Raw genomic sequence first — 59,531 nt, 5'->3', positions numbered from 1 at the left:
TCAATGATACAAAATGAGTCACAATATTTGCATACTCGTAGCATATAGCTACGGTGCGTACTACGTAGGCGCTCTACAATATTTTACACTTAATGTGAGAAAGACAGCTAAATGTGGCCTTCGATTCTTGTGACTTCTGACTGGCTCTGTCTATTCCGTAAGATGTAATATTTGAAAAATTTTAATTCCATCATTGACCCATACAGTTGGCAGCTTAGCTCTGTCACAAAATACAAAAAATGTAATTTCTGTATTCTGTGGCTGTAATTTGTATGTCTAGCCCGTAAGGGATAAAGACGTGATTATACGTATATATATATGAGTATGTGAAAACTACGTTTCTGTTTGACTGACAATCAGTTTTGAACACAGACACAAAACAAAGTTGTGACGTGTGGTAGACCCCGGACTAACTTTGGGGAAACTAGTAACAGGAAGACTTTGGGACTTCAAAAGCCTGTTTCCACTTAACTACCATTTACAAATTTGTAGACGAAATTAAATAAGGCTTTAAAAACTAAGGAGATAAACACTTTTTATCCTTTACGGGGTAGACAGAGCCGAACAGTCTCTTAAAGACTGAAAGGTCACGTAAAGCTTGATGCAATAAAGAAACTGCTGAATTTATAATTTGAAAATTGCTACACTCCTTGGTTATTGGTCGCTTTTCAGTAAAACAGCGTAATTTAAAAGAGTTGTTTTATTTTTGATGGCGTCAAGCTTTGTTTATTTACAACTTAATCAAATAGTGACAGGTTGCTAGCCCATCGCCTTTCAAAAATTCCATGTTTATTTCCTTGATTTCCTTTTACAATCTACACGGGAAAGAAGCAGCTGGCACACGCTATGTTTTACCTTTGCTACCAGATCAGCATGGACGCTGACTTGGACAAATTACTTTTTGGAATTATTTAGTTCCGAATACGAGTAAAAAAATTAACTTGTTAGGCAGTGTCAATATCAATGTGATAAAAGCCTACTATTTTTAATTTTATTTTCAGGGAACTCTCGAGACGATCAACAAACCACAGCCCAACAAGCCATTACACATTAATTGGTAAGTACTTATAAGATAGTAATTAGTTTACTTTTTCGTTTTATCGGATATACGATTGAAGAGAAAAGTCCTGTTAAAACCAACAAGAACGCTAATAGAAAATTATAAGTACTAACATTTAATTTTACACAGACTTGCAAATGCAAAAGTAATAAAATATCACGAGGCGGCCACAATTTAATATGATTCACTTCTAAAATATACGGTGTAATTTAGCGTTTCATAAATAATTTATTTCGCCTCTTGACATTCTAATATTGTATGATAAGGCTCTGTGGCTTTCGTAGGACTGCTATGTTCTATTTTGTGAAAGATCCGACCCTTATCAATAGCCGAGGGGTTAAATCGGTTAAATATTATTAATTTAATATCGTCATGTTTTTATTTAATTTAAAGCACAAGTAACTTGTTATTATATGGAATATATGTTATATGAAAGGTACTTGGCCAAAAAAAGGTTGCTTTCCTATGCGTTTGTACAAACAGGGTTATTGGTTTTTCCTTTATGGTTTATAGCGTCAAAATAAAAGCAGTATATCTACTACATATAAACCACATTCAAATATGTCAAAATGACTTCATACGTTTTTAAAATTAAAAGATCTATAAGCCTGCGAGGAGTGTTTGATCAACGATCAAACGATTTTTTCGTAAATTCGAAGCATAAGTCTGCTTTCTCGTGAATGTTATTTTTCTAAGCATTGAAGGAATAAATATGGCTCCATAAATTGCGAGCCGCCACTGAATAAATTGAATTCTCGGTTATTAACTTTAAAAGCCTGTGAAATAAATATCCAGATGACGCGTAAGTTTAATGGAATACTGAAACCCCTTATTTCATTGGACAGGGATTAGAACTATGGTACCATATCGGTGCTTGCGAAAATTATATTATTATATAAATATAAATTATATTTTTCCCATAATAGTTGACATATTAATGTTAAGACAATGAAATAAAATAAACTATAAATGAAAATAAATATAAGTATGGCTTATCAATAAATTGAATTAAAGTAAATGTTAAGTATTTATTCATAATGAATAAAGATTCGACGAACATAAAGTTAATTCCTACCAAAAATACATAAGTAGATTTTCTCCAATTGAAACATACCTATTTTACATCACTACAAAATGTATTGTATTTATAAATGATATAAATACCTTGATTTATTAGGTAATTACCTATTCTATTACAGTAGTTTGTCTTGAATGAGTATCGAGCACTGAAGGACAAAAGTATCATACGACGATGATCATTAATTTTCATTAGAATCCTTTATCGAACGCTGAGTATATGATTCAATAAATGATGAACTATGTAATTGATGACATGCCATCTTTTATTAAATAATTCCCATGACTTCGGCTGCCTATTGTCTCTGCGTCAATGAAAATGATATCTATGTTATTCGATTGTGGCCTACGATATTCGTAAATCATTATGATGAATATAATTTTATCTGTATATATACAAATATATACAGACAAAATAAAGATTCGAGATAAGTTCTGCTCCTGAAAGAGTTGAATTTATGAAACTATTCAGAGTCATTTCAAACTGTAGACATAAGCATTATGAGGATATTTATTGAAAAAAGAGAAATATTTGTTTTAATACGGGGATATTTCTCTATTTGGAACAAGATCTTTAATCTTTTCTGTGTTTTTGAGAATAAAATACAATTATTTATTTTCACGATGTCGTAAAAGGCGACTAAGGGACAGATAGGCTTAGGGTTCTTCCTTTAGGTGATAGGCTAGCAATCTATCACTATTTAAATTTCAATTCCATCATAAAGAAATACAGCTAAACATGACCTTTCAGTCTTTTCAAAACTATTGGCTCTGTCTACCCTGTAAGGGATATAGACGTGACTATATGTTTGAATGCATTTACATAATTCACATTATTTATTAATGCTTTTCTTCATACATCGATTTCCTATTACCTATAATAAATATCCTTAACTAATACTATACGTTGTAGTTAATTATAATTTCCATATAGTTAGAAACAATTTATTTCATTATTTCTATGTCATACTTTAACGACAGAAGGTAATTTACTGTTGTATTAATAAATTGAATATTATAAAAGCCGTGGGAACGCATTGAATAGGTTTAATGACAGTCGATAAAGTTATAATCTTTTAAAAATCTTGAAATTATACCGAAATAAAAAGAAATAAGAAATATCAGAATCATCAGAAATATCAGAGTACGTACAAAATAGTATTTGAGATGAAAAAAAAAATAAATTAGTACGCATGTAAGATTTTTTATTTGTTAATTTTTAAAGGATGTCGTTCTCTGTCATTGATATTCTATTAGAAATTATAGATATTTACAGACAAGTGATTTTTTGCTTCCGGCATATTTCTTCAAGTGTACGTCGGCCATGACTTCTTTGGTACGAAAATGATACAATACGAGTACAATAAATGGAGCCAAATGTGACGTCACAAAATGCCCACAATGACACGACGTTTCAAAATAACCTTTGGCCTGGACCAAGTAAAAATGTGAGACGCCGTGCAAGTTTTACAAAGGTGATGCAACTTAATTTGATTTATATAAAAAAAAATTATTATTTTTAATTTATAAATTGTAATCCTAGTTAGTAGTAGTGGCGTTAGAACACACAAATTGTCAGGAATAGCTCTTTATTGTTTATTGTATTATAATTCTAAACTTTTAAGTAGATACATACATATAGCCATGTCTATATCCCTTGCGAGAGATTCAAATAGTGACAGGTTGCTAGCACATCGCCTAAAAAAAGAATCCCAAGTTTATTAGCCTATACCAAGTTTATTAGCCTATAGCCAAGTTTATATACGGGAAGAGATAGAGTAGTCCTATTCTTTTTTGTATTAGTGCTGGGAACCACACGGCACAAAGCAAGTAGATATCCACCATCACACCATCGATAAAATATGGACAATTATGACATACCTGATTATTGTAGCATAATCTGTACTTTTTTCGTTTGAGACCTCTGGCCCAATATTATGATAGAAGCCGCGTAATAAAGCAAGGTCATTCTCATTGTGGCCTATTGTGCTCGCCAAAGGCTCACTCGACAACCAATTATAAGTCCAAGTGTTTTGAAAGCCATCAATCATGAGAACAATAATCGTAATATTGACGTACCCATCTTGATATTTCGGGTATTCTATTCCTTATGTACACGTATGGGTCTATATTCATTTCGATTTTATTTAGCTACATTAAAAATATTACTATTTGTTATTTTATGATATCTTATTTTTTATATTTGCAGAATAGCACAAGGATATTTTTGTTAGTAAGTTTATGATAACATTGTTTTAATCGTGGAACTAAGATACAAGTTAAAATATCTTAAATTTGACTTAAAAACGGTTATCTGGGTACAAACAGGAGCAGACACTATTCATCAAAAATCTAATTAAGTATGATCACAAAATAACGAAAATACAGAAAATGATGATTTGCTTTCGAAACTGACCGACATGACACGTCATATAAAAAAATAACAAAAATTTTATAGATTTTATTTATTCAAATTGTCTTGTCATTTTTATCTTGGCCAAGTATAATTTTTTTTTTGTGACTTCTAGCGTGGAATTGATTATTAGATTTGTAGTCCAGTCTCATAATGTTATTAATTTTTTTCCCAAATTCAGATAAAATCGCCACTGGTCCCTGAAGACAATCTCGTCTCCCAACTGTGAGGGTAGGATAGGAATTCTAACCCAATTTTCAAAAATCCGTATCGGAATTAATTTATAATTCACTTTGAGTTCTGACAATACGGGCAAGGTTCCGCGGTTCCGCTGCAAAGGGCGGTTATAATCTTTTGTGTAAAATCCTAACTCACTCAATCCTCGATCATGCTCAAAAAGCGCACCCTGGGCTCTTCTCCAGAGAAGTGACTTATAACCGGAACTAACGCCAAGAGGAAGGAGAATTCATTTCTAATTGAATGTTTTGATGATTGGATGTATTTTTCTGTATCATCTCTAGTTTGCGTTCGGAAGCGGCTCGAGCGCGACCGGTGGCAGGAAATTAAGTTCGGCTTTAATTACACTATTGCAGTCAACTATTTCGCTGCCCTCGGCTACAATAATAACTAGAATAATAACAGATGATCCTCTCTGCTTTTCATGTTGCATTTCTTTTTAATTTGTATTTCGTGTTGTTTGTTTGTAAATTCTTTATTGCGTATGACTGTGCAGGTGACCCGGTAGACAAACCCGGACCTATAGGGTTTAAGATTTATCTGACGGTGTCATGAGTCTTTAAATAAAACGATGAAAAAAAACGATAATAAACTTCCTAGAAAAATACGTAAAAAGTTATATACGTTGTTTAAAAAAAAATATTTACACAGAGCTACAAAAATGTCAAAATCTTTGCTTATCAAATGCCTTTGCCAAATTATAGTGACATCCATTCAGTGGTTTATTATCAAAATATTCCAAACCCTACACTTTAGCCCAGCTATTTCAGTATAATCCGTTAGCAAGTTTAAATTCATGCAAAATATCTTTTGCCTAGCGAACAGCCATCGAAGTTCTCAACTTTAGTAATTACCGAACATCGATACCAGTATCATAGACTATAAAAAATTGTAGCGACAGAGCAAAGCATCATCATCGTCTCTCTTTCTCTTCTTCCCTTTGCATACCGGGCGAATATTGATAGATAGACAATAACAAAATACAGGACTGTACTAAAATACAGGACAGGCAGGTTAATAATTAATGAATAAAATGTTTCTAGCAATCCAATAAATATTATTCTAGAAATCACAACCTTTAAGTCTAACAATATCTTATTTATAACAATGATATAAAGTGCAGATAGGTACCTGTATCACTTACAATCAGATAGGGGAACTACTGAACGTTGAAAACTGAAATTGTTCGTTTCTTGGGAACAGTTTCAAGGAATCATGAGCATTTATTAACATTTTATATATATTATATATACATATTACACAAAATTAATTTTTATTCTTACGAAATCAATAAACGGGATGAGTATTACATGCGCGAAAAAACTAACAGTATTTATATATAAAAAAATATAGGAAATAATAATAAATAATAATAATTTTGCGGTTGCAGAGAGATTATCAACGACCCTTATTACTTTTAAGGTATCGTTTCATTATACTCAGTCTATTTTTAACTGAAGTCTATGATTGTTCAGAGAGAATTCTGTCTTTTGTTAATTCGGACTTCGACACCGCCTTTTGAAGTCGAATATCATTAATACTTTAAATTTCCATTCTCAATAAGTCTGAAGAAGAATTATGAACCATAGCGTTTGTCTTTATAGACAATAGCTTCCTTGCTGATATTTGGAAATTTATTTATTTATTTATTATTTAACTCAAAAGACTTGTTTATAATTCTTATGTGCAAGGGGAATGTGAATAGAAACGTTGAAGTGAAAAGTAAGAACGAAGTTGCAGGAAATCTAGTTATCCAATAATAAAAGCTCACGCCAAAAAAAATACAACCATTTTCGAATAACTTACACAACACACTCTTTTTAATATACTTAAAACATTTACGATGCATGCCATTTTCCAGTAATTTCATTGGCTCGGCGGCCATTAGCGCGATACAGATACACTTTATTCCGTGAACGCTTATTATCCTACATCATTATTAAAGCTGATGGATTAAAAGTCACTACAACGTGCGTTTTAATTATGCCCCTGTTTGGTAATATATATTGATATATTACCAAACAGGGGATCTTTTAGGAAAAACAAAAAATAATCATTAACTATTTTAATGATTATTTTTTTGTTTTTCCTAAAAGAAAATTAAATCTAATGGCAGCAAAAATAAATCATCTTTAAATTGTTTAATAATATAATTATATTCGAAAATTCAATAAATCCATACTAATTTGATAAAAAGAAAATATATTTTTTTTTTAATCTGTGTAAATATTCTATTTGAATCTCAACTCTATCATTAAGCCAAAAAACAGCTGAACGTGGCATATCAGTCTTTTCAAGACTATTGGCTCTGTCCACCCCGCAAGGGATATAGACGTGATGATATGTATGTATATATGATACCTCTAACGAGCCGATTTTCATATTTGACACAGAGACAAACAAAACATTCAAGAGTTAGAAATATTATCTAATGAAAAACTAAAAGAATATACATATACAAATAAATAAATAGAACTCCATGAAAATAAACTATAGCTGCAACCCACGAGGCAACACGGTACATCAATGTAATAACGTTGAAATGAAACCTGAGAATTAATTAACAGAAAGATGTAACACAAAAATTGCCAAATTAATTTTCCCTACAAAATATTTTTGTTCAATATTTTACATTTTCTCCCGTGTACAGGAGACGATGTTCGATGCCTGCCGTAATTTGCAGCATAATTAAAATGTTCCCGGATTAATAAACGTTGCATCGCCGATGCACTTTACACGAACTGGGTGGCTCAATTGAGATACCAATCTCAAAACGGTTTTTATAATAAACACCTACTGTAACTATCGTACAAAATAAAAATTAAGATTCCCTTATGTCAACCAAATTTTAAAAAAAAGAACAGAATCAGTTTAAATATTCAGGCCGATATCAGCCACATGCTTGAAAGTACGTATTAAATAACTAAAAAAAAAATTAAATCATTTATTCATCCAAAATATCAATCAAAACATCCAAATTGTAAAAGATAAAATAGTCTGTGATTAATTTCTTATAACTTTCTGTAAATAATTTAGGCCTAAATTTTCGTTAAATTGAACATTTATATACTTATTGGACTTGAACAAGATATACTTGAAAATCTATCAACAAAATAAAATGAAAACATAAATAAATAAGGTGTCCTACTTATTTTACGTATCATTGCCTTCCAATGTTCTGGTATATTGGGCAATGTTTAGATATTCAAATTGTAGACAATATATTCAAATTATTCCACTTATATTCATGAAATCTAGATCCAGTTTGTCTTCTGCGGATAAAGTATTAGGATTACTTTGAATAAGGAAGTTAATTACGCATGCCGCAGTGGAGTGGAATAATTTTTATGCGATTTAAATAACAGAGGTATAATGGTTGTAGATTAGAAATATATGTTGTTTAAAATCCTTTCGGGTGTCAAGAGTTGGACAGAAGGGAATGGCTTGATTATCTCACTGGAACATGGTTGACTGCGGTGTAATAAATTTTATTGGTATATTTTCGTAGATGATACTTTCAAGAGCTCATTTTTGCTTGGATTCTATACAATTTTTTCCGTCGTATTTTCACATATATCACATCAAAACTCCTGAATGTAACGTAAAAAATTAAAAAGTAAACACGTAAGAATCCTGGACTCAGTTTTCTAGTAGGGATAGTGTCTCTATACATATAGCCTTTATATATTAGAAATTAACGATTCCAATCAGTTTTTAATTTCCCTCGTTAAGTGAATTTTAAAATGAAATATCTATGGGTATGTACTTTTATGCATACGGATACAATGTAGCTATATACTGAGCTGACCACATGACACCTAAACGGATTAACTTCCAAACAACAGTGACGGATGATAGCAGCGTTATTTAGGGATGTTTTGTGAACCACTAATTAATTACCCATTGGAATTATAAGATAATTAAAGGGAAATAAAGTTATCACGGAAGAAAAGAAACTGGCCGAAAGTAAAAGTGATTATCGAATTTAAACAGTCAAAGAATTTAAAAATTAAGTAAGATGATGTACTCACTCCTACATCACTTTCCCATAAAGAAATACACTTACAATGGGGAATGATAGTAGTTAAAATGACATTAGACAACCGCTAAAGAAGTATGTTTAGATTTTTTTTATTTATATTTTTAGATTTTCCGGAGAAAGGAAGTTATGTTTAATGTGCGGAAGTATTTGATAACTCCCTAATAAATCAGTAACACCTTTTCCTCTTTCATACAAAAAAAAGTTTCGTGAATCATCACATACTTTTACACAAAATTTTCTGTACATATCATTATGAAGCCAAGCCAAGGGGGATCGTTAGCGTAACGTCGCGTAGGAGGGAAAATTGTTAAGGTTGAATGTTTAAACAAGTCGCGAGTTTTCGGCACATCGTATCGGGTAAGCAGAGATGTCACGTAAATTCTAATCCCCGCCTATTAGTATTCAAGACGAAACAACAACTAATAAAAAGGAGGCGCCGCCGTGGGGAAAATTGAAAATCCGCAACCATCAGGAAAATGAGCGGGCCTCTTCGTCACGCCGTGAAATTAGGACCGGTACAAGTTTTTCGGATGCCTGTCACGTGATACGAAAAGTTTGTTTACGTTTCCATTTGATTATAATCCAAACAAAATTTCCTTAACGAGCGGCCATCGCTTTTGTTAAGACAATCCCAACATAAATGGTCCAGAAAATTCTCGACGAAGACGTGAAATAAATAACGATGATAACTTTTCGTCGTGGAAAAAATGTTTCTTTTTTGCGTATTAATTATGTTATGAAGGACGAATAGAAGATATTATCATTCGAAAGTGAGACCTGTTTGAAATGAAACAAATTATTCCCAACCCGAATGATATAGAGATAGACAGAATGCCAGACAAAGAAACCAGAAAGCCAAACAAACGGAAACAAATATTTTCACGTCATGTAATGCGCTATAATAATCCTATTATAGCGCATTACATGCTTTTTTGTTAGTAGTAGTATTATATTTCATTACATTATTCATGTGGCTACGCGAATCTCAAAATTGTACCATAAAATTGTTATTATATTCCAAATGTACATACATAAATATGGTCGCGTATATATCCCTTGTGGGGCAGACAGAGCCAACAGTCTTGAAAAGACTGATCGGCCACGTTCAGCTATTTGGCTTAATGATAGAATTGAAATCCAAATAGTGACAGGTTGCTAGCCCATCGCCTAAAAAAGAATCCCAAGTTTGTTAGCCTATCCCTTAGTCGCCTTTTACGACAAATGTAATTCCAAATGTTTGCAATTTAAATTTCATATTAAATTAAAATAAACATTAGATCTTAGCGAATAGAAACTAGCTATTTTAGAAGCAATCAAGAGTAATAACGTGTAAAAATAAAGCTGAAATGTTCTGCTTTTAGGATTTCTTTCAGAGAGAATTTTAAATTACATTGTAATTGACTCTTTGTAAGTGAGTGATGTAATTTCTTCTTCATAATGTAAAAATTATGAACTAAGTTCCGTTCTAAGCAGCTCTAATCGAAGATTATATCTTAATTACTTTTGCTGTATTATAAATCCGGTATCAAGTTAATAACTATTAGGAATTAGTTTTATGATTCATCCGTGAGAATTTCGGTTATTACCTGCACGTATACCAATGTTATGTGGAATTGCATAATTATAAACTTTCTTACATAATTTTAGCCTAAATATATAAAAGAGGAAACTGATTCATTGACATACTGATGAACAAATCAATATGCAGCACGGCCCAAACCACTTATGTGATCTAAGGATGCAGAAGAAGCTTAGGTAAGTCGCAAGGGTGGAAATTAACGATTTGTATTTTGCTTCAAGCAGACAGATCCGAATGCGTTCTTGTATGAAGGACAGGTTAAAGTAGACTTCCAATAGTAACAGATATGTCCTTGGTAGTGTGCCGAGAATTAACCCCCTAGTCAAGCCCAGACTGCCCTTACTCATGCATAAAGGGTGATTCAGTTGCGGGGTCTGACTCGGCCGTAGCTATTACATGTTGAATCCTTTACGCTAAATATAAAGATACGATTGAAACGATATGTAGTGTGGTTCCTGGCACTTTTAGACTAGGACCGCTGTATATCTATTATTTTTCCTGAGGAAGTCGTTTGAAGCGACGAGCATTAGCTCTTTCTATATGAGAACTCCAAAAATAGTTTGACGTCATAACTTCTGCCAATTGTGCTATACATTTGCATTTTGTGCAGTGAAGTTTAAATAAATAAATAAATAAAATAATATTACATATTTATATAAGGTGGAATATTCTTTTTATTTTTACTCGAAATACTTTAATACCAACGCACGGTTCTATGCGCGTCTAGTAGGTATATTTACAACAACTTTATTCGAAATACTGTATTTTTCTGCAAACAACTCCAATTACATGGAAACATTCCCGCTCTGTATAGAGGGCTTACAAACTAGCCAGTTCATTTGAATGAGTGGTATTGAACCGCAAAACGAGGGCCCTCGGACTCGAACCGATAGACCGGTGCGGCAAATGAAAGCTGTACGTGACCACTGGGGTTCGGTTTAGACTGCAGTTCACATTTATTGGGATAAGCTCGTTTTATCGTGTTTCGTTAATATAGTCTGGTGATTTGCATTTTTGTAGTTGCTAGTTTTTATTTTTTATTTAATAACTGTTATAATGACTCAGTATACAGCATTGTTTAAGTATTGGCAGTCTGTTTGTATCTTTACAGCTAATAACATGCAGAACTCCTGAAACCGCCATCTAAATGTAGATATAATGTATATGTTCGTACCTCATCTAGTTTAGGTATACAAAAAATATTATATTCATGAATGACAATAGTTTATTAGTATATAGGTAGGTATGTTATCTGTTACTTCATACATACATACATACATACATAAAGTCACGTCTATATCCATCGCGAGGTAAACACAATCTACAATCTTGAAAAGACTGATAGGTCACGTTCGCCTATTTGGCTTAATGATAGAATTGGGATTCAACTAGTGACAGATTTCTAGCCCATCGCCTAACAGAAGTATCCCAAGTTTAAGAACCTATCCATACACCACGACATCCATGGACAAGAGATGAAGTGGTCCTATTCTTTTTTCTATTCGTGTCGATAACCACACGTCACCTGTCTGTTACTCTTTCACACAAAATCTACTTAACGTATCAAAATCTACTGGTTTTACAGTAACATGATAGAGGCATTACGCAAGCGGACGCTAGTATATGTATTATAAAAATAATCATTTCAATAGAGGAGACAAAGATTTATTTTTTATATTTTTTATAGCTGCCGATTTAGGTATCTTGCGTTTGAAAGAAATTCGTGATGACAAAAAAGACGAGCCTTCGTAGATAATGTTACACATACTCTAAGACTGGCGAAACGAGAATTAGGAAGACCCTTCTCCCGTGTGGTAAACGAATATTTTCTTAGTTGAATCGATGTCAGTTCCTTTACTAAGACATGCTGGCAAAAAAAAATTATTTTGCGGAATTCTATCATAGCTTGCTATAAAATTGTAAACTCTCGATAAGAAATTCTCACAGGAATAAACCCTCGGGCAAGAACTAATGATAAATTATAACGGTTGGAAACTTGTTAACACGTTTAAATGCGCCTTATGATTCAGTGTAAACATAAGCAGACAAAAATCGTGACTACGGCTATTGACACGTTAACGCTAACCCAAGATTATTAGATAACATTCAAAAATATCATGACCTCACGATATCTGTGGCTGTATACACAAACACGTCTTTGTCTAATTACATGTGAAGCAAAATAGCAGATTAAAAAAAATTATTCGTGACATAGAAATCACGTTATAATTATCGCGTCGAGAATGGATTTTGACGAAATAGAATTAATGAAAGCCTTCAATCACTATATTTTGTGTATCTTACTTTAATTGTTTGAGGCCTACTCAATTTTTCATCGTTCACACTATTAAATATTCTGTAATTCGACTATTCATTTTAGCCTTTTTGCTTTGAAAAATACTCACTTTTAATGGATTTTTAGGAAGAGGAATAGATACTTATTTAGGACGCTTTGTATTCTCACATGAAGTCCCATATACAGGTTAATTTGCTAATACTAGATCTCGTATTTGTACTAATTTTCAGCTGTGCCATATGTTGTATCGGATCGACGGCTAATGTACATTAGCATGGCCAATTGTAATCTCGGTGTATGCTAATGTTCAGTAAATACGATGCAATCTATACGAGAACACGCAAAGCTGAGTACTATAGTATTGTATGATAAAAATAATCTTCTATATTTAATGTAAGAAACATATAATTTATTAAAATATCAAAAGAATTCTTAAAAATTCTCATTCATCTAACGCCTACGTCATTCATTATAAACACATGTACTTGTAAATATCAGCATAATTCGTGCTGTAATTTTAGCTACAAGTAGGTTAATATAATAATAGAAAAAAAGAAGGAAATAATATTTTTATTCAGAAGTCATGCAAATGTCAATGCAGGCTTTTTTTAATAGATCTCATTGCTTCATTAAAATCATCACGTTTAAAGTAACAATATAAATAAATATTCAACACTTATTTAATTGATCCAATATTGGTTTCATAACTCCATCATACTTTATCATAAAGAAAGGCTTAATCAATATTTACCAGAGGCAGAGGTTCATTAAAGTCATCATTGAATGAAAAGATCTATTGCAGCGTCGCTGTCCAAATGTCAATTATGAGTGGAGTTTCTTCATTCGCCTCTATACTCGTAGGTATTATTGTAAGCCGAGCGAATTGAATTACTGTGTGTCTTAAATAGAGAACTGTCGTGAAGCACTCGAGATGTCATAATAATGTGAATCCAGAAATATATTTGAGAATCCATTACGGCCGGGACTCGAGTGGGTATTATTCATCCATTAATGGAGCCGAAGCAACCGCGTGCAACGAGAATCTGAAATTCAAAAATTTTTCTTGAAACATACGAATGGCGTCCCTCCCTCGAAGTAGATTGCATCATTTTAATGTACTTTAAAATATAATGTTGATTGTTTTTCAAGTATCATAATAGATATTTTAAAAGCACGGAGTTAAAAAAAACATGTGATCTTTTGTGCTTAAAGTGAGTCGATTACGCGCTTGACGCCTATACATCTTAAAACAATTTCGTAGTACTTTTTGTGAAACCTATCGTCCTTAAGATGCTTAACAGACATCCAAAAAAGGCTACGGTGAACCTTTTCAACTCTATCGAAAATCGCATTATGTTTGATTTCATTTATACATACATAAATATAATCACGACTATATTCCTTGCTGAGTGACAGAGCCAACAGTCTTGAAAAGACGAAAAGACCACGTTCAGCTGTATGACTTAACGAAAGGATTGAGATACGTATATTTACATACAATAAATTCTCTTCTATTCTTTATTTTGGATAGATAAAATAAACCATTAGCGTTCGTGACCCAAAAAAAAATACAAAGCATGATCGTGGTAAGCGGATCACCTACATTCCACCGATATAATTGTTAAAAACGTAGGAAGTCTAATGAAGTTTAATTAAAAACGAAGGAACAATGTAATTTGAGCCATGTTGCGGTTGGCTGCGGTCCACGTCTGTATTAATAAGGTTCACGAAATAATGAGCTCACTAGACACCAGATATTTACGTTATAACGAAAAAAAATTGAGGTGAAATTAAAAAGAAAATCTATATCTTTTCTAACATTTATCCCGGTGACTTCCTCGGCCTTGAATCCATCTATGACCGTGCACGATCGTTGGGTGTGTAACAGACCTTGTTCCCTAACCTTACTGTATAACCAAACTTAAATTCTTGGTCGTTGTATTCATTTAAGCCTTTTTGTATTCATTTAGTCGCCTCTTACAACATCTAAATACGGAAAAAAGATGAGAGTGACAAGTGTCCTCACAATAAATTATACATCTATATTTATAAATCATTTCAGTTATGGTATCATACTTACAATTTATTTAATGAGGATAAACGAAAGGTTTATCCCCATTTTCGTAATCATTGAACCAAATCATCATTTTTCCCCGTTAAAATATTTTTGTGATTTGTTAAATTTTGTTACATTTCCCTCAGCATTTTCCTTTTACTATATTAGGAAATGTCAGCAGATACTTAAAAATTGTTTATACATTCTAACCAACTTTTTATCATACACAAATTGTTTGTTGGTCTATAATAATAATGAATAATATAATAATGAATAGTACCAATTTTGATAAATTACTTGTCGAAGTGCGTCCATTAACTTTTTTTTATAACCTTTGCCATTTGTCATGGATTTAAACGTAACAAAAAAGGTGTAATTGTGGCAAAAATCATTTGACTAATAATATGACCGAGATTTATGAAAAGAACACCAACGGAAAATTGCAGGCATCCTCCAAGCACAGATAAGAGCAGAGACTAATGAATTTAAATGTTATTCAATTAAATGCGCATGAATAATTCACCAAGAATGATAATGTCGGAAAGAATGCCAACCTTCCCGTAGCCAAGATTCGGGACTTCTAATTAATTACTTTTACTATAGCTACATTGACGAAAAAGCAAATAAAAGCAAATATATGTTTATATCTGTATAAATTCAACCTATTGAAGTATATACTTAAGAAGAATTATTTAATACTTATAGCTCCAAATTCAATGTTTCACACATCCCTTTCCCTACATTAGGCTGAATAGCAAATTGAAAAGATTGAAAATTGAATTGAAATTTCAAAGTTCATCAAATAACAATTACAAAGCAAAGCGGAGTTTGACCCCACATTTTAGATTTTGTGTATTTAAAACCGTCAACCTAAAACAAAAAATAAAAAAAAAACTGATGTTTTAGAGACCTATAGAGATCAAAGAGCTCTATTTAAACAAATATAAAAAAATATTGCATTGCTGCCTAAAAATGTTTTTTTCCCATAAACGATTCAGTTTTGGAAGGAACTTTTGAAATTCATATTTTTAACATTCTGTATTATGTATCGATGAAAAATGTTTAGCACTGACATTTCCAATGAAAAACATTGTGTGTGACGTTTTTGTGAAAAACGCGTCCGAATTTTTGTTATAAAATAAAAGAATTTAAGCATGATTATTTTTATTTATCCATAATTATTGTTCGCATATTCATTTCATAATCTTTTAACTCATTATTATAGGCAAAAGTTAATTTAATAGACGTAAAAAATAAGGCTATTTTTTACTACATATTAATTATTATTATTTTATGTATGAGGTAATTCATTAATTACCTCACTTAGTTCTATGTAGTTCTACAAAAAAGCCTTACTTACGTTTGTATAATTGCGACAAATTTCATATCTCGAGTCGCTACAGGGTGAACGCCCGCTTTTCCCTACACCAATATAAATTATACTCATAAAATGTACTTGTTATTGCTACAGTATCGTATGCAGTCTCATTCTTTTATTGTATACCTCAATTTAAAGTTTATTTTAAAGTTAATTTCATGCAATATTTGTAAATTTAAGGTATTATCTTAGATACGTTTAGTTTATCCTGTTTAATTTTTATGTTTTTGTTCGGAACGGACAACTTAATGCAATGTTGAATTAGTGAGCAGAACATACTAAAATTAAAAGTATTCACAATTTCACACAGCAGCTAATTAATCAATAATATTTGTAGAAAAACCATAGACACATTTGCTTTTGTTATGATAATTTCAATGTAATTTTTTGATGTTTATAAAAATTAAAGTATAAAGAATTTTCTTCTCATTCACCCATAACTAAACCTTGCACAGTACCTACATTTCTTTCTGTAAGTGATTTTTTTCATCTGAAAAGCAGCACCTACTTTAATTTTCCTAAGAGGTTGGTCACATTACGTTGTTTCTGCTAGCAAAATGAACCTGTCTCAAGTACCTTCTAACCCGAGTAACGACGTTGTGAGAATGTTTTTCAGGAACTACTTCTCTGTATACACTGATATTTATCTTTCTTACCAGCAAACAACCAATTTTGCACAAGTATTTCTTTATTTCATGTAGATGAAGAATCAGTGACATAGTAAGTTTATATCCGTAATTATTAATTTGAAGTAAATACTAACCTACCTAATTTAAAGCTTGTCATGTAGGCATTAAAAAAAATCCTTATATGTAAAAAAACTCAAATTTATTTAACTATTAAAAGATATTTTTCACGTGGTATCTTGATAGATTTTTATCTTGTAAGCAAATAGTAATTATTCCGGTTTTAAACAACAGACAAACTCCTTTACCTACTTTTAAACAATTAATTTGCTCAAATAGCACACAGCAAATACTTAGATATAAAATAAAACGTATTTTTATTCAAATGTGTTTGCAAACTAGATTATCAATTTTAATGGAAAATTGATCCACAACTGAAAATTCTGTTTAGAATACAAAAATTGCAATTTTGACTGGAAACGTGACGCGCAACGCAACACGTTATAAGTCACGTATAATACCCACAAATAAATTTCACAATAAATCCTTGTTCGAATGATTTTCGAACGTGACTTTATTTTTTTAAAATGACATGAGAATTTTTTATTAACCTGGATGTGCGTACGGTCAACAGAATGTAAACCTACTTAAATTCATTGCGAATTCGCTTCTATGACCCCGTCTTAGAGTTCCCTGCAGGGCAACTGGACATGCGTATGACTGTACATATCTATAATGTACATACAGGTATTATATGTTATTCTTTGTTACCTTATTTTTTCGTGGAAATGTGTTCACTGAATCGTGTATCGACATCCGATATAGCTGCGAGTTTTAAAACGTCGACACGCCAATATATTTTACAATTTGTCTATGACACCGGTGTGCCGTCAAATACAAAACGTATTTTCGTTGCTACCATTGCATACCTAAATCACAGATTCCTCGCTCTTATCAGATTTCAATGGAGCTAGACAAAATTTTCCATATGAGTTGGCAATGTGCCCGAACCTAAATTAATATTGTAAGACTTAGTGACGCCTTAGGAATAGAAGAACTTTCCTAGTCTCTTTAACGAATTAATCACTGTAACTGTAGGTACTATTAGTAATACGTTCATACTTGCTTACTAACATAAGAAAGGTAAAAGGTTTTTATTTTTGTTTGAAACGTATGATAGTAGGTGAATCAGAAAAGACCCTAAGGTATGGTATGGTCACGTTTGCTGGGAATCTGCAAGTTAGTAGAATTAATGCCATGGCCCATGCCGCCTAACCTTTTGCTAAGACCAAATGTACAATGATCGTTTAATTTTGCTTGCTGCTTGGAGACGCCAATAAAAATAAATAACACATTCGGACCCAAAACTGAACATGCCAAACATCATATCAGCTGAAAGCCCAACTAATAATTAGGGAGATTGAAATAATTATTCGTACATAATACCATGTGTTTATACCTTACGGGATAGACAGAGCTGATGTTCCGACTAGAAGGCCTCGTTTAAACTATAAGTAAATCATATTTGAGAGATAACTAGGAACTATAGACAAAACACTCCATAGCGAGTAAAGGCCGACAAAGGTTTTACAATCGATCATATTTATCTATCCTTGATCTTTTTAACTTACAAATATTTAACTTTGAATTTATAGAGTAGGAGGTAGAATATTTCATTCTTATTAGGTGGCTTTAAGTATGTAGATTTTGTCAAAAAATAAAAAACTGTAAGTACTTCATTGTTGACCTTACCTTCTTATGACCTAAGCAATATTATATTTTATTTTATTTTAAAAATTCAATATCATAAGTGAATTCTATAAAACTCTCCACCGTACTTCTAAATTAATGTATAAAATTGGGATTCTTCCTTTAGGCGATGGGCTGTCAAGCTGTCACTCTTAAATAAAGTCATAATATTTGTATGTAGTATATTCATCGCGAATGCAGGTAGACTATTCGCGATGCCCTACAGCTGATAGATTGGATGTGTCCCGGAAAACCAGAGCTCTGTCCGCTGCCATAATAAATTTTGTGACAAACAATATTCCCCCTTTGTGTGGCCGTATCGATCGACCTGACAATACCACGGGCTGTATTGAGCTGTTCAGATTGCCAACTTGTATCACATTTTCTAGACTAGCGGCATCTTGAGATAAACTTCCTTTTTAAATATTAAAAGTAGAAAGCAAACGAGAATCCTTTACATTTAATAGTAAAGCCTTTATAGCTCCTGTAGCGGGAGCGATGATTCGGATTAACCGCCACCAAAAGAAAGATCTTCCGTCAGGCTAGGTGTTAAGCCTGAGGAACCGCGGCTCCAACGAAAATAAGTCGGAGGTTGTATTAATGCTCCAAACCGTGAAATCTTTGTTTGCGCGATTTAGACTCTTCGCCGCGATAGGCTATGCGCATTAATTTCTTCGCAATGACGTACAGATGGCATTTGACTCCTATAACACCGAGGATACACACCCATATCACGTCTTTATCCCTCAAGGGATTTGTTTTTCATCCGCAGCATGAGGACTATGAATTTAAATATGACTGTTTTTATGATTCTTGGTGGCTGCTTTAGCCAGGGCTACAGCTACACCTGATATTCTTAACATAGTATAAAAGAAAATTGGTAAGTACTTACCATTTAAAATTCATAGTTAATAACTCGGAAACTATGTTTATAATTGCTCGAATAAACTAACTTTCCCTTACTTTTAGGTTAACAAATGGGTCTATAATTAAATTTAACGGAATACTTAATTTTCGATTGTGTTTATTGTCAAAGGCTTATTCGTTTGCCTAAACTAATTTCACATCTTTTAATAAGTAACATTAATGGAATAAGTTACTTTGATTCGGGGCCAAATGTGCAAATTATTCGGATTTGAACCAAATAAAAGAACACAACATTGGTGATACAATCCGAAGAGGTTGCGGCCGCTGATAATTATTCCAAACCGGAATAATTAAATGTAAAATTTGTTTAATTAAAAGGGGTATAGCTGCAGATAACGTTTTAGGGAATTGGTAAGCAGTATCTCAATACTTGAATTGTTAAATTTTCTTAACAACGTTCTGCGGAGTTTATAGGCAATCTGAAGCATAATAATATTTCTAATTTAGCAAGAGAATATCCTAACAAGGCAATAATGAATTTTTCTATTTGTGATTAAATTTCTCCTTTTAGAAACAGGTAGGATGATTATATTTTACTTTGCTGGAAAACAACGATAATAAGATTAAATGATTATCCGTTTTGTTTTCATTTATTGTTATAACAAAAACCAATAGCTTATAACAATATCTACTTTTAAAACTTAAAAAACACAATCTTTTTACTGTACCCAATTTTTTTAATTAAATCATGGACAAAAAAATAGTTTATACTTTGGTTGTAGTATATACATAACTATCCGACCCTCAAGTCTAGAAAAATAATTTCAATTTTCACGGCCGAATGCAAATTCCCTCTATCACACGGCACCGATGGGCAATATCCTGAAAGTATTGGCTTTTGGACCCGAGCAGTAAATAGCGAAACCTTCATAAATATGAGAATAATATTCCTATGACTAATCTGACCCCACCTGACCTTTCGTGAGGCGTCGTACATACCAACAGTTCCTTCTATTGTGAACGGTTAAAGGTTGCGGCGTGGTGAGGGGTTAAGGAAAAGTACATCTAATTTAATATTAGTAAATTGATTGTGGGAAACAGGCTTGTTGTAATACAAATTAAGATTCAAATTTATTGTATTTTTTTATATTTTTCTTTCTTTTTAACAGCATTCTCAAAGCAGACAGATATGGTTTGATCCGATGTTTTATAAAAATCCATTTTTTGCTTCTTCTCTCTTTAGTCTTGTTTACTCTTTAGTCTTTAGTCGTGTTATAAATCACCAAAAATAATTTAGGTACTTTACGATCCAGTGAAAATATTGGTCTATAATCCCAAATAATAAAAATACCCACACAGTCCCGACCGTAATAGGATTTATCCTTTTCGTAGAATTTATTAAAAAGACGACGGAAAATTTGTTGGGATCGCAGGCACTTACATAAAGTATCTTATATATCTCTAGGAAATTTCATATGGACGGAACGACTTATTATTAAACTTGTTAGAAATTACAAAAAAAACCTAAAACGAAACTCGAGATTGGCATAGCATTTGCTAAAATAGGTTTTTATTAAAATAAATTAAACTTAAAATTTATGATTTAAAGAGTAACATATGTACGTACATACATATAGTCACGTCTATATCCCTTGCGGGGTAGACAGAGCCAACAGTCTTGAAAAACTAAAAGGCCACGTTCAGCTGTTTGGCTTAATGAAAGAATTGAGATTTTAAAGAGTAAACTACAGATTAATGGAGTAAGAGCATTTACTCTATTAACCTGTAGTTAACGGACGAGCAAATGAAGATTGCATGAAGAATAATGAATTTTGATGAAGGGGGAGGTAAATAGTATACAGGACAGGTATCGTGGCAAGAAAAAATATATTCTGCGTCTATTTCTGTGGGAAAGAGGTGTTATTTTATATATTTACACATCAAAGTATGTTCGTTAAATCGTGAATATAACACCATGTATCGAATTATGAATCAAATTATTATCAGCTCTTTGTCTCCCCCTCACTCATGACTCATTCGAGATGTTGATCGCACTTCGGCTTACGAAATAATCGACAAACTGAAACCTACCATTATTTCTATTCGTGTCGAGGAAGTCACCCGAGGGCTAAGTTAGCCAATTCGATTCGCTGCTAACTGATACACGTTTACCTCAAAACAGGCGTGTAAAATAGAGAAATAGAAACCCAGAAAGGCCATTCAGTCTTTGCGAAGCTGTTGGATCGATCTACCCTGTAAGGAATAAAGACGTGATTTGCCAGACATGATATGTATGCCAAATTACACTTGAAACTATAGTAATGATTGTGTCGTATCGCGCGTATTTATATCTTAATTCCATCTTTTTATCTATATATATCAATATATAAAAATTTGTATAAAAGATGGATAAATTCTTAATAGTGACTGTTATAGTTCGAGTAAAGAAGATTTAAATATCATATAATATCCCTTGTTTCATAGGTACACAGTTTCGCGTCCATATTTCGATGAGTCACCACAGATACCTTTACTCCTCATTTATATAAGAACATCTTAATCCCCGAGCTAGACGTAATGTCTCCACTAACATTCGCTATCTTACAAATGACGCCAGCCATTGTCATCCTGTAGTGGAGGACAAACAATGGGAAAAATATACGGGAGCAGGCATTTAGGGAACAGCTATAACAGAAAATAAAAGCTCTACAAAAAGGGGAAGATCGAATGTTTTGTAAGAATATTACGTGATTACTTAGGTGTTTATCGTCGTGTGTATATCACAATCATGCTATGTATTCATAAGGTCTGATAAACACTTTCAGGACTTAGGTACTTATATTACGTAAAAAAATTTAAATGTGAATTGTCTTCAACCAACAGTCGTCGTCACCTTAATACCTTACACCAAATATATTCATGGATTCTTTTGAAACTATTTTTTATCATTGATATCACAAATCATTTCTGTTGTTTTCATTACTGCACAAAACTCAAAACAATATACTTGAATGAGTCAGAGCTTCTAGTTGATTGAATCCCGCCGCCGCGAAAGATTTGCATTCAAACGAGTTGTATCGTAAACAAAATGAAAATCCCATTTGTAGCATCAACAGTCGCTGTTTAAAATTCTTGGGAGTCGCCCGGGGTGGTGAGGCCAACGGTGCCTGAATCCAAATCGACTGACAAATAATATGTCCGGGACATTATTGAACGCGCGATCACGTTCATCATGCAAGTAATTCTGGCGACGCCAATTTATTGGGGAATTAACCGTATTACCATTTTATTCGCATCAGGCCCCCTGAGCCGTAACATTTAACGATTCAATTTTCTTTTGGCGTAAAAATATGAAAATTTCTAACGGAGTTACGCGAATTTGAATCTCGTGCACCTGAATGTGATGCAGACGGGCTACTTTTCACACCAAACAGCTACTATTTTATTGTTTTCATTTATTTATTTACTGACACACAGCTTGCTTCGCTCTTTAAATGAATTTATTGAATGGTGCTTAAATCATTTTCTATTCCAGTCGAGTTATTCATGAAACTTTTATGAAATCAGAAACATGACACAAACTGTATGATAAATTTTAAATTCCTGAACATTTTGTTCAGTAAATTGATAATTTATCATACAAAGTTCAGGAGAGTAGCAACTTAACTATTAATAACGTGCAAGTTCTGATCATGATACAATGATGATACAATAAATATGAATCCTAATAAGTAATTCACGTAACACGTCGTTAAATCCGCTGCTTCTTAGACTAAATACTTACCTACGTAGTAGTAGAGACTACTTGCTTTACACAACAAAAAATAATATTTGACATCAATCAGTGATACCTTGCATCCAAAGTTGAGAACTACAGAATTTGTAATCTGATCACCTTACCATATTGTGTGACGTTTTTAACCTAGCTTTTGAGTTAAGCATCGCGTTTGCACCCTTGCAGCTCAAGTGCGGCGAGGTCGCGATTCAGGTGCATTCGGATCACGTCAAAGTAGTAAAATAATAAAAGTTTATCCTTCACGTCAACGTTTTGAATAAAATGCAAAACGTGTCTGGGATGCAGCCAAACCGGCTCGGCGGGGCCGGTGCGGTTTAATCCTGTTTGGTTTGAACGCTCATCAATTGCGGATGCCCGGGTGAAGGGCTCATGTATGCTTTATCTACTATCTGAAGATTTAGGGGTGGATTAAATTAAGCCATTTATTTTCTAGGAAGGAAGATATTATGGCACAGTTATGTTTTATTTTTGATAAGGCGTTACGTGATACGTATTTTTTTTTATTATGTGAAGGACATAACTAAAACTAAGTAAAACTGCAAATGGAACGCTTATATTTCAGTAGTGTGCTCTAATATATGCAATGATGTCATATCCCAATATATATTTATCACGTCTGTATCCCTTTTTGAGGTAGGCAGTGCTTCTATTTATAATTCTTGTAAGTCGTGAAAATTAATGCAGAAAGTGATAATTGCTAGTCTGTCATAAAAAGTTAAGTATGAATATTTAATAATACTTATAAAGTTTAAAAAAAAGCAATATTAGCTGCTTCGATAGAATGAAATCCCAAAGCGAGCTCAGTAAACAACACGCTCACGAGTGGCCGCCTTCGGAAGCTTGTTTACTTAACATAATATTCCGCGCAGACCGAATGCCCGTATCCTCTCAGTATATTGAGTCAGGTTCTGCTACATCCTCCTTGCCATTCGTAAACAAAACTTTAGCCAAACAAAGAAACGTCCAGCTTTTATACTCATTTGTATCAATTTTGCTTAGTAAGTTCTTTATCGGTCGAGACCGAAAGGGCATTTCTGCGGCCGGGCCGCGTTCGCCAAAACTTGGAATATAAATTTGGCCACGAACCGTTGTTTGTCCGACAATAGGCACGGTTGCCAACATAAATTATCGGAGACCATTCGTCTGGAGTTTGCGAACACAGATCGCCAAATATTTACCTACTCCGGTATAGACATCGAAGTATTTACACCAGAATACTTATGTTTCGCTGCGGAATTATTTGTTCCGATATTGAGGAACACTCAATTCAATACAGATTTTGTTTAGTGAGGAGAGAAAACGAGTGACGGCTTTTTGGCGCCGTGCCTACCTTTTGTTGACTACTGTAATACTAGGTACTAACAGGATTGACACGGTTGATAAAGATATACTAAGTAAATGTTCTTCATTTTGAGTTCGAACATACAATTAATTTTGACACTTATAGTTGCCCCGTATTGTTAAAAAATTTGTAATACTAATATGAATTATGTGACATGGTCCTATTACAAAATATTTTACATATTGTCCACTTTTACTAAACATATGAAAGAAGGTTCTCTGTAACCTTCTTTCAAATGAAAGCATTACCTTCTAAAGTTCCTACAGATCCCGCAGATAACTATAGAGTCTTGTTTGCAGTCGTATCAAGTAGGTACAAAAACGATATACAAGATATCGGCGAACGAGCCATAACCGTAGCAGTTTTCTTGATGTATTGTGGCGTACCATCGACATCTCAAATCGCAGATTAGAACCTTCACAGAAGCTCCTTTAAATCTGAAAAGAGGCTTAAGCCCCTGTATTGAATAGAACATCGTAAAACATTATTGAAAATCCTACTTTACTTACTATAATGCCGCGAGAATCCCCTAAAATGCCTTTGGCAACGTTTTCCCATAATAACGCATACTTACAGTGATATGGTAGAAATCCCCGTTTCATAAATTTATTTTCGATGTTTTATTACAGGGATATTTTATGTGGAATAGGCAAGGTATATGAAGCGTATTTTTATTACGCGGCAAATTTATTATATGCGCGTTATGTTTTTAAATATTAGGCTTATATGTAGAAACAAACCCATTAAGTATAGACCACCGATCATGTTTCTTGACATTACCATTAATTTTTCCAGTGACATTACCATTAATTTTTCATCGTCATTGACACATATGAAAGACAATGCAAATTCGTAGTTAGGAAATATTGAATACTCTTATGACAATGCTAAATGCTTTTTTAGATTCGTGGATGCCTACACAAATAAAATTGAATAAAATATTGAAAACATTGAACACCCGCCTACATAGTCTCTGCCAAAATAAGCTTTAACAATTAGCAAGTAAGTTCTTAAATTAATTGATTGATTGGTAATATACGGTAGGCGCTAAAGAATTACAAATTTAATGGAGCTCTTTCAAGATACACTATACTTAAAATATTATTCTACTGCAAATGATGATAATTTTCTTATATGATTAAAAATTAAGTTGTTCAAGTAAAGAAAACTATAGTGTTCTTACTAACTATGGATTCTATTTAATAAAAACATTATCTTAGGTAGGTATTGTTTAAAACCTTAGCCTCAACTCACTAACAAATCCATATCAAATCTAAAGTCAAAACCATTATTTCTCTTATTTCATTGTAGCATGTTATTTCTGTTGCCGACCCTAGTCTCTCATTTCACGTAACGGGTTGAATAGTTCCTGAATCTACAAACATCACCGCGCCATCTCGCGAGCAAACACAGCATTCACTCGACTGAACCCTGTCCTGCCGCGACCCACAAAGGCCCGCTTTTAGAGATGATGGCTCCTTTTCAACCATAGAAGCATACGTACTTTTGTTAAGGATCTTGGGTTTATTTAGGTTTGACATGGTGTAAAAATTGAATTTACAAAGTTAGGTTGAGTTATATTTTTCCTTTTTCGCTGCTAAAAATAACTTAGTATTTTTATCTGTGTAGCTTGTTTAGCGAAATGATTTAAACTCATTATATCAGGACTTCAAAAGTATTATAATTCATTTACCTTTGTAAGTTATTCGTGGACATTATTGCAATATAGGCATGTTTAAATTTATGGGTTAGGTAGTATTTTTTAATTAATATTTAGAAGTGGTTACCATTATAATGTGGAATTAATGCTTTGTGGCATTAAGTGCACCTGTTGTACATTTTACGCGCATAAAGTTTAGATAAATAAATAAAATTTTCTCCAATTATACTAAGCCCGTCAATTATTACAATTTAACTTCAACCAAGAATCAATATTTAAACAATACAACGTCCGTCACTTATCCGACAATTCTAAATATTACAACAGCCCCTTGACGGCTTATATGGTCCACATTGCATGCTGGCGTAATTCAATAATAGTCCGATGTGACGCCACTAATGCCCTGCATGTAAGCGTGCCGTGATGGCATCCAAGCAAATTCCCGGCTAGATTGGCATCTATTGTGCCTACAGTCCACTCCTGCATAGCGCATTCAGAGCCAAATGCCCTGAGTTCCGATTGGAGGCTGCAGTCGCGCAGAAATGTAAGCGTTCCGGACAAGCGCGTTAACGAATCCTTAATTCTATTAGTGTTTTAAAAGCGTTTACGTCTTAATCTTACACAGTCAAAAATGGTGATAGTGGTTTAACTCTAAACTTTTCAATTCATTTTTTGAAAGATTCAAGGATATTTTCAACATTATTTAACTAAGTATACTTAATTCCTAATTCAAATAAAAAGGCACAGTTAAGTAGCCTGCATGGGTTAAGAAATGTTGAAATTGCATCTGATAAAAATGATATTATTGAGTTTGTCATTATCAATCTTCAAATAAAACAAAATTGAGTTCATTATTTACTTTACGAACCAATGATTACAACCGCATCTCCTCAAGGACTCGAATGAAAAGACTGCAAATAACAAAATAACAATGATGAGACGTGAATAGATGCTGCAGCTGCACTAGATCAGACTAAATTGTATTGTACCTATTCAATTAACTTCGCATCAGGGCCCGCATGTCTCTCGCATTCAATTAAAATAATACCACCTATTAATGGAATAGTAATAATTTATGGAGGTACGGGCGGTTCTGCAAACATATTTATGTTGAAAGCCGTATTGGTTTTGTGCAATGAAATGTCCGACCACCGAAATGAGAAGCGCGGCCACGCGCCACTGCCGTTTTGCATATCGAGTGATTATTTTGTCCCTCGCTGGAGCGAACCACCTGATTGTATATTCATTTGTGTAGAGATTAACATAATTATGTTATTTTACTGGCGCATTCACGAATTTGCCAGTTTTCCTATTCATTACTCGCAAATTGTGTTGGTTTCTCACTGCCTTTTGTTTACTCGTGTGTTTTCCGTTTATATGAAGTAGGTAGCCATTGTTTTGGCGTTTATGAATTGGCAACATCAATCAATAATATTTAACAAATCTCATATTCTTTATTATCTCGATTTTCGAAAATTACATTGATGAACCTTTCTATTTAATAGAAAAATAAATCAACACATCAACAGCTGTATCAGCTACACTTTGCCTTCGCGAACACAAGAGAGAATAATTTAAGATTTTCACATATACTTGTTGCATTGTTTCAGGCCGTCCAGTCATTCCCAGCATGTGCCTTCATTCCAGCTCTTCATAACCTCCAGGTCAAGCGTGTAGCTCATCTACGATGGATCCGCGACTTATCCTTGTTTTTGCGGTCTCCGCCCACTTTTGTAAGTACATTTGTACCTACTAGTTTTATGATATTTTTTACATTGTGATTTTTAGCACATATTGGCGTAAGGTACACAACATTATGTTGTTTTTTTAAATATTATTATTGTTACATCGCAACAATAATAATATTAATAAAGTCGCATCGTCGCATTACTAAACACCTGGAAAAACACTTTGTTTTATTTTTCTCGCTCTCCTTTTCCCTTACTTTCATCCATTCGCATACTTGTTACTTCGGCGTCCATAGTCCATGTTTATACACCCTTCATTTCTTAAAAATTTGAAATCCTCCCCGAATCAATGTTTTAAAACCAGAAAATATTCTAAATGTAAGCACCACAACCCCACTCCCATAAAACAAAAGATTATCAAACTTTATCCAAAAGGCCCGGGAAGCAATAAAAGTTCGAATGGAAAAATATAGAAAAGTTGGGTTAGAGTAATTGAAAACACGCAGATTGGGAGGGCTGAGGTCCCGATCCGTATCTAAGGTGGACTATTTCGGACCACTTGTGCGCAAATGGGTTGGCACTAACGAGGATATAGCGACACGACTCGCTTGAATTTGTTACCTACTTATATACTTTCGTGTGCGCGAGTGGACTATAAATTTTGTTTTATCTTATGCATCTACGTTAATATCATTCAATGTAATAAGATTTGACAGATTTTTACAGTCTGCTGCCTAATCGATACAACGATACCGTCTTTGTGGTAGTTGATTGTAAATTAGTCGCCTTCTAGGTTTACAGAAATAATTGGCAAACTTAATAAACAAAACAAACAAAATCTCACATTGAATTTTTAAGGAGTTTGTACCATCAGGCAATGTTCGCGAAAATTTTATTTTCGGTCATATAAATTGCTCGGCAAAGTATTAAAACTAAGTTCGTATTTCGATTGTGATACTTAGTTGGCAGAGCTCTAGTTCCGCCCTCTAAAGATTAAACATTAACAAATCACAAAACTACTGAAAAGAATAAACTTGTAACAGTAAACTTAGTGTTGTTTACGTCGCCACCGCTATAAATCTGCAGTACGTGTCAAACTTTAATCAATTTCTGTGGAACATCGTTTATCAAAGGCGACGCAGTGTAAGCCGGAGGTACATAATAAATGTTGTGATGTTATGACAAATGTGACGCACGGCCGCCGTTCACGCGATATGTAAACAAATATTTTTATATTGCCAGAATTTTATTAAATTAAGCCTAAAGTACGAACTTCTTACATATTTGCTGTGGAAGACAAAAAGAATAAAATTTTACTTATTGATTTTCTCCTTACCGTTATCTACTAAATCAATGTGAATATCAAACTTAGATATAATTGAATTAACTTAATAACAGGGCTATACATACATACATATAGTCACGTCTATATCCCTTGCGGGGTAGATAGAGCCAACAGCCATGAAAAGTCTGATAGGCCACGTTCAGCTTTTTGGTTTGATGATAGAATTGAGATTCAAATTATGACAGGTGCTAGTTCATCACCTCAAAGAAGAATTCGATAACGACAAAGCTTTCAATGACTTTATTATAAGGTGTGAATGAATAGAGAAATATTTCTTACGGCAACGAAAACATAGTCTTCATTAGATCATTTTTACTTGAATAGTCCTGATAATCTTATGAGACACTCGTCTTTTATTCGGCGATGCGTATTTTTATTGTATCTGCAAATGTTGATACGACACAGGCCATTAGCTGAACAGTGGCCGTATCTCGCCGATGACATGTTTGCAAACACTTTCCCATACGAAGGTACTATCACAGATCATTTGGGACCCAATGGTACTGAAGTAACGTCGTTACTGACTTTCTTCTTTATCTGTACATTTTGCCGGGAGCTTTTTACATAAAAGTCTCGTAACTGAACTTGACATAAAAATATATACGCTACAAGAAAACCTTGAGGCGTTTCGGCTATCATTTCCTCACTTGAATGATGTACGCAGAATGCGATAAAAACATTTAGTGCTTCTAGATATTTCATAAATATTGACTTCTTATAAACCCTTTTCACATATGGCATAGACGTAGTAATATTATAAATATTTATTCTTCTGCAAAGTATCAGTAGGTACTATTTTTTCCCAATTTAACCAAGCTTAAAAATAAAATTTAAAAAAAAATTATGTACTTATAGAAAATAGAAATCACCAATATTAACATAATTAGTTTGATCTTTATGGTTTTGAGTTACTTTAGGTCAAGTCCTGTCCTAACATGACTTTATCGCTTCCGCAATGTTTACTAAATATCTTTTTTCCATATTTCAGGTAGTTTAATAGGTGCCGACGGGCCAGTTTACGATGGTGTTCCACCCAAACCAAGCGCAGACCCCACACCTGGTAGCAATTTTATCACGCAGACCGTCTATGGCTTCCTGGACTTCACTACTACTATAGGAAATACCGTTATGGTCTTCTCACCCCAGTCTGCTCCACCACCAGGTCCAGATCATGGTTTTCTTTTCCTGATAACTTAACAGCAACTCAGTAGATAATTTAACATGAAGTCTTTTTTGTTGGATATTCATTTGTTTAGTAGTTAAAAAGTAAATTTGTGTTTTGAAATAATTTTCCTCAATCACTAAAATATTCGGTATTGTTGATTTTTTTTTTCAGAACCACCAAAAACTGAGAAATCTGTACAAGAGAATATTATAGAGACAAAACCACCACCTCCATCGGTCACAAGTGCCAAACCAGAAGCCATAAAACCAAGTAAAATATCAGATAAAGATAATACAAATAAACCAGCTGCTCCTGCCGTGATATCCAGTGCTGTAACAGTAGTATCTTCTCCATCAAAAGATGATAAAGTCCCTAATGTACCAAAATCTGTCAAAAACGAACAAAAACAAATAATAACAAAAGTGGAAGTTGTAGCTGGACCATCTAAAATTGTGGAAAGCAGTCCTCTTAAATCCACGCAAAAATCTAATAAGCAAAGTTCTCAGCCTAAGAAACCAAAACCGGATATAAAAAGTGTTACTAACATTGTAAGTAGCAAAGTTGAAGTTAAACAAGGACCTCCTCCATCAGTCGTTAACTCCAAATTAAGTAGTGTTGTAGAAATTAAATCAAGCCAAGCTGAAGAAGAACCTGCAATCCTTATAACCAATAACAATATAGGAGAACCAGAATATGATTTCCTTTCACGTCAACCTTCTGAATTTGTTGAGGAAACCTATAAGGTGATTAATATACGACCTTCAAAAACGCACGGACCTAAACCCAAGCATGGACATAAAAATAGAGTTCACCAACCAACCCCCCCTCCTGAAGATGACGAACATCCTATCGGCCTTGTCACAACACTCGGGGGTACTATAGTTAAAGATGGACTCACAACAGTGCACGAAACAAGTGTTATAGGAACATATATATCGGGGAAGTACGCTCAAGTCTTAAATAGTAATTCAAAAGTACTGCCAGCTTCAGGTCATAGAGCTAAAATTTCTCCAAGCCCTACTCATAAAATCTTAAAAACCGCTGCACCAGGATTTAATAAAAACAGATATAATTTGGAACCAACGCCGTCCGTAAATGATGAAGATAGTAGCAAAACTACTCGTAGACATTCAAGTAACGGAAGCTCATTTAAAAATCGTCATAAACTACAAAGTAGTCAAGACAATGACAGCCACGATAGTTCTCCTACTCAAAGTAAGAAATATAAAAACAGGAATTCTTCACAATCCCACCGGACCCAAAGGTAAACATTAATTACATTATATTAGCAGCACTAACGTTACAGGCCATTCCTAACTAGCTTCAGTATCGTATTATTGCCGACATTCAACGTGATTCATTTCTACAGTTGCATGACATTAACTCATCAACTTTGGTTATCAAACGTGCAATTTCTTGCATGGTAATAGGAAAAGTTAAAAATAACACGTTTTGTCGACGATACAAATATTTTCCTTGTTCTTATTTTCAGTACACGTTTTGGCCGACGTTCAAACACTCCTCAACTGGCAACCGTCTCTGTTTTCAGTGAACCAACAGCGTCATCGTTTTCCAACCGAAGAAAGAGCAATAGAAATTCTGGACATAAGACCACTGTTACGCCATCGAATAATGACAACCAATCAAGGCGCGGCTTCAAACCTAGAGTTCAAGCAACTCCTGTTGAACAAGTTACTCCTTCCGCGTCAACTAGTGTTTATAAATTTAAATTAAATCGTTCTCCAGGGTCCGGACGATGGCAGTATAAAACCAGCCCTAAACCAAAAGTTACGATACGGAAAATGGCTGGCGACGATGACCAGACTACACCAAATCCTAATCCGCTTTTAGATGACACACAATCTAATGAACTTTCTCCTCAAGCTCGGTCTGATAACGACCTTGAGTTATCAGGTTCACAAAGTGGTCTGGGCACACTACTTGAAAATGATACAGAAGATAATTCTATAGAAAAACCACCACCAGTCGAAACATTAAAAGTAGAAATTTCTACACCAGCCGACTTCAAAGATGTTTATTATGAAATTGCTACAATCAAGTCTCCTTATACTTTTCAGGTTTGGATATTAACTATATTATTTTTTTATAACTTAGGTATATCTCATGTTAACAATTTTTCACAAGAAATTGTTTTTTTTTTGTTTTATTTTACAGGTTGGACGTGTCAAAAATACCCGGATTATCACAGTTACATCTACGATAGAAAAACGCATTGAACCGACTTTAGTTCTTAATTCGCAAAGTTCTCTCAACGAACCGTTGACAGAAAACATATTAGCGACGGCATCTCCGTATGGAAAAGATCATAACTTACTAGATTCTAGTATCGCTACTTTACCACCTATCACTTTATCTTCAGACATGGAAACCCCACCACTAGAAACAGTTACGGAAACATTTAGTACTACACAAAACATGCTTAAAACACATATTCTACCTGTCGTTAGAGATGTTAACATAACAAGCAGTTTAACTTTTATACAAACATATCAAGTTACAAGATTTGTCACTGCTACCAAAACTCTACCACCAATGGACTTTTATCAATTTATTCCCAGCAAAACACTCAAAGAATTTAATAGCCGGCTAGATGAGGCTGGTTCAGAGCTACACTTAGAACTTGATTTTGGAGACAGCAATGAAGATGAAGAGGGAGTGCCAAGGCGCGTTTTCCCATCTGATTTGGATCTTGCTAACGTAGGATCTGAGTTCGATCTTGCAGAAGTGGATAAATATAGATTGCCGGATAACCACCTTAGGTTAAAGAAAGCTCACGGCCAGAATAAATCTAATCAAGTTACTGAAGCACCAAGTCCACCAACTCCGGCACTTACTCCCGAACAAGCGCAACAACTGGCTCTCCTAAGGTTATTGAATCCAGCAGCAGCCGCGCAAATCCCTAATGTGGTAACAACCTCAAAACCTATACTAAAATATGAGACCATATACGAATCGCACGTTATACCCGTGTTCGATGGAAAGAACACAATCCAGAGCACTATATCAAGACCAGTGGCTACTGTAACAAAAACGGAGTACGAAGTAGGTACAAGTAGCCTACCAGCGCTCCCATTGCAGCCGATTAACCCTCTGTTCCCTCAGCAGCAGTTCTCAGTAACTTCGACGCCTGTTGTTCTGAACACTGAAGTTACTGCCACGGACAGTCAAGTTCTCAAACTGACTTTCGGCGCCAAGACAGTGTACACGACATTGTTTACAACTAAAGTAGTACCCACTATCCTCACTTCGTACGTAACGTCCTCAGTACCGGTGGCTCCCAGCGCCGGCTACCCGGGATATTTCCCCGCGCCATTTGCACCGTTCCCTTACGTAGGATAATCGATAGAGTTAAGGCAATCGAGACGAAGTTGAGAAATATGAACTGCAAAGTGAAAATATATCAAAGTTTCCAAGTGAACTGAACTGTGTAACGTAAGTGCGTTATTGTAGTGCCTGCGATAAACTATATTGCGCGAGTGTGTGAGCTACAGAGAAAGCAGAATGTCGGGATTTATAGCCTTTGTGGGAACACGAAAACTCTAAAGTTATATTTCTTGTAAAGTTTTCTGAGCTCGCCGCGCCATTGCGTGTTACGAAACGGTACGGTAATGTTTGCTGACGTGGCTATTATAAAAGTACATAGTAATTTACAATGTAACCAGTAAAAGATTTGTAAATAACGTATTTATATAAATAGAACATTTTGTATATAGATAAATTGTAGGTGTAATATTAATTCATAAGAAAAATTGTAGATAATAACTGTAATAATTTGTAAGTACCTACTTAAATATTTTGATACGTTTTGTATGAATTATTACTTACTAGAGTAAATGGGTCTTATATAATAAAAGAAATAAAGTACGTTTTGCTTTTTCATTAATCTATGAAACATATTTTCAGAATATTCATAATACTTAATTCAGTTTAGGTACTTAACAATTCGTAAGTATAAAAAAATCATATTTTTATTCAAATTAAAGTTTAACATTTCACAAAGAAAAATATCCAATCCAGTCGAGATCCTGTCTAATATTTCACAGAGTTGAGAGGTTTATTTCCCATGATATCTTAATTAAAGCCATTTCATACTGAATGCAAACATAAAATAAAGCTTCTACAGAATACATATACATGCTTAGCTCTGGGAACATATGCATTAAATCATACAGATGTGCTAAATAATCGTAACGTACTGGTTACATTATTAGACAGTTGATATGTTTATTTTTAAGTATCGTACCTTATCTAGATTATTGAAAAACTTCCTACTGCACTGCAAGCTACAACTAAGAAGTATCTAATTAATGAAAATAAATACTTAAAATAAAGCTTACAATTACAGTTATTGTTCACCTACCACTTGTTTGGCTATAGCTACTACGAGTAACTATGTTATACATTCATGGCGGAAAATATAAACAAATACAAATTTATTAAAAATTAGTAAGACTTATTATAAATACTGAATCGGTCATTAATAGAATATAATCATGTTGAAATTTTGTATGCATGTAATAAATATATTACACATACGAGGTCAAAAACAGGCTACCTACAAAGCAAGCGAAGCAACGGGCAAACGGTAGTAAAAAAGGTAATTATTTTTACTAATTGTAGCTAGTAAAATATTTATCTGTGGTACGCAGCAAAAACTTATTTTTAATTAGTGATAGCACACATTTATAAAAAGAAGTTTATCTTTTTGTTCCTTCGCTATTTTGTAACGACTCTGAAAGAAACAAAGAGGCCTCAAGTTATGAAACTAAGATTAATGAAACCTGTTTTGTAAACTTAATAAGCAAACCTTAATCTTTACAATTCTTTTGCATTGCAAGTAAAAAAAATTGTTTACGCTGTATTAAACTGGCTTCACTGACCCTTTAATAAACTTTAGACATCAAACAAAATGTTTTAATCTTCGTTATTTTTTCTTTCCAAGAATCCTTATTACTGAAGCGTGAAACACGTGCCAGAAATGTTCTATAAATATTAATATGTGTATATGTAGAACATACGTAGGTATAATCACTTCTATATCCCTCGCGGGGTAGACAGAGCCAACAGTCTTGAAAAGACTGAAAGGCCACGTTCAGCTGTATGACTTATTAATGCAATTGAAATTCAAATAGTCACAAGTTGCTGACACATCGCCTAGAAGAAGAATCCCAAAATTATTCATTCTTTTTACGACATACCTACATGGGAAATTTATGGAGTGGCCCTATTCTAAATTTCCGAACACCACACAAAAGAAATATTCCACTTACTGAATCATTGATACACGATGCAGCAAAATGCAAGCTAGCTTACGTAAGGCTAAATAATGAAGGACTTAAGATATAAAAATAAGTATTCATATCCGCGTTGAAAAGCACCTGGGAAACAAAAATAAACAAGGAAGATGGTCGGAGCAGCAGTGCCGTGCATCCAGAAACTTAGCAGACACCTTACGTAACATTTTTCAAGCTGAAAAATAGAATTTACAATATTGTTGCTTTGAAAAAGTACAATCTCTTTGTTGAGTGGTTTTAGAAATGTGGGTGCCAGGTCTTATTTTATAAAAAAAATAAAGTAACATAAAGTTTGAATGATGCATATAAAATACAATAATGTATATCTTTAATTGAAGAGAACGTGACTAAATAAGATTCTTGTATATAGAAATACCTAGAATAACTTCGATATAAATGTAACTAGCACCTCGCCCCGGCCTCGCATTATAGATTAAACCTTCCTCAGAAAACCTTATTTCCAACATTTCAAACAGGAACAAAAATCCGTCCACAATTAGCCGTGAATAGCGAATAGAATACATACAGAGAGAGAAAATAGTTGGACTTTATCATATGTAGTGATTACTCCCTGATAAAATCAGAGACGACTTTTACAAGAAAAAAGTACTTACTTAGTTCACTTTCAGGATTCACTGACATATTTGTGTTTCATATAATAATAAAATAGACAAATAATACATATACGTAACAGGAATGATTATAAAAAGCAATAGTCTATTCAAATGTCGAGCAGCAGTTTCTGAAATAGAGCTAGGATTAAGCCGGCTTAAAATTCATATTGATATCATCGAGCCGGTCATTTTTTCTTTGCTTCCAATCTGAAACGATAATCCCTGTAGAGTTAGGAACATGCATTCATTACACGCATTCAAAATTATGAGTATTTTATCGCATTGATTTTTAAATTTATATTACCTACGTGTGGGTGCCATGCCATATATACTTACTTTAAAAATCTCTCTCTGCAAATGTGTATCGAGATCTTCGAAATATTTATAGCTAAACAAACGTGACACACGAGTGAACACAATTGAATCAGAAAATAAAGTGTACCACCATGCGATAGCACCGCAATATATAACGCGCATAATTTAAAAATGCGACGTATCTGGCCGGTCACAAATCTGCGGAGGTAGCGCGCTGGCTCTGGTACACGCTGATTGAACGAGGTTAGGCGAAATCGGCTTATCGGCCGATGGCGAATGGCGAATAATTTCATTTGAGTGTTCAACCGACGTCCACCTGCCACCGAGAGTCGACAACCCTCTGTGATGTAGGACTGCCCTTAAAAGTATAATATTCCGTAATATACTTTGGAGTACCTAAGTATTTACTTAGCGGGATATATGTATAATACACTGCTCATTTTCGATTCGAAAACGTCTGTGATATTTTGCAAACGGCATAATATACAAACTTATGTAAATACATACATACAATCGCGAGTTCATCCCTTACATAGTAGACAGAGCCACTAGCTTTTGCCCGAAGCTTTGACCGCGCGAATTTAGCGTCACCTAACCTTAAGAGACCATCTTCTTGGTGAAATGGTACTGAATCTTGCCCAAACTCTACGAAAAAAAGAGCTTGTTCTTTTGTTTAATCGCTTCCAGACCAATATAGATGACATGAATAGACGTCTAAACCTTTGTTACTGCATCTGCGCCTCTACTACAGTGCAGATAAAGGAACCTGTGGTTATAAACGTAAGTAGGTAAGTATCTTTGCAGCGGGTGTTTAGATTTATCATGTAAATTAAAGGTCGAAGTAAGAATTCTCGGTGTTTTAATATAGTTCATAAATGCCTAATTTTTAAACTTCTTTTTGATTGTCAGTAAAAATTCACTAGATAAACTGTATCCCTGCAGCATCAAACTTATTATAGGTATCCCGTACTGCGTGATTTTATTATAACTTCACTCGAAAGGATGTTGAATGTACCTAATTCTCAGAAACATAAATAGACACGATGATATTGTTAAGTTCCTTGGCCCATAACGCATTTACTGAATAAGAAAAAACTTTTCTCGCAGTAAAATTATTTGTGTGCTTTTGCGTGATATAGACGTGATTATATGTATGCATGCATGTAGTTATATAGCATAATAAGAACCGTGGAGAGAAAACCGTAGAAGGTGCCCTGAAAGTATTTGATCAATTAAATATATGTTTCTACGTACATTTAATTATAAGGGATGTACCTACATACGTAATCATCTAATCTAATCAAACAAATCATTGCAATAAGCCGCTCCATATCTTTAAAGCGGTATGAAGTTTAAATATTAATCTAAATGATAATTAATAAACCTATTCATACGGGAACTGATTAAATTTTTCATGATATCATTTTTAGTTCTAAACAAACAATGAAAAGTGTGGCAATACTGTGCAAGTGTTAGAGAAAAAAATTAAATAAAATATAAAAATATTAGCCAAAATGTATAAGTTATATATAATGATATTTATATCTATGATTCTTTCATGTAAGTCGTATTATCTTCCATTTGAGAATTATAAATGACAATGTTCTTTGTTTCGTGGACGATCAAAAGTCTACTCATCTTCTGAGTAACATAACGTCTACTGGATAACTCTGAGTTGGGATAAAATTAGGTACTCGTTCTTACTACTACGACACCTTGTTATTACCTAGGTAGAGATAAACTTTCTATATTATTTTCCAATCTACTGGATTAATTAGAGACCATCAAACGCCTTACCGACTTGAATAGCTGACGCTGATAAATAATTCTGCTAAGTAAAAACTGAAAGCTTGTTAAAAAGCAATTTTATTCAAAAACTCTTAACTGTAGTGGTTATATAAAAATATTACCTACATTAAATATATGCTTTTGGCCAGCCTTTTTGGACCCCTAGTCCCGAATAAAAGTAGTGGAGGATGTAGACAAGAGAGAAGGTACTAAATCTTAGATGTAAAACCTAGTATCTACTCGTAATAAGTAGATACATGTATTGTTTAAGAAACGGTAAGAAACCCAGTAATAGTCAATAGCAGGGTTACTTGAATGCGGTTGACGGTACAAAGTCTTAGATGGAACTTCTTTGTTAGGTACGTTAATAGAAGCTAATTTGCAGTGAATTTAGGTAAGTTGTCTGTAGCTACTCTGAATAGACTGTTTAACGAATAAATTACAGATGTGATCCTGACCTCCGCTCAGTCCACCCCTGCCAGATGCTTCCAGTACACGTGGCTAGGGCCGCGGTTCAACAACGAGAGTGTTTTCATGAACGCCACCTGCCAGGACGCCACCAGGCTGGCGAGTGACGTGCCTTGCAGACAACCGCTCGTGGTTTCCTGTAAGAAACTATACTACTATGACCTTAACTGTACCCAACTTCATTTTCTAGACTCGAAGTAAGCTTGCGTTAAGTTAGTATCCCATAACTACAATATCCCATAAATACTAAGTTAACGATACATTTTTTTTTTATAATAAAGTAGTTTTTAAGGCTTCGCTCCCGTGGGTGTCTAAATAAAACGGTCAATTCTATCTCTATGCAATATTTCGTCGAAAGTAGTAGTTTCGTAGCTTATTCGTCATATTTTGGCCGGGATTTTATTTTTATTTTAACCTACAAGTAGTGTTAGTGAAAATGATATAAAAGAAGGGTATTCAGAAAACTGAATGTGTTACCATGATTCAATATAGGTTAGGTTCCCCAAAGACTTCGAAGGTCAGATGGGTCGCTTTTTGTATTTAATCCAGGATCGCTTTTTGTATTTAATCCAGGATGGTCATCATGTAAATCATGGTCGTTAAATGTGCACTCCGAGCTCCTCTCCAAAGAGGTGAGGATGTAACCGGGACAAACGCCGGGAAGAAGAAAAGTGGCAAATGGAAAAATAGTCTCTGTCCTTTGCCTGCTCCTCCCAAAAGAGGCTCGTTTTTATGTACCTAAGTAGGTAGGTATATGCCATTGAAAGTTAGAGTCTGTCTCCGCAAGTTCCGTCCTATTAAACCGTTTTATTTCTAGATGATGGCTCGTGGCCGGATGTGTCATACATTTGGGCCAATCACCTGAACGAAGCATCTTGTATATTAGCTGACAACGACGTGTGCGCTACCTATACTTATTACTTTAACGGACGAGGTAACTACATAATCACTATCAATATAGCTGCATATGTTTTATCGTAAGTCCCCCTTTTTTCTATGTTCGTATGTATGCGCTAATCACGAAAAGTTTTGGATGAATTCTTTTTTTATTTTCGTTAACCTCAGGGATAGTGAGAGAGAGGAAAGGTGAGACATTGTTTCATCGTCACTCTTTTATAACCCCGCTTAAGTACTTACTTACAGCCGATTTTATTGTTACAGCTGAAAATTCAACGGCCATGTGCACCAGAGCCGTGGATAACAATGGGGATGCCATCACCAGGGGTTGCTTCCAGCAGCGGAATGGTAGCTTCGTCACGCGGGTCTGCTTCTGTCGATCCGTCCCTGGCGGCGTGCCTTGCAACAACGCCGATTTTACAAACTACATTCCGTTGTTAATATTTATATCCGCCGCTTTTGTAATCATAAACAAAGATTTTGGTAAAATTTGGTCAAATATACTGTTATAATTATATAGTGTACAGTTTTAGTTAAAATGTCAAAGGAAGTCTCCTTTGGCTTTTCAGGTAAACTCCTTTTCGCAAAATATACATACAAATAGCCAGTTCTCTTAACCGTTATCTACTAAATCAGTGTGAATAACTCACTAAGATCAATTGAATTAACTGACTTGACACAGGGGCTATACATACATACAAATAGTCACGTCTATAGCTCTTGCAGGGTATAGAAGGCCTTGAAAAGATGGAAAGGCCATGTTCAGCTGTATGGCTTTATGATGGAATTGAGTGTCAAATAGAAAGAAAGAAAGAAGATAGATATTATTTTATTGGAGCATAACATACAAGTAAACATAACTTAAAAATCGTATTCTAACTTATATGCTACCAAAAAGGTTCCTCTCAGCTTTATGTCATGACATGGTCATGAATGACGCTGGTTTTCAGTGGAAACTAAAAGTAAAAATAAAAAGTGTCATTTAGTGATAGTGAGCCCATCGCCTACAAGAAAAATATATGATTCATAAATATTACTTAACCATTATTTTTACAGTAGTCCTTGGTCTAACATTATTGGTCTAAAATAAATGCAAAAATATTTTCCTCTATTTTGGCAGCATAGTCTTTGGTTTTGGCCTATCTCAGCTGATACAAAAACAAAACAACTATCACTATGACATTGACATTTATTGATGACAACACAAACATGAAGATTGACAAGTGCCAAATCGTCAATTTTTTACACTTTTCAGAAAGATTGATTCACAAAATTGAATAGAAGTTTAATAATTGCTTAATTTTAATATTTCCACTGAAAATGTATTCCGTATTGACTAGAGGAAATGCTATACTTACGTATACTTTAAGTGTGCTGGCATGTTTAACGTTCCTATGTTTTCTGTCCACGTTAACAGTGGATTACCGGACTGCGGCACAAATGAATACAGTAAAAGTAGTCGTGTAAGTTGCTTTTTAACACTGTTGTGAGATACATTCGCTACTTCTTGTCTACGTATGAGTAATTCTATGTTTCAGTAAAAATGTACCAGATTACGGAGCTTCAAGGGAGAGAAACGACCTGGGATTCCTCACATTCGATCTAAAGACTGATTTGTCCCACCTTTTCAACTGGAACGTAAAACAGTTATTCCTCTACCTGACTGCTGAATATATCACCCCCAACAATGAGTTGAACCAAGTAGTACTTTGGGATAAAATTATCCTAAGAGGTGAAAATGCTGCATTAGATTTTAAGAACATGAACACTAAATACTACTTCTGGGATGATGGCAATGGTTTGAAGTGAGTATGTTATGATTGATTCATTCAACTAGCTGACTTTAGCTTGTAAGCAGAATAAGCATGACAAGAATCACTGATATGTAAGTAATCCAGATGCTGTAACTTTTTAAGTCTGCTGTCCACCGAATATGTGGCTGTCATGGTATGATTGTTTTACACATATTTAGAGGGGGCTAGTGTTTAGAATCATATATACATATGGTTACGTCTATATCCCTTGCGGGGTAGACAGAGCCAACGGTCTTGAAAAGACTGAATGGCCACGTTCAGCTATTTGGCTTAAAGATAGAATTGAGATTCAAATAGTGACAGGTTGCTAGCCCATCGCCTAAAAAAGAATCCCGCGGCAGAAAACAGAATATTCTATCAGTTAAATTCAATATCCTAGAGAACCAAGCTATTCTGCTTTTCACGCACATGTTCATTTAAGGTAATTTTGAGAGCATTACACCTAAATGCACGGAAAGACATGAAGTTATTATTTTAGCAGCACATCAATAATTATGATAAAACTATAATATACATACAAAAATATTATACAATTAATTTGTTTTTTTTTCAGAGCGCACAACAATGTTACCCTGACCCTGTCATGGAACATCATCCCCAATGCAGGACTGCTGCCCAACATAGAGGCTATTGGCCAACATTCCTTTAAGTTCCCTACAGAATACACCCAAACTAGGGTTTGATCCGTGTTACCCTGTAAATAAGAATACCTACTTCTATAAGTGTGTATGTAAGGTTGGTAAGAATTACAAAATTGAAATCTCTTTAATTTGACTTTTATTTCATTATAATAAACCCAGTCCTATAGTCTAATAGTTCAAACTGAATGGGGTATCATTTAAGCTATCACCAATTTAATTAGTTTTGTGTTTCTTAAATAATAGGGTTTGTCCTCAACATAGTAGATCTGTCACCAAAATGTAATCACCAAACAATGCAAAATCAGTTCCACAATAAATCACCTAAAATCCTGAGATATAAGGTCTAGTACCAAATAAATGTTTTTGTATGTATTATAATAGGTGTGTCCTAATAAGTATTTAAGCAAACTAATTTAAAGAGATCACCAATAAATCATATTATGTTACTAGAAAATTGCATTAAGTTCAAATAAAAAAATAGGGTTGTCATCATCGTTTCAACCAAAAGATTCTGCTACTTAACTAGACTCCCAAGGTTCTAAATTTCCACTGGTAGTATAAATTATATTTAAATAAAATGTTTAGCAGAGTAGTAAATAAAACAATTAAAGTTAAAATAATCAATATTTATTGTTGAAAATAATTACCACTGAACAATCAGCGCTGGTTTAAAATAGCTGGCTTATGGCTAGCAGAATAGTAGATAAAACACTTAATTAAAGTTAAAATAATCAATAGTTAACTACTACCCATCGTTGAGGCCGGATTGGTCAATTTTTAAAGCGCGCCAATTTGTCTCCGCCCCTTTGATCATTTTTTCATTAAAATTATAAATTGATGTATTAAATTGGTAACGAATACTATTAATTTAATATCTGAATGAAATAAAATGTTACTACTGTATTGGTGACAAAATATCAAATAAAAAGGAGTCGCAGTCAGGGATCGATAATCGATTTATTTGGTGACAGATCTACCATTCTGAGCACAGAGCTATTATTTAAGTAAGAAAACTATTATTATAAGAACGAAGTTTATATTCATGTAATTCAATATAATTTTATTGGTTATCGATCTCTTATTTTACACATATATTAACATTAATTTGATAATTCATACCTGGGAACAATTTTTGTTTATCTGAGAACGAAAATATTTCGTGGCGATAGATCTATTTATTAGGTGATACAACTTGATGACAAATATAAATTTTGGTGATAGAAAATATAGTTCCCATTTAAATTTATCTTACCCAAAACAAACTTCCCATTTTTATTCTTGAGCTCATATTTCAAAACTCGGGGTCCACTGAAGTTAGTTAGCATAATAAATGATTTGGCAGTTATTTAAAGCTCTATCGGTAGAAAATTATAAATTGCAGAAGTAGAAAATAAGATATCATCTAGATTCCCACTATGCGCGACGCCGTTTTTACGCGCGATAATTATGGCTGTTTCGCTTGATATTATGACGTGACGGCGAGACAGCGATAGCTTATATGGTTCGTACATGGGCAGTGACTTCCCATTTGAAATTATTGGTTAATTTCTAGTATTGTCTCATTAGTGTGTCAATAAATTCATACTTTTAATATAGTTATATTATATATATATATATATATAGTACATTTTAATATAGGGGTTATAGATTTTATGCAATAAAAGGCAATAATTTAAAGGTACTGTATATATTTTTATCAATTACATTTTAAACATACATTTATCATTTGCTACTTGTGTCATTCTACAGCAGAAAAAAACTTACTCAATATTTCCTATGTTTTGTCTACAAACTAAACTAAGATATTTGAATATAAAGAATATTTTTGATTGGATTAAATTGACATTTAAATAAAGCATTCGAAAATTGAAAGCATACATATCTGAAGTTTAAGTACTCAAATTATTAGACATTTATTTACTGAGACAAAATTATTGTAAATCTTTTCTTCTATTTTGGCTAAAATTGTGTTGTATACTGCATTTATGCAGCGTTTACTGGGTATCACATACATTTGTAACTACCAAATAGTATGTGATTTGAAACATTACACACTTAGAGTGCCTTGTAATGTTTTTTAAATATAATAATAAATGCATTACACACTAGGGCAGCATTAATTCTAGTTAACCAATTACTACAAGTTTAATTCAAGTTTAATACCCCACTTAAAGTTATTATGTATTGAGGTATATATATCTTACGTTGTATACTTATAATTTCGGAGCTAGATTTATATAAATTACAATACTAATAAATAAACTGACTTAGTACAAATAAGATTTCAACAACGTATTTAAATTCACAACTTCTCTAATAATTTAATAGATTGCTTTATTATCTTTATCACTAAAGGTGATGAGCGGATGAAGATTAAAGTTACCTATCTTCATTTGTGCTAGTATAATGTTGCCTTGTGTCTTTTTTTTTTTGTGGGGCAATAGTCATACAAAACACAAAATTTATTATAAATCTTATATCCGAAATAAAAACTAAGATAATAATTACGTGTATATTATAAATCGAGTTACAATATTTTAAATGTAAATAAAAAAATGAATGTCTTTTATTTTTAGAACTCTTAACATATTTGTCAAAGCTTAGTCAACAAATGTTTGCCTTTTCCACCATTACTTACACAAAAATTTTGTTATTATATACGCGTGTACGTTCGTATGTACTGGCGTTTCCCGCGTCAGTGTAGGCGGCCAGCGCCAAACAGGGACGGTTTTTGCTAGACTTTCAAAATAACGCCAAGCAATTATGTATTATTAATAAACTCTTTTTATAATAGTTCACTTACAAATAACTGTGGTATATTGCTTGCACGCCCTTGGCGCATTAAGTATATGTTTACGAAATTCACTACCAAGATTTACTACACGTTATTACTAACATTAGGTGTCTAACATTCAAAGCTGATCTTTCTATCGCATGACAAATATAACATTGTAAATTCCACATTGGAAGATGCATTTCTGGGTCAGTTTTACTTTTTAAAACATTGGAAAACTACAATGGCGTCTAATGCCTAATTCGTGTATTTTACAGCATTCACACCGACTCGAACTATTCCTTCTTTTTCGTAAATTCAATTAAAACGAATAAAAAGTTTTTTTACGCGGAAAACGACAGACAGATGAAACAAAATATTTCTTATGTACATTACTATTGTATATTAAATCTCTCGTTTCCTCCAATGTATCATTTGCAAATTAAAGTGACACTATATTTTATAAAGCATACCTATTTTTTTAAATGTGTTCTGCCTTAAAATCGCAATCCAAATACTATGAAATAGTATCTGAGATTATTATTTAAAGACACCTGGCTGACCAGGATGTATCGTCCAATGTAGACCCTCATTAGTTTCTAGTGCTCTTTGACTGAACTTTAATGAATATTTAACTATGAATGCATTGCTATTTTCAACTACTTACTGCCAACGAGATTAAAAAATATTTCAACATACAAAAATGAATAATGTAAGATTTTTATTGTAAATTGACTAGTACTTCGTGTGTGAGTATGAGTTGGCAAGCTATATAATATGAAACTAATGAAAGCTTTTTTTTCTGTATAATTATTCTATGACAGGTAAGTAACGGGTCCCAGGAAGTACTGTTCTTACAAAATAACAATTACTTTAATATAACGATTCGAGTAATCTAAGAAGTAAATTTTCTAGAATACATTGTGGTACATAGTATTGAGTATTATAATTTATTGTTAAAGTCTAAATGTTTCGTAAGAATATGTGCGAAGTGAAAAATGATTTATTATATATAATAAAGATACAGACGATTTAATTCATAAGCATAAAATAATTATACTACAATTAAATTAAAGTAGCATATTATTTCATATCGAGTGTGATTGAGTGATGTAAGTAATATAAAGATTTATATATACATAGCAATAGAAAATGCGATATTGCGATAGAAGAAATTTTTCAACTTAACAGCAATACAAGATCACAGTTTCTGTCTCACCGATCGGTTTGTTCTCACCCTGCAATAATAATAGAGATGAGACTTTTACATTTTTAACATGAAATGCTTCAGTAAATACATATCAACATCTATTTTATAATATTCAACATCAAATATAGAAACGGAAAGTATTCAATTTACAGCTATATTGCAGTTATTCGCTGTATGTTTTGTCACACGCACATCATGTGAAAATATGAAAGATACTGTCAAAAGACTAAACATCCAAAACATGTAACAGTAGAAATGTATACTGGAACGGTTAGCGAACTCCCTGCCCGCACATCCTCGGGGACTGAAGGGGTTTGTGAGTTGGTGGGGGTGTAGCACTGACCACTATAAGTACTCTGGACTTCGTTTTGTAAACATGATCCCTCATTGATTTTCGCCATTTTGGAGCTGATTACGATCATATTGACACGTGTGTTTATGACATTTGTGGAAAAATATTTTGCTTTCTCCTTTGATAACGAATTTTAAAATATACACTTACTCTGTTGATTAACGTCAAAAAAGAAACAGAAAAATTCACGAAAATTGTGTTTCACAATTCATAAATTTCACACCTTAACACAGCGGCCATTTGCACTAAATATCATTTCATTTTAAGTCCAGGGTACTTGTATTATTCACGTCAGTGACTGGAGAGTTTGTGAGTTGGTGGGGGTCGCGGTAAGGGCGGGGAGAGCAGGAATGTGCCGACAGGTGTGGCGAGCCTAGCTGTGGGGCCCGCGGGGCGCGCTGGGCTCCGCGGCTCGTCACGCGCCGGACAGCGGCGGCCCGTCCGTCTGGACGTCCTTGTCTTGCGTGGGAGGCGCCCACGCTTTGTCTGACCCGTACTGCTTCGACAGATCCAACATCTCTCTCAATCCCTGAAATGAATAGTCTTCCTCTTCTTATTCTAATATAAACAGGGTCTGTTGTGCGAATTTAGATTAGACTCTGTATTGCACCATAAGAAAAGGAAAAACAGAAAAAAAAGCACAGGAAATAGACACAAAGGCAGACTTATCGCTAAAGCAATCTCTTGCAGTCAACCTTAGGGTAGGAGGAAATTAAAATAGATAGGCGATTGGCGCAGTATATATTAAATAAAATGCAAAGTATAAATATACCTAAACCTAATATAAACACAATATAAATACATACTACATTGAAATATACCTACATAAGTAAAATAACTTACAAAATATATCTCTACAAATGAAATACATAATTATGACAACCTACAAATATATAAATGATATAGGTAATATAAATTAGGAATGTGTAGAAAAATAGTGAGACTTAACCATATCTTTGAAACTGCCTATAGTCTGGGCTTTTCGTATGTAAACTGGAAGAGCATTCCACAGGCGGATAGCCTGCACAGTGAAAGAGTGAGAAAAGAATTTGGTATGGAATACAGGCAATCTTAGTCGGAGAAACCGTACTACGCAATCCACGTGTAGTGTCTTGAGCATCGCTGTAAAAACTGAAACGCTCCTTTAAGTAAGGTGGAAAACGTGGGTTAAATAAAATGAAATAAAGCATAGTCACAATGTGCAAGTTGCGACGGAATCGGATCGGGAGCCACTTCAGTTGCGATCGAAAAGATGAAACATGATCGTATTTGCGAAGCCCAAATATGAATCGAATGGATAGATTTTGAAGATGCTCTAATTTGTTTAATTGTTCTTCAGTGATATCCAGATAACAAGTAGCAGCTTAATCAAGAAGAGGGAGAAGGAGGGATTGTGTCAGTGCATATTTAGTGTCAGAAGGCAGAAAATTACGGAGCCTTCTGAGTGAGCTGAAAGCAACAAAAACTTTCCTGCTCACATCTTTAATGTGAGGTGTCCAAGACAAAGTTTTGTCAAATATCAGACCCAAATTTTTCACCTTGCCCCTGAAAAGAATGACTACATTATTGAATATAAGGGACGGTACAGAATTCCAGTTTATACAGGAAACAAAATAAGGGCTGCCGATTATAATTGCCTGCGTTTTGGAAGGATTTACTTTTATGCCGAAAGATCTGCTCCAGTCTGATATGCGCATCAAATCGTTGTTATTAGTCGCAATTGGAGAACGCAAACCATCCGAGGAGGAATTACAATAAATTTAAAGATCATCCGCATAAAGGTAGGAAGACCGAAGGTCATCAAGGATACGGTTAATAAAAAGCGCGAACAATAAAGGAGAGAGAACACCGCCTTGAGGTACCCCAGCCGAGATGTGACACCACGACGATAGGTTATCGTCAACACGGATACACTGCTGACGGCCACTGAGGTACGAAGTGAACCACATAATAACCAAAGGAGATATGTTCAGAGTGCGCATCAAGCTCAAAAGAACGTCATGGTCGACAGTGTATATATGTCGATATACTTTCTTGATGAAAAGTGTGCGGTAAAAGCTATGAACGGCGTCGCTAATAACATAGACTTGTTCAACTATACTTTGACTGAGTTCACAAGAGCTATGTTATATGAATTACACTTAAATTACTTAATAGAATTATAATTTCATTAGCTACTCTATCACACAACACTACATTGGGTAACACTGTAATGATAGGGTTGGTTATTGTCAATAAATAAATAAAATAGCAGTCATAATTATGCATTTTATATCTAAAACTAAACAGAAACTAAACAGATACTAATGCAATTTTTCCAGTTTTTTGATTAACCATATACTGCAATAGTCCGGATACACTGCTATTCTACAGAATATGATGATGATTTGATGTTTTGATAACTTTTTACTCATTGAAAATAATTAAGATCCATACCTTATTTTCAGTAATGAGCCTTTGGTAGAGTTCTTCTTCTTGTCGGGAATCACCGTTTTCATCCATATTAACTGCTTTGTACATAACACTGGTCATCTCATTGATCCTTTCAGCTTGTTGACGGATCAACTAAAATACCATGATAAGTTGTTTAGGTTATTTATACTATGTAATATAATTGATTTTACAATTTATTAACAAAAGAAATTACTCTCTTTAGCACAACCAGGCCTGTTGCAATATTAACAATGGTAAAGATCTACCAAATCTCTGCTATCAAGCCATAGTAGCAACGAAAAAACAAAGTGTGTGTCTCCACACACAAATTGAAAGTCTATCGAGATAATAGCTTATAAACATGGTATTTTCATTCATTTGGGAACCTGTTACCTCTCAATTTTTTATAAAACCATTTGGCTTAATAATGAGTCTTTCCAGTTACTTTTGTTTTGATTGGGTATAAAAACATAAGAGGACCCTTGCTTGTGTTAAGAAAGCATGCTTCATTGGAAATGTAAAAGAAGAAATGAAATTGCAAAAGAAATACCTCTTGTTGCTTCTCGTTAACAGCTGCCGTAAAGTCTATCCGTGACTCCCACATCCTCTTCTCAGTGTGCTGACGGTACTTTGTCATGATGAGCTCAAGGGCACGTCTGTGGTCTTCCAGTGCAGCCCGAAGTTCACCATTCTCCCTTTGAACATCCCTCATCAAGCGAGATTCTCTTTCTATGCTGGCTATCAGTGCTCCGCGAGGCCTCTCCCTAGATGCCTCATTAAGAGTATCTACTTCTTCTTTGTACTGAAATGGAAAGAATTAAACCTCTAAAGAATTATTCCTCAATTCAAACAATCTATAAATCAACAGCTGGCAATATGATTTTGTAAAAGGATGATAGAAATAGGAGTGACTCTATGTCAGAAGACAGCAATTGGGATAATATTCTATCATTCTATTTTAAAAAATCTCTAATATCGAGATATAACAAGTTTTTAGTCTAATCAAAAAACTTTTAATACAATATTTATTATTATTTTGGTCAACAATATGCTAACTTTCACAACCCTGATGTAGAGAAAAAAACAACTTTTTACGGTAAAACGTACATATTTACATTTCTTATTGATGCTAACTGATAAACATAGAAGGGATGTAAATACGCACATCGACTGTGCTAATTATAAACAAACTTATACGAATGGGAGCACAGATACATTTCGTTAAACCTTTGTACATAAAAGTAGGTATTTGTTGCAAATGTTACCTGTTTCATGCTAGAGATTTGTCGAAAAGCTACTTGAGTGTTAGTCAAAAGATCATCCGCTTCGCTTTCTCGTTCTTTAAGGCGGCCTGCGAGTCGTTTTGCGTCCAAAATAATTTGTTGAATGGTCAGTGACATCTGAAAAAGGCAGCAATGTAGAAAATGCACAAATCTACAGTTCTACTACGTCATTCAAGAAACACACTAACCCTGTTATCCCCACAATATAGCGAGATGTGTTACGTATCATTTAAATAATTTTACACAGTAAATTAAACAAAACAATATGGTTTTTGGGAATTAGAACGACGTACATCAGCTGTTCGCGATTAGTGATGGGCGGCCATTACAGTTTATTGGTAACGATGCATAACCTTTCCAAATAGTCATGGTGGCAAAAATGTATATCTTTCTCACTCTCGTAACAAAAATTTTGCCATGACGGACAAAGATAGCAAAAGGATTTTGACGTGTATTTCATTTACTATTACTTTACTGCATGACCTTGATTAACCAAAATTTAAACAACCTGGAAAACCATAGCTGGAAACTCAAAACAAATATATAACCAACTCATTATATTGTGTCATAGACATCAGTGATTTCAGATAAGTTCTTGGATCGACCCCTGAAGCGAGGATAGATTCACGAATACGACAAAAAATTATTCTACCACTCCAGTAACCACAAAGCTGAAAAGAGAGAGGCAATTGGACATATTGTTTGTTTGTAAATTAATTTGTTTTCAACGTTCATTCGTAAGTCCCCACAAAATAAATATTTTAGTCTCGGTGATTTAAAAATTGTTCATGTCATTTTCATCTGAAGTTGGTTTTACAAGATTGATTGATTGTTCTACACTGAGACCTTCGCACGAATTATAAATAAATAAATATATACGGGGAAAATTACACAAAAGTAGTGTAGGTTCGCGAAGTAAGTTTGTGATTTCTGGTAAGAGATACAAACTCAACAATACTACATTAACGATATTTTATTTTATAATAAATACTTATACTATATATGAATATCTTGATATTCATCTATAGTAGGGTCTTGACCCTGGCCAATCACAGAAAATTCATTTACTCATCGTCATGACCTGGCCGGGATTTGAACCCGGGCCTTCAAAAATCTCCTATCGTGGATAGAACAATAACATTTAATGTATTTACTTTACAGAAACATTACAGTAACTTGCTTCGTTTGTTTAAATCAGAAAGAAATAACTAAGATTTGTATAGCACAATAACGACCTTACACAGATATAAATAATACGACGCTGCTTGTATAAGGAAGCATTTTTATCACCACTAGTACTTTTGAATCTACTATCAACTTTGTACAAAACATTATCTCAGAAGTCAGAAGACATGGCTTAAAACTTGTGAGTCTTAACTTTGGCACGCTGCTATTACATTTTATATCTTTGATTTATATTTCTTTCAAGCTGCACCATGGATGGTCTACAAACGTACGTACCCATCGAGTAGATTTTACTAAGTTCCATACAAACGTAGTTTCGGTTTATTTATTATTCAAATTGTATAATGGATTTCGAAAAAATTATTCCAAAATATCCAACTTTGATTTCATTATTTTGGAATAATACATATAACTAAGCAAGTTTTTATAAATATTTACTTAGGTTTTTATAAGACCGTGGCAAATGGAAAGATGTACCTACTTTAGTCGTTTCACTCCGTAAGCGATTCAAACCGCGGTCCGGAATCACCATGAACTATTTTAAATACTTATGTACCTATTTCGCCCCGCTGTAAAAGGAGCCAAGGGATGCAATAAGAGTGAATTTCCAGAAAACCACGCGGTCACAAAACGCGTTATTATTTAATTTTCACAGGTGGAGCCACGGCGTACAGAACTCTTCTTGTACAATAAAAAAATAAAATAAAACTACATCATTTTAAAACTATTTTATTTATTTTCTGATGTAAACTTAAAAGCTAACCAATGTAACAAAAACCCTGAAATAGATGGAAGACGTAAGACGAACACTGTATAAACTTACTTAATTGCTTAACAATGACTAGTTTCTTTGCATTGTGCCAAAAGTCAAAACTGCCCGTAAATATCTTCTGTATAACGCCAAATAGCACAATATGCAATCAATTGAAAATTCTTACTTTGCTTCTGCCAATATTATATGGCTTGTATACCAACAATTTATTTTCTATTATTAAGAAGCTATTTATTTTCGATCAGGTGTATTTTTGCTTTGCTGTAAGTGCATGGCGCAAAAATATTTACTATCTTTGTTACTATATTTATTATTTTAGCTTGCTCATTAATATAATTTGCTCGAATAAATTCTTCTGATTAAAGGTATACAAATATTAGGGTTGCACGTGTACAAATATAGAAAATCGAATGTTAAGACTCAGATTTTCAACAAACATTCAAAATGTTACAGAAATTTGAGTAGGTAGCTCATAGCGAACTATATTAAATATAGACTACATGGCTTCGTTGGTTTGAAAAATTATTTATATATTAAATTATTTTGAAGCGAAACAGAAAATATTCTTACATTACAATAAGCATTAATAATTTCACATTCATATTGCACTCCATAGTTTAAATCTCTGAGACTTAAATAGGTATCTACAAAATTATGGCTTCTGCTTCGCGAGGAATTCTCTTATTATGTTGTTGACTTCAGCCGGTTCTTCTTGCTGCATGAAATGGCCACAGCCTTGGACGACCAGGGTGTCTAAATGTTCATAGACTTGTTTCATGTATTCCATGGGTTGAGGGCCTATAGCAATGTCATCGGCGGCACGAACCACGAGCATGGGTACTTTGTCGGTAAAGCGCTTTTGTGGATCCAACACGTCGAATCTGAAGTTGGCTCGGTAGTAGTTGATTGGAGGCGTGAAGGCGACTGTAATGTGGGAAAAAGAATATTAGAAAAAAGCCTTAGTAATACGGTAACAGAGTGAAAAGTGTAAGGCACTTAGTTGAGTGTTGTGGCATCATAGAGTACTGAATAAGTATTATTTCGTATCAAAATAAATTGTTCCGCAGCCTTAACTAGGCCTAACCAACAGCGAAGAATTCAATATTAGCGAGAGACTTGAGGGAAACCTTAGAACTATCTAAGGAACTAATGTATATCAGTTTCCTCAGAACCAGTAGGGGTAGTTTTTCATATAGGTACCTATATGCGAGGCAAATGGAACCAAAACTCGGGGTAGTGAATACCATTCGAAGCAGAAAAAAAATGCTGATGATGCTACTGAGACTTGACATTCCAGTAACACTTACATTGTTTTCCGAACCAATATTTATACGCTTCTAAGTCTTCGGCGCTAACGGTGTCCTTTCCAGGTACCATCATCATTTTGTCGAACACCTGAAGATGGTTCATCTCCAGGAACTGCTCGGGAATTGCCGGCATTTGGAAGAAGAACACGTACCTGAAATTCAATTAGGTCTTAAACAAAATGAGCATAATAATCCGAATGGGTCCAAGTAGGTAAGTTTAATTATATACCTAAGTACCTATTTAACGAAAATCCCTCTTATAAGATCACTCGTCGTATTATTGTTTTCTGTTATCTATAAGCTCTTATTTACAAACAAATAAGAATAAAATATATAATTAAAAGTTAACTTAAATTAAGATAACTAATTACATATTTTAATTAAAAATTAAATCTTGAAAAGCAAGACATCAAAACTAGACAGTTATAAAAACAAATTTTGACTTGAAAGATAAATTATAGATGATAAAAATAAAACTCACCACGACAATTTCCTCTGCTTGCTATCATTGAATATGCTGTATATAAAACTCTCTAATGACATACTAGCTATTACTATAACTGCACTTAGTAATTTAGGATAAACCTCCCGGAATTTGCAAGCTATGACACCGCCCCAGTCGTGGGCTACTAGGATAAAATTCTCGCGACCTGAAAAAAAATTGTACGTTTAATTTATCGAAAAGAGAAAATAAGATCTATTAGTTTTCGCCATTTCTTGGCGTTGATTGCCGCTTATAAGCGGCCAATAATTATTGGCGTGAGCGTCCATTATGGAACTTAATCTGAGAAATTATTTCGCTTCCTCTTTGATTATTAAAACATAGCGTACATATGTCCTATATTTGTTGAGCATTGATTAATATAACAAGTAAACAAGAAAATGCAGTACCCAGAAATAAGGGCTAAGAAAAAACTTATCATTTTGTATAGAATATTTGGTGTATATTTGGCCACCAAATATATCACAAATGTGATAATTTCTCACCTAGCTGACGGACGAGATCACGTACATCTTCAACAAGGACATCTATTTTATACGCTGAAACAGCTTCAGGCCGCTCAGAGTCTCCATATCCTCGCATATCGACTGCTATACACCTGAAAACATTAAAAAGTGTCTTTTAAAAGTTGGATGAATAATAAAACTAACATTATTTTAATTGTTTATGGCTTCACAAATTGAAAAGCTGTTCAATTGTTTCTCAAATTACCTACTACGGTACTTTTATCCGATTGCCATGAAGGGTAATGTTTTTCTCGTGTTTTCTTACCTACGTTTATTTTCTCACGTTCATTTAGATAAACAAAATATCGGCTCTTCATAATGTGCCTACGTAGACGTGTTAAATATGTATTACGACAACTTAGTTTAGACGAAGTAGTGTAATATTATGGTCAGATATTGCACATATTCAGACTTCCTTACTGATAAGCATTTAGGAGAATCCACTTGGAATTAACAGTAGTACCTTAAAATATACACTTTGTTACTTTGCGTGCATTTAATATATATACATAATACACATACATAACCAAAACTCAACAATGTAGGTAAGGATATGTCGAAAACATTATAAACATTTTCCTTCATTAATGCAATTAGAACAATAGAAATTCCCGATTACCTATTACACGATACACTAATAAAGATCTATTATCCTTAATACACAAAATTATTTAATTAGTGTAGTTACCTATACATATTTAAAATCGAATCAACTACAATGCAAGCAATATGAAATACTTATACAGAACGGTATAATTTGTATCGAAATCACAGAAAATTGGCAGTCTAAGAACAGTCTACATTGGCAAGATATAGACGCGAATGTCAGTTTAAACATAATTTATATATCTACTAGTGACATTACGAGTACAGTAAATCTTCATTGACTTCATCATTCGAAGCTATGAAAATTATCCTTTCGAATATAACAATCAAGTGACGGGTGTTTTACTGTGTTAAGAAATGTTTGACATTTTACCATTTTATTGATGACTACTTAGATTTTGCGCGGAGCTTCACTCCCATGGGAAGCCAACCATTGGTTGTGCCTACTATATACCTTTGCACGCTAGCCAGACGACTTTATGTACAAAATTCAAAATCACTATACGCTATACCTATGATAAGTAAAGATAAAGTCCTCACCAATAATCCTTCTGAAATTCAAGGATCTGATGCCGCCAGGAGTACCAAAATTCTGGAAATCCATGCAGAAATAGCATAAGCGGCTTTGAGGGATCGCCGCTCTCCACGTAATGTAGTTTTACATTCTGAAAGAAAACGAACATTACATTCCCAAACATACAGACAGTCTTTGCACCTAGATGAATTTCCAAAATTTCTTGGAAACCATGAGCTAGTATCTACTGATTCCATAACCATAAATAACTCGAAAAGAAATCATAATTTCGCAATGCTTACACCTACTGTGTGCATTAAATAAACCTACCAAATAATTTCACCAAAGATATAGATATTATTAGCCTCATAAAAATCAGTCAGTAATCTTGAAACTAACAGAAGGGTTACCTATTATTAACGTCGCGTCGCGCGTTTATACATATATTCCGTCTTTTTCCGTGACAACGAAAATGTGAAAGTGTGAGGTGTGAGTTTTACCTAACGGTTTGATCCAAACATTACATACAGGTAAAGTTTGGCTTCTGACTGTACCACAGATTACTAGCTACCAACCATATCCATAATTGTAGCCGTTGTTGTAATTAAACTACACAATTAAATTTAATTTCTAAGACTGTTGATATCATAACAATGATGAAACGACTATTTTCTCCACGTAACAACCGTAAAATCATGTTAGATCGACAAAAGTACATAAAAGCAAATAACATGCGCAGACGCAAAAGTGCAGTAAACTAAATATTCGCATTATCACGCACGTACTCGTAACAGTTGTTCTGGGATTATAAAACTTCCTAAGCAACAGTTAGGTCATAACTATGAATACTTACCATTAGATAATTCATAAGTGATATCAATATATCTTTCCCGATAAAATGATACTAAACCATATCATTATAACTTGTATTTTTGTTTGTAATGAATTAACTCAAAAACTATTGGATTGATTTTGACGAAATTTAACACACAGAGAGAGAGAGATAGTATAGATCATTTGAAGTAACATAAATTTTTGGAAATTCTCACGCGAGCAAATCCCCTCAAAAGCATAATAATCATTTCTATTCAAATAATTTAATCTCGCCTTTGACTTGTAGGTATAAATATATGTTTCATACAATAATAAACCCATTGCGGGTGAGAACAACTGGGTAAACATAAAGACGAGAGAGAGAGAGAGTCTGTTATTAATATCTAATAATTTAAATTAGACACATCACGAAAAGGAGGCCATGAACTTCGATTCGGCTTAACTTGATTGCTATCCTGATCATGTATTCACATTGTGATTATGGCTAGACTCGTAAAATGTTTCATTTTGATAAGATTACCTAAATGATAAATATACCTAAGGATTAATAATTATGATGAAACAACAATAAACACGTAAATGCCTATCTACTTACATTGACCTTTGAACACCGTTTTGTCATGTAAGTAAATGTTATGATAAAAGAAAAATGTTGAGATAAGGAGTAAAGGACGCGACTTTTCTCATTTTAGATGATATCGTGGGTTCCCAGATTATACAATGCAAATAATATTCTATTCCCTAATCGACTACAGCTTGATCATAAGGCTTTTCTTTCGTTATCTTAGCTTAGTTCATTATAAGAATTTTAGTGAAACTTCATTACATACTTTTGTAATTCGTATATTCCTACAAACAAGTATTTTTTGTTTCAAGTTATTGGTAATTATAAGGTACAACTCAATTATAATACGAATGTTAAAGAAACTCTCCCAGTTATAAATAATATTAGAAATCAACGGTTTGACGTGCTCTTCTCTGAGGAACTTTATTAAGAACTTTATTTACTTGATGGAATCAGAAATCGTGAGCTGAGCTGCGTAATTTTCGAAGAACACAATTAACTTCAACACAGTCCTAAAGCGTAATTCTTCATAATGATATGAAATGACTGGATAAATCTGTAAAAATATATGCAAGTTCACGTACACAATGTAAAAAGTATCAAGCGGTTAAAACACAAATAATTACTATCTATAACTACGAATTAAATTAAATGTTTCAGCTGGGTAAAACATTAAATGAAATAATTTTCAATGATATTCAAAAGAAAACAGTTGTTTTTAATGAATAATAAGGTAGTTTCGGAAGGGCATTTTCGAACGAATCATTTATCATAACAACACCCAATAAAATGTGATTTCAATCAACTCTTTCGATCGTTCATAAAAACAGCATTAAGATAAGCTTTCGAATATTGAACAAACTGTTCTTGAACTACAAACCAACGTGGATAACCTGTACATACAGATAACACAGCATCTGCAAAATTCTATAAAAAGTAAACCACTCTCACTAGCATTTGATACGAACAAAATGCAAACGAACTCGAACTTGACCGGTTTTAGAGAACACACCACCAAGACGATGACACACCCATAGCACACTATAATGCCCATGATTTCAATAAGATATCTCATCACGTAGAAACTATAAAACAAGATAAAGGTCTTAAAATGTAAACAAAAGCTTATTTTAGCAAATAATTTATAAAAATAATTTTATTGCGGAGAGATAAAAATGCTCTAATTGAATATGATTACATTATTAATATCGGTGCTGACGTATTTAGTCAATGATAAATCTCTTTTTTTTTATTGCCATTTTTTTATTATATTTCTGATCCTTGCATATGTATCTCCTACATATATTTTCTAGAATGAGGATATAAGGAGGAGGACAGGATGAGGACATCTATCTAAATCTCATGGATTTGTGAACCAAATGACATCTGATTTGGTTGCAACATCTACGAATTTATCTTGACGAATTATATTTAAATATAAAACAGAAATACTTACATTAACTTTGATATATTTATGAACTCCATATTTCGGGTCTACCAGGCAGTTGGGTCGTAACAACTTGAGGTTCTTATATCCGGGATCAGTAATCACTTTCTTCACATAGTTAAAACTAAGTCCAATCAACGCAAGTGCGGTGTATAACAAACTTAAGAAATATGTGAGAACATATCGATATGCTATTGTAGCGAAACTCATTTTGATGGTGGAACGTCTGACCGACACGGCTGTGAGTTTGAAACTGGTGGGTTGCTAGCAAGTATGAATGAAGTACTGTGGTCAGTAGTGGTAAGTATTGGGGGCATATCTCGAACAGTCTCTTTGAGTGACGAAGATGTTTTAGCAAGCTTACTGTACTGAGCAATAATCAACGTTGGTCATAGTCCAGTGCGTACGTTTGTCTGTCTTCAGAGTGACGCGAGCCATCTTTACGTAATTTATTACTGACCGTGTCTTTGGTTAACACCAAGTCCATAAGTAGATTCTTAAATACTTACACAAGATGTACCTACAATGAGTAGAAATCACTACATATTATAAAGTGCTTCTATTTTCTCTGTCTGTACCGACGCGCAAATCTCGGAAATTTGTGGACGGATTTTGTTGTTGTTTGAAATTTGGAAAGAGGGTTTTCTGAGGAAGTTTTATATGTTTATATTTTAATGCTATACATGCTTAGCCGGCGTGGGTAGTTAGTTGAATAACAAAATTAATTAACACCTTATTTCGATTCTGACTTTAATCGTGCTTACGGTGAAAAATCATTTGGTGACGTTGAAAATAGCAAAATAGATAAGTATTTAAATGTATAACTAATTCCAAATATATATGCTCTCTGAAGGCCACTTCCTCAGAATTCTTTGAAAATGTGTTCAGGATACAGTCCTTCTTACTCTTACTACGTCGTGCTTCATGCTTCAAAATATATTGGATAGAATACACATTCATTTAAATTTAGAAAATAAATTTAGACAAATTACCTACATACATATTTTTAGATTT

General features: G+C 33.7%; 4 protein-coding genes across 5 annotated transcripts; 2 read left to right on the top strand and 2 right to left on the bottom strand.

The window, feature by feature from the left end:
- Positions 1–1,002: 1,002 nt before the first annotated feature.
- On the top strand, positions 1,003–34,231 carry LOC106131262 (uncharacterized). 2 transcript variants are annotated; one of them, XM_013330291.2, is made up of 6 exons: positions 1,003–1,057; positions 27,789–27,911; positions 30,200–30,373; positions 30,548–31,640; positions 31,926–32,454; positions 32,552–34,231. In XM_013330291.2, the coding sequence occupies exons 2-6, from the start codon at positions 27,866–27,868 to the stop codon at positions 33,734–33,736; spliced, it is 3,027 nt and encodes a 1,008-aa protein (XP_013185745.2). In that variant the 5' UTR covers positions 1,003–1,057; positions 27,789–27,865; the 3' UTR covers positions 33,737–34,231. The 2 variants fall into 2 exon arrangements, with proteins under 2 accessions (XP_013185745.2, XP_013185744.2); XM_013330290.2 differs by having other exon boundaries at positions 31,869–32,454.
- Positions 34,232–38,027: 3,796 nt separating this feature from the next.
- LOC106131124 (signal peptidase complex subunit 3) lies at positions 38,028–42,356 on the top strand. Its single transcript, XM_013330115.2, has 7 exons — positions 38,028–38,180; positions 38,854–39,015; positions 39,694–39,810; positions 40,038–40,156; positions 41,058–41,236; positions 41,312–41,578; positions 42,141–42,356. Exons 1-7 carry the CDS (start codon positions 38,135–38,137, stop codon positions 42,268–42,270), a joined length of 1,020 nt encoding a protein of 339 aa, XP_013185569.1. The 5' UTR covers positions 38,028–38,134; the 3' UTR covers positions 42,271–42,356.
- Positions 42,357–45,316: 2,960 nt separating this feature from the next.
- Positions 45,317–50,640, bottom strand: LOC106131379 (FGFR1 oncogene partner 2 homolog). The gene is made up of 5 exons (XM_013330476.2): positions 50,468–50,640; positions 50,262–50,396; positions 49,547–49,798; positions 49,000–49,128; positions 45,317–47,092 (listed from the first exon to the last, which is right to left on the bottom strand). The coding sequence occupies exons 2-5, from the start codon at positions 50,394–50,396 to the stop codon at positions 46,979–46,981; spliced, it is 630 nt and encodes a 209-aa protein (XP_013185930.2). The 5' UTR covers positions 50,468–50,640; the 3' UTR covers positions 45,317–46,978.
- A 1,537-nt stretch (positions 50,641–52,177) lies between these two features.
- Positions 52,178–58,811, bottom strand: LOC106131322 (epoxide hydrolase 1). Its single transcript, XM_013330390.2, has 6 exons — positions 58,527–58,811; positions 55,698–55,822; positions 54,531–54,643; positions 54,025–54,193; positions 53,544–53,695; positions 52,178–53,160 (listed from the first exon to the last, which is right to left on the bottom strand). The coding sequence occupies exons 1-6, from the start codon at positions 58,725–58,727 to the stop codon at positions 52,889–52,891; spliced, it is 1,032 nt and encodes a 343-aa protein (XP_013185844.1). The 5' UTR covers positions 58,728–58,811; the 3' UTR covers positions 52,178–52,888.
- Positions 58,812–59,531: the final 720 nt, after the last annotated feature.

This window comes from Amyelois transitella, chromosome 6 (genome assembly GCF_032362555.1).
Source record: "Amyelois transitella isolate CPQ chromosome 6, ilAmyTran1.1, whole genome shotgun sequence".
NCBI classification, from domain to species: Eukaryota; Metazoa; Arthropoda; class Insecta; order Lepidoptera; family Pyralidae; genus Amyelois; species Amyelois transitella.
The sequence above is the reverse complement of the archived record's forward strand: the minus strand, read 5'-3'. Positions and strand labels throughout refer to the sequence as shown.

Bases quoted from the DNA above. Each gene is read 5' to 3' on its own strand.
- LOC106131262 (XM_013330290.2), top strand. From the start codon at position 27,866: ATGGATCCGCGACTTATCCTTGTTTTTGCGGTCTCCGCCCACTTTT. The intron at 30,374-30,547 runs GTCCAGATCATG...TTTTTTTTTCAG, and splicing joins CCAGTCTGCTCCACCACCAG to AACCACCAAAAACTGAGAAA. The intron at 31,641-31,868 runs GTAAACATTAAT...TCTTATTTTCAG, and splicing joins CAATCCCACCGGACCCAAAG to TACACGTTTTGGCCGACGTT.
- LOC106131124 (XM_013330115.2), top strand. From the start codon at position 38,135: ATGTATAAGTTATATATAATGATATTTATATCTATGATTCTTTCAT. The intron at 38,181-38,853 runs GTAAGTCGTATT...AATAAATTACAG, and splicing joins TATATCTATGATTCTTTCAT to ATGTGATCCTGACCTCCGCT. The intron at 41,237-41,311 runs GTAAGTTGCTTT...TCTATGTTTCAG, and splicing joins AATACAGTAAAAGTAGTCGT to TAAAAATGTACCAGATTACG.
- LOC106131379 (XM_013330476.2), bottom strand. From the start codon at position 50,396: ATGTCACTGACCATTCAACAAATTATTTTGGACGCAAAACGACTCGCA. The intron at 49,799-50,261 runs GTAACATTTGCA...TTTCCATTTCAG, and splicing joins AAATCTCTAGCATGAAACAG to TACAAAGAAGAAGTAGATAC. The intron at 49,129-49,546 runs GTATTTCTTTTG...ATGGTATTTTAG, and splicing joins TTAACGAGAAGCAACAAGAG to TTGATCCGTCAACAAGCTGA.
- LOC106131322 (XM_013330390.2), bottom strand. From the start codon at position 58,727: ATGAGTTTCGCTACAATAGCATATCGATATGTTCTCACATATTTCTTA. The intron at 55,823-58,526 runs GTAAGTATTTCT...GTTTTCTTTCAG, and splicing joins ATAAATATATCAAAGTTAAT to AATGTAAAACTACATTACGT. The intron at 54,644-55,697 runs GTGAGGACTTTA...TAATGTTTTCAG, and splicing joins GAATTTCAGAAGGATTATTG to GTGTATAGCAGTCGATATGC.